Genomic DNA, 71,093 nt, shown 5'->3' with positions numbered 1-71,093 from the left:
AGTCTCTGTAGTATAGTTGCCAGGAAGTGGGTACAATATGGTTATACCAAGAAAAGGGCAGCAGGACAGTGCCAAAAGAGGTAAGAGCTTAGTGAAGTGGCATGATTGCGTTAGGGTTGGCAAGACTTTCTACAGTACCGTGTGTGTGTAGCATTCTAAGATAAATGTTGCAGATATTGTATGACAGGTATAGCAGACCAAATCAATGTGGGGTTAGCCATTAAGTTAAAAATACTGCCGCACAGGTTCCCAAATAAACTGAATGTCATTGCCTGAAGATGCCTCTGGATGGAACACATTTCTGTCCTATTCCCATGCTGAGCTCTTCTAACTTTTCCACAGCTCAGAACATCGAAGCTGTTCTGAGCATCTAGTTTGGGGGGAAATTTAAATAGCGGCAGAATACCAACGTGAACAGCAAAATTACCCTATGTGAATTACAGCCAATAGGGCCAACCCAGACATTACTTTAATAGTGTGGTTAGCCACTACGTCTGGTATATTTTAAAATTAAATACCATTAGTGGGAGGGATTTCATCAGGATCACAGCATGTGAAGAGGGTAGGTGTAACCCTTCCCTCCCCAGCTGTGATCCAGTTGAAAATCCCCTCTGTGTGGCTTAGAATGAAGCTCCCATTGGTGCATACGGTGTAGAGGGAGGGAGGGGGCACGATCCTGGACTTACCTGCTTCCGGGATCGTCTCAGGGCGTCCAAATAGAAGTGTAACGTCCCAGATGGGAGGAGGGACATCACACGAGTTGCAGCCACCATTTCTTTTAAAGGTAAAGGAGCCGGAGCGCACTTGCGCTCCAGCAAAAGGTAAGGTGTTTTTTTTTTTAGAAAAAGGCCTGCCCCTGCCCCCCACTCCACCCCCGATGTCCCTGAACTGCCCCCAGCCCAGCTCCTTTCCTCTGCTGACCCCCGCTACTTGTGAGGATGAGGGAAGAAGCTGGGATGGGTGCCCACACCTCCCATGGTCTCGGGACTGTCCCAAGACCATGGGAAGAATTGGGTTTTCCCAGGGTTTTTTTTTTTTATACCTGGAAAAACCCGTCCCTGTCCCCCCTGCCCCCGGGAGTTCCTGTGCATTATTTAGATGCACAGGGACTCAGCCATGACCAGCCCGGACTATAGGGTTGGTGTAGACACGGCCTAAGTCTCACAGCTGCACTGGGAGGCAAGGAAAGTTAAACCTCCTCTCCCTATATGCTGTGGCCCTAATAACACCACCCCACGCACAGAGTATTTAATATTATTAAAAAACAGACATGGTTGCTAACCACACTAGTAAAAAGTAACATCTAGTTTAGCCCAGAGTGATAAGAGGGAGAGAATGCTTTTATGAGTGCAAGCAGAGGAGTATATGTGATACATATATAGGTGGGAGCAGTGCAGGCCCCAAATGAAGGCTCAGCACAGAATGCCCACGGCCATAAATGCAGCATTGTGGGGTTAATGCTCTCTCAAGCCACACAACTAGACAGAAGAAATAAACCAGATCTTCTGTCCTTGGTCCAGCACTTTCTATCGCTAGCAAGCCAGAGTGACACCTACTGGGCAATGTATTCCAAGCATTCACTGCCTTAACCAAATGGAGCAGTACAAATTGGAGGGAGGGGCTGTTTGCTAGCTGCTCCTGTGCAAGTTCACCTGTGCGTCTGTTTTCCTTGCTGCCTAGGTTGGAACACTGCCTCCATGTATCACCAGCAGCTACAGCATAGTATGGCCTCGATGGCCTTATAGACCCCCTCCAACTCTGCTATTCTATGATTGCTACAAACTGCTGTCTTTCCTCCCAAGTACTACTTTACAGACAACCCACAAATCTCAGCCCACAGAATCTGCCCACATAAGCAGGAGTGGAAGAAGTCATTTCTATGGTGGGGAAGATGCATCATCACCCAGACAGTGAAACAAGAACTATGAATCATTTTAAGACAGTTCACCTTTGGTGGTGCATTTGCAACCGATACAGCTTAGAAGGGTCAGGACAAAAAAAGCAGTGCACGCAATGCCTGCTGCACAGGGATGGCATAAAGCTGTAACACTGTTTCTTTATGGCTTACTTATCGATTCCTGTGCCTTCATTGTTTTGTATCCTATTATATTTTATTCTTTTAAGTATGTGTATTGTGTTTTATAATTTTAACTGTCTGAATGGCAGTTTAGCCTTTTGATTTTTTGTAATGCGCCCAGAGAATATTGTTTATTGGGTGAATTCAAAATATAATAAAATAAAAACAAAATTTCTAGTACATGAACCCTCCGCTCCTAACAGCTGAGTTTCATATGGCAATTTAAGTTATAGCTCCAGGATAAACACAACATGTCACTCTGGAGCCTGTGCACACTTCTTTCCTGCAGCCATTAGTTTATAGCACACTGAACACATGGTTTATAGTCCCTTGATACAAGGGATGTGAGCATCAAGGGACTATAACAAGCATTTTGTTGTGGGGCTATAAAATTGTCCCGGAACTCAAACTTGCTTCTAGGAAAAGGTCATTTTCTTCCACAAATAGCACATCAGTTGTTTTTGTGCAAGTGTTACAGGCATCATCTTTATAAAGGATCTCATATGTCATTAAGGCCAGTCCTCTACAACTTCAGAATCCCTTAGGCCCAAACTAAACTTGGTATACAGTTGTGTGAATCTTTCCCCCACCCTGCTATTTTTCCCCAACCAAAAGCAGTTTCAGAAGGCTGAAAGTTTGAGCAGACCGATAGTGGTGGAGTAAAATGCTTAACCTTTCCTCTTTGCTAATGTTTTCACTCAAAAGTGTTCCAGATGTTCGTCTGTTTTCCCCTTCAGGGGAGAAGATACAGACCTGTATCTTTTCTCTAGCCAGATAACCGGCTGGAGAGAGGATTTAAGGGCACCACCCTTGAAGGCAGTTAAAAATAATTTTAAATAAATAACATATGAACAGAACAATGGCCAGAGGAGAAATGGTTACGATCACACATATTCCCGCTTCCTAAGTCTGGTTTTGTTTAATAAAGGAAAGCAGGGGAAAGAAACATGTGACTGCATATCAAAGTGCTGGATTAAATGATGTGCGAGGTCCTCCTAATAATAATTCTATGAGAGAATGCAAAATCCTGCAACAGTAGCATGCTCTAACCTGACTGCAATCTAAGCCATAGTTAGGGCCAAAGTAGATGTAGAGGGTAATTATACCTTTACTATGATATGACGCTCAGCTGTTGGGAGCAGAGGGGTCATGTGCTAGAAATTTTATTTTTATTTATTATATCTTAAGCATGTATTTGCCCAATTCACATATAAAGTGAGGAGACTGTACTTCTCACACAAAAAGGAGTGTGTATGTGCTCCCGCAACTCCAACGCCCTCCCCTGCCTTACCCATTGCACTTCACTGCTTTAAGTAGTTTTTCTTCAGCCAATACTGGTTGAGTTCAGATGACATGCTAATCAATTGGGGGGGGGGGGGTAATAGGAACAGAATGGAAACAACCATTGATTAGTGTGTCGTTCAAACTCAGCAATTGAAAGAGGACCAGGCAATGAGAAAAATTCTAAAGTAGCGTGTAAGAGAGGTGGTGTAGGATGACCATATGAAAATGAAGACATGGCTCCTGCAGCTTTAACTGTTGTTGTTGTTGTTATTATATCTATATGTATCCCACCTTTTGCCCAATACTGGGCCTCGGCAACCAAAAACAGAGACATTAGAGGAACTGTGATGAAGAGGGAATTTCACCAGGTGCTGCATGCATACAAATGACACCTGATGAAATTCACTTTTCTATACAACTGTAAAAGATACTGGAGCCCTGTCCCCCTTTTCATATGGTCACCCTAAGAGAGGGGATCTGATTTTGCTCCTGTCCCCTCCCCCATTTCTTTTTGTGTCAGTAGCAGACCCTCATCTATGCTGCCACTACCTCCATCTTACATGCAGACAGGCAAACACTTTGGCCTTTATTGGAAGTAACTCCATTGAACAAAATAGTGCTTTGACAAAACATACATTGGATCAGGTTGCATATATTCTAATGGTAGAAACTAAGAAATGCCCTTGTCCCAGGATGAAATAGCCAAAAACACACACAAACAAGTATTTCTTTTCTTTCTTTTTTTAAGGATGAAGAATTTCCCTTTCTCCTCAATATGATTGTTGCTGCAGTAAGTGACATAATAGGTTAAAAGGGTAGCAGATCAGTGGAAATTCATTGGCTGAGTTCGGATGACAGGCTATCAACTATTGTTTCCCATGCCGTTCCTATTATCCCACCCCTACCCCATTTATTAGCATGTGGTCCAAACTCAGCCATTGTTTAACTTTTCAAAGCTGTTTCTCCCCCTCCTCACCTTCAAGAGAGTGTTAAGTTGGTAATAACAAGTCAGGTGCAATTGCCTTTGTTTCTTGGGGACAAGATTAGAAGCCATTTTATTGTTTGACATTTTATTGTTTGCTCCTCCCTAAAGGTGAAGAAAACTAGTCCTTGAAATGGATAGAATTACCATGGTCATTCCAACGATGTTACAACCTTCTGGATACACACTTGCGAATATTCTGCAAAAAGTTCTCCTTACCTTCTATGAATCTGCATGTTCAGAACTAGAAACATTGCATCCTTTCTTCACTGTCATCAGTTTCTGATACTGTTAAAATGTGCTATTTTATTTGTAGTTTACAGAGGTCTTTGCTTGCAGAGATTTTTTTCACTAAGTATATGTCACGTTGTGGATTTGATTATTCGAAATAAATCGTGCTCTTTCAAGTGTCCTGTTTTGAAGCTGGCTGTCCAAACTAGGATTATCAGTTCTTTCTAGAAATGCTACACCAGGAATCCTCCACCCCAAAAATTCTCTTCCTTCCTTGCAGCTGTATCTATAGGGGTGCATCATGGTCTTACCTGCAGATGCTCTGTAATCTGGACATCCTCTGCTAGGAGCAAGAATAGAGTGGTATGGGTATGGTATCCTTAGACCAGAACACTGGACTCTCTCTACTAGGCATGGGCAAATTGGTCAGTTTCACTTTCTCCCACACTTACATGTTTTGAATCCCAAGTTCTTTCTTTTCCAAATATGAATTTAGTGGATTTGATTAATTCTTATAAAAAATGAACTGAAACAAAATTCTCACCCATCTGCCAAGTTAAACATGTATAGCTGTACCCAGCATGAAGAGGCCCATGATGTACCAGCCTGGCTGCCATACAGCTGATAAAGATGAAGAGCCAGTCAGACAAAAGAAATGGCAGACCTAATTCAGCATCAAGAACATGGCTGAATATACAGGGATTCAAAGTGAGACTTTTAAGAGCTAAGCACCCAAAGCCCTGGGCCTGGGTGGACAAATCTGTCAGTTCACTTTCTCCCACATTCCATTTTTTTAAATCTCACATTCTTTTTGTCCCAAATATGGACAACTTTGTAAATTTTGGTAAATTCTTATCAAAACCGAACTGAAATGAAATTTTCACCTATCCCTATTCTCTTCCCATGAAGAAAGCACCACTTCCTTATTCAGCATCTTCCCTCTTTTAAACCCAAGTCTTTAATCATGCTTTTGCCAGCAGCTCATCTGAAAGTATCAGAACTTACATATTTGGCGTGTGATTTTGCACAATAGCCTATACACAGCTCCTCATCTAAAGACCATATCACTATAGCTTAACTACACATTTGACGTAATTTTTGGTATTTGTAACTGGGTAAGTAAAGCCCCCTGAGCAAGTAGAGACAATCATCTAACAACACTGGAATAGAAAGGTTGTGAAACACTGACCAGCTTTTTTGTGGTCAACACACAATTTTCCTTTTGTGCCTTGAGGCTAGAAACACACAGTTGTCAAGAAAATGGAGTTAGGGTCTTAAAAATTTCTCAAATTGCTTTTCAAAATGTTTTGTTACTTCCACTAGTTCTAAAATGGAGTCAATACCACTCAGGTTAAAAAAACGAGCAAACACTCACAGTAGACCACCATAGGTTTAAGAGGTTAGAATTTAGTCCATTTAAGGTGCAATCCTATGCATGTGTAGACCGGGAGTGGGTGGGGATGCCTACAACTCCCAGCATTCTCCAGCCAGCCAAATTGGCTGGGGAATGTTGGGAGTTGTAGGACTTTTTTTTCTGTGTAAACTTGCTTTGGATTTTGCCCTTAAGCATTAATCATGCATCACTCCTAGGTTTCCCATAATATGGTTAACAGTACAATCCTTACTTCCAATCAGAAGCAAGCACTATTGAGTTCATTGGGATTTACTGCCATGTTTAGAATTGCATCCTAAATCACTTACTGCTCAATCCTATCCATTCTTACTTGGAAGTAAGTTCTATTGGTTAGTGAGAAACACTTCCACATGTGTGTGTGTGTATCTAAGATTTCAGCCTTGGCCTCCCTTATATAGTTCTCTGCTTACATTTGTCTTCACTGCATCTCACCGCACAACATTGCAAAAAACATTCTGCACATGGAAATAAACGCCCTCTCTGTGCTCCATGTAGTTAAAATGCCATCAGACAAGGATTCGCAAAGTCAGGGACAAGACTGGGAAATCAGCAAAGAAGAGGTGAGATACACGGTCCTCTTTTCTTTCGCCATTTTTGCTTGATAAGAATAAAGAACACTTATGACTGTCTCCACCCCTTCCAAATAAGGAGAGAATGAAAAGGATGCAAAACCAACCCCATTTTTAAACTCCAAAGCGAAAGCTTTGCGCTCTGACGTGGCTATGAAACAATCGGCGACGTCTATCAACACCCTAGAAATGGGGAGTCCTAGAAATGCCCCGGTGCATGCTGGGGTAGAAAACCGCCCAACGAAGCAAGAACAGGAGGACGGAGGAGGAGGCTTAAAGACAAAATGGCCGCTGAGCCGCTTCTCTTCTCCTCCCCTCCGCGCCATATCCGGAGGTGGAGGCAATACGGCCGGAAGTAGGTCGCGTTTCCAAGATGGCGACTCCCTATGTGACTGATGAAACCGGTGAGTGCGGGAGCCGCGGCCGGGATGGGAGTGGGGGGATCTCGGACGCTGGGTTCCTTCTCCCCCCGCCTCACTCCAACTCAATCAAGCACCCCACCCGCCTCACCTCCGACCGCTGCATCCTCTGGTTTTCCCCGCGGCTACGCTCCTCCCCCTCTCCATCCATCCTTGCGCCTGCCAGGCTCCTCCTTTCGCTTCCATCCTATTTTGTGCCACGCCCCCTTCTCTAGGGCATTTCCCCCCTTCCGTTCTCTGTTGCGTATTTTCCCGCTCTACTTTCCGCTGTGGCCCCGCCCTCTCCGCTGTTCTATTCCCATTGAGCCTCGCTTCCGAACCCGCGGAAGCCCAGCTGGCCCTCCAGCAGCCGGGGGCCTCTGGCTGGATGGCGAAGCCGTAGTCCAGGGCTCATCTAGGGCCATGTGTGTGTGTGTCGCTAAGTGTTATCCTTGGTTCCCACATGTGCACTTTCTCATTCATAAATGAGGATACTATTGAGATAGGAGGTGGGATTGGCAGCATTGCATCATGACATATTTTCTCCTTGCTCGGTGGTGACACTACCTGCCGTGTGGCAGCCTTTTTCATGATGTATTACATTATTAGTGATATTTGTATACTGCTTCAAATTTGAAACAAATCCCAAAGCAGTTTACAAATGAATAAAAACAAACAAAACTGCACACACAATACATGGAAAGACATCTAGGTTGAAAGCCTTCCCCAACCTGGTGTCCTCCAGATGTTTTGGACCACAGCTTGCAGTATCCCCAACCATTTGCCATGCTGGTTGGCACTGATAGGAATTAAAACCCAAAACACCTGGAGGGCACTAGGTTGGGGAAGGTTAGTGTGTGTGTTTTTTCAGGGAACAGGTGCAGTTTTTTCAACACAGCCCCTTTTAAGCCAAATGGCACTGGGTTTTGGCTGCAGATGTTTACTGGTTTCTTCTCTTCCCTCCACACCATCACCCCCTTCCACACCCAACACCAAAGTGGCCAGATGCAAAGGAGGAACTTTAATAGTTGTGCAGAAAATGGAATTTCTGCAGGGATGAGAATAGCTGGACCTGCTGATGTTCCTTCCTCTCTGACTAATCAAGGTACAGATTAGTCTTTCTTTTTCTTCTTGGCCTTTTGGTCAAATGCATGTATAATGAATGGCAGGGCTCAGTTTTATTTATTCATTTAATACACTTATATCCTACCTTTCCTCAAGGAGTTCAAGGCAGCATACATGGTTCTTCCTCTTTTTCTGAGGTTAGGCTGAGAGATGTTAACTGGCCCAAGGTCATCCACTGAGCTTCATGTCTGAGTTGAGATTTGAACCCAGGTCTCCCCAGTCTTAGTACAGCACTGTACATCACACTGGCCTGAGTGGAAGGGGCAGCCTGCACCCTCTGAAGCATAATGTTGCTGTGGTGTGTGTGTGTGTGTCTGCTTTTCCACATCACATTAAGCCATTTTGGTGGACTTTTGCCATGCTTTTTGTGAATTAACTATGAATTGTCTTTTGCCTTGCTTTTTGTGAATTTGTGCATTACCACATGCCAGGTACTTGGGTATTTCATCTTCAATATGGGGATAAAAATACTGAGCTTCTTTACAGGGTTATTTTAAGGACCACTGCAATGCAACCCCAGGCATGTCTACTCAGAAGTAACCTCATTGTTTTCAGTGGGACTTACTGTCAGTTATATATAGGATTGCAACCTAAGTGAAGTATTTTGGAAATGTTAGGTGTTGTTCCGCAAGAAATCCGGTTGTACAGTCATCAAATGTGATGATGAGGGAATTTCACATTCTACTTGCAAGTGCTAGGAGTTTGGTAAGATAAGTGACCAATAAAGCATGGTTAAAATAACTTTGGACACACCCTTTTCCAGTAGCGCTGGCAAAACTTTCACAGAATTATTTTTTATTTTCATTATTATTTATTTATCTGCTACATATCCTGCCTTTTTTCCTCTCCAAGGAGTCCAAGGTGTTTTACATGATCCTCATCTCCACTTTATCCTCACAACAACCCTGTGAGGGAGATTAGCTGAGAGCCACTTACTGGCCCAAAGTCACACAATGAGTTTCACAGCTGAGTGGGGACTAGAACTCAGGTCTTCTCAGTCCTAGTCCAACATTCTAACCACTATATCACATTGGCCACACACCTCATTGTGCTGGCTGGGGAATGCTGGGAGTTGTAGGTCCCGTCCCCCCCGTCTAAATCTGCATAGGATGGTGCCCTTAAAAACATGTTTTTAAGAGATCATTGAAAAGCCCACACGGTCACTTAGATAAATTATATAGAGAGGCAGAATGCAATATTATTTCATAACCTAAAATATAAATGTTTCAGGAAAATACATCGCCTCCACACAGCGTCCAGATGGCACCTGGAGGAAACAAAGGAGGGTGAAAGAAGGCTATGTTCCCCAAGAAGAGGTGCCAGTGTAAGTCAAATCCATTTTTGTCATCCAACATTCTTTTTAGTACAAGAAGCTTGCTCCAAACCATGCATTGCCTTTTTTTGGTGCAAGAAGAATGGAAATGACTTAGCTTCATCCTGGAAATGTCGGCGGTGCCCAACAGTTCTGTATCAGTTCTGATCTGTTAAGAACATAAGAACATAAATGCCATGCTGGATCAGACCAAGGGTCCATCTAGTCCAGCACTCTGTTCACACAGTGGCCAACCAGCTGTTGGCCAGGGACCAACAAAGCAGGACATGGTGCAGTTGTTAGCCTACCATTTTTATGGCTCCCAGTTGCAATAACACTGCTTTCCATTTGAGTCCTTCCCTCTGATCCCAGCTTTCCATTATGATGACCCAGGAAGCTGCTGTGTGAATTATCTGAATGACAGAGAGGGTGGAGCAAGACAATTCCGTTGAAATTACTTCTTGAATAATATCCTTTCTCTGCTGGCCACTAGATGATTGGGAATTTTCAATTATTGGAAATGTGAACATTAGATGATAAACCCAAATATAATTGTGCTTACACAGTTCACATTATTATTATTATTATTTATTTATTTATTTATATAGCACCATCAGTGTACATGGTGCTGTACAGAGTAAAACAGTAAATAGCAAGCCCCTGCCGCATAGGCTTACAATCTAATTAAATCATAGTAGAACAATAAGGAGGGGAAGAGAATGCAAACAGGCACAGGGTAGGGTAAACAGGCACAGGGTAGGGTAATACTAACAGTATAAAGTCCGCACAACAGCAAGTTTTAAAAGCTTTAGGAAAAAGAAAAGTTTTTAGCTGAGCTTTAAAAGTTGCGATTGAACTTGTAGTTCTCAAATGTTCTGTTCAAGCAATATGTTCTGATCAAACACATGATCAAGCAATACCTGCCATGGTATAAACAAAGTATGTGAACTCCTAACTCAGTAATCCTCACTTTAAAAGGTCTTCCATAGATTATATGGCAAGGAGTTTAACAGGACTGGTAAACATCTCTCTGGCTTTAGAGACACCTTTGATGTACAAACAAAAAGTGCCCTGAAGGAAGCCCATCAAGACAAGATTCTGTACCTGCTATCCTACCTTCTTTAACCTGTGCTGCACTTCCCCCAGCCATCACTGTGAACTAGCAGGACGATCTCTTTTCCAGAATGTCCCTGGGCCAGGCTGTGACTGGAGGGAATGTCCCCAGATTGCAGTGGGCTCCATCCATCTTAGAACCACAAAGTGGCATGGATTGTTCTGGCCACATGCACGTGGGTGGAAATCCAGTGTCCACCCTGGCAAATTCAGCTGTACACACACAGCCTTGTCACTGCCCCTGCTGCTTTATGTGGCAGTACTCAAGGGCCACGCCTCCTTTGCTAGCCCCAAACTCAGCATTGCAGAAGGTAGCAGGGTGCCACACTCTTGAGGGTAACTGCTTTATACTCTTTAAAGGTGCAATCCTATGCGTGTTTAGACAGAAAAAAGGCCTAAAACTCCCAGCATGCCCCAGCAAGCATGGATGGCTGGCGCATGCTGGGAATGGTAGGCCTTTTTTCTGTCAATGCGTGCATAAGATTAAGTAATCAAATCCGTAGTTACTTGCCAGTGCATCCTTTGCAAACAGCTTCATACTTATGTATCTGTCTCATTTGTGAAGAGTGGAAGCTGCAGCTGGAATCACAAAGGGACAATTTTAATTATTTTTAGCCTCCATCTCTCCTTTCTTTTAGATACAGTGAAGAAAAAATGCCTCCATTTTTCTCCTTCTCCCCCCCCCCCCCCACGTAAAGTTCAGGTATTGCCAGAAGAGAGTTCTGATCTCTTTTGTCCCATGCAGGTATGAGAATAAATATGTGAAATTCTTCAAAAGCAAACCAGACCTACCTCCAGGCCTGAATCCAGAGGCCAATGCTCCGATGGCCAGACAAGCTGCAAAGGGACCAGAGAGCAGTGAAATAGGACTCTCCAAGACAGCCAAGAGGAATCTAAAGCGCAAGGAGAAGAGGAAACAACAGCAGGAGAAGGGGGAGCATGATACAGATGACCTGATCCAGTCACTAGAGAAAACGACCTTGTCAGTGACACCGGGCGGCAATGGGGATGGCAAGCTGGCTGTGGCCGATGGCAGCTCAGGAGGCCCTGCAGGCAGTGGCAATGCCGCGTCTGCTGCAGCCACTTTGGAGAAGAACAAGAAAATCAAAAACCTGAAAAAGAAACTGCGGCAGGTGGAGGAGCTGCAGGCACGAATTGACTCTGGGGAGATCAAGCAACCGACCAAAGAGCAGTTGGACAAGCTGGCTCGAAGGAAAGCTTTGGAAGAGGAACTCGAGGACCTGGAATTGGATTTGTAAGGGGTTGGCATTTCAGCCGGACATAGCGCGCATAGGAACAAACCGTCCCTAGGGGAACATTCTGAGAACTGTGCAACACACAGACCAGAAGATGATGTCTTCAGGCTCCTCCTTTGTACCTTTTTATTTTGTTTTACGTTGGGTGCTGTCTGAATTTTTAAAAAATATTTCTTGCAGCTATTGATGTGTTAGATACCTGAGGACTCTAAAAATGACTTTGCCACCCTCCTACATACCTTTCTAGTTTCTTCCTCCCACTTCTTGTCAGGGTGGGTGGCTGGGAATGTCGCTTGGCACAGTGGGGCTGACTTTCAGAGGCACCCAAATGGGTGGAGTATTCTAGATCTTCTCCCTGCCCTTGTGTAATACTCAACACTGTTGTGTTCTCTGTAATGGTCGCTCCAACTTCCACCTTCTTCCTCCTCATTTTTAAAAAGAATGCAATAATAAAAATTGCAGTAGTGACCTCTGAGTCTAGGGTATAAATATTTTCTCTCCCTTTTAAGCCAAACAGCTTTTTGGGGTCAAGCTGATTTTTAAAAAATTATTATTTCTTTATGGGATCAATATTTGTATGAATGTTCCTTTCTTTAGCTGGTGGAGAATTCAATGATATTGTTCTCGGTGTGTGGCAGCTGTGAAAAAGGCAAAACCCATGCAAGGGATCTTTAGGAAAGGAATCTAAAATAAAGCTGCAAATATAATCTGTGGCAGGGTGGGCAAAAATAAATCTCTAAATGTTTTGGACTTCAACTCCCAGCTTTTCTGACCATTGGCCATGTTGGCAGGGGCTTCTGGGAGTTGAAGTCCAAAACATCTGGAGATCTACCTTCTGCTTATGGTGCATCGCTGGTGGCATAGCGTGTGCAGTTCTGGTCGCCAACCTCAAAAAGGTACGGTAAAGCTGGGAAAGGTTTTAGGAAAAGGTAACCAAAGCAATCTAAGGGGTGGCGCACCTTCCCTGTGAGGAAAAACAAGTGTTTCAGGGTTTTTTAGTTTAGAAATAAAGATGATTAATTGTGGAGAAAGTGGATAGAGAGTTTTTCTCCATTCTTTAATAACATTGGAACTTAGGGTTGTCTAATGCAGGGCTTTTAGATCTTGATGAACTACTACTCCCATTGTCCCTCACCATTGGCTAGGCTGGTTGGGGTTGATGGGAACTGAGCCAACAACATCTGGAGAGTCACAAGTTCCCCAGTAGAGTTGAGTAGAAGAAAAGACTTCCACACAACACATGATTAATTTCTGGGATTCACTGTCACGGGATGTGGGGATAGCCATAAGCTTTGGGGAGGAGAGGGGGACTCTACTACAGTTCGATGATATGTCTACATGTGCTAAATGTTCTATTAACCACTGAAAATTACAAAATGTGTTGTTAAAAAACACACCAAAAATGATTAATTCAGTAGCTGAACCGCTTCCCTGTGTTGTACCTCCACACCAGCATTCATTTCTCCCTCTTTGATAATACTAGTACAGCTTTCTCCAACCTGGTGTCCTCCAGATGTTTTGGGCGATGGTCAGGAATGCTGGGAACTGTAGTCCAAAGCATCTGGAGGGCACCAGGTTGGAAAAGGCTGGTCAAGGGTCACCAAAAATGTGATTGGCAGTCAATTCAGAATGAATAAAAGACAGTCCTATTTCACCAAATGCAGAATTTAGTTATAGAATTCAGGGCCACAAGATGGGGTTAGGACTGTAGGCTTCAAACCTATAAAGGGGCATTAAATACATTCCTGGAGGCTAGGTCTATCTGTGGATTTCAACAGATGTCTCTCTGTATAGACCCTGCCACTGGATGTCAGCTGCTGGGAGCAAGCAACAGCAGGAAAGGCCCTTTGCCCTGATATCCTGCTTGGAGTCTTCCCAGAGGAGGCATCTGCTTGACCACTGAAGGAAGCAGGATGCTGGACTCGATATATTTTTGGCCTGATCCAGCAGGGCTCTTCTTATGGTCTCTACTTGGGAGAACTAATTTAACTGCACTCTTCAAGCAAGTGTTCAATTTGAGTTATGGAGCTCCTTTCTTTCTGGCTCTAAACAGCTTTGGCATCTTGAATCAGTGGCCTTGTTACAGTCTCTCCTCACCTCTGGCCCTGAGCAAATAGCTGAGGCTCTCCAAAATGAGCCTCAGACCCCGTTTGGGGTAGATGAGAACAGCAGTATTTTAAAAAAAAAAACACATAGCAAAACGAAGCAGAAAAATAACCTACTGGGAGAGCAAGAAACACAAGATTAACTGAGGAATAAAGTGGACCCCAGTCTGGGGTAGGATAATTGGGCGATGGAGCAGTAATTTTCTTGTTCTCCTGTGTAATCTTTGTCCAGCAGGTGGTGCTAGAAGGTCTTATGAATTGGGCGATATAATGTAGATTATCACTCTTCTTTTAAGAATATTGTGGGGCTGCTGTCTGGCAGCTTCCCAAATCCTCGTGTGTCTGTGTCTATATCGGTGTGTGTATGTATGTGTATTGCAAAGTATCTGCTGCTTTTTTAAGAGGAAAATTGCCAAAGTTGGTTGCTAGATTTGCAGCAGCCTTTTTAGGTCAGTGTGGCTAGCAGTGGGTTTGGAGAATACAGCTGACCTAGTTCCCATCCCAGACTCTGATTTTTCCACCCGACAGCATCACCACCCAAAACTTCAGGGCAGCTAATGCTCCATATTCCTTAGGATCATTACAAGTACAGGTCACTGAGATCACGGCTGAGAATAAAACGCTTTTTCCACAGTGCTGCGATTACAATTCATCTCCATGTTTCTTCCTCCCCACCCCTTTTGTCTTACAGGGTTACTGTAGCCAGCTGCCCACAAGTGGCACAGACTTCCCATTTAGTTGCCGAATGGTACACTGGTGGCTGAGATCTTCATTTGGGACACCACTTTCCTATGTTGCTAACTACAATTGATACTATAGGCATTGAAAGATCATGCTTATCACTTTAGGGGCACTGGGGGTGCAGTTTCCCTTCCTCCTGCTCTGCCACTCCCTTTACCCCTGAATGGAGAAGCTGTGGTCTTCCTATTTTTGAGCCCCAGCTAGCAGGGCCGATGGCTGCGGATATTGCAAGTTGTAGTCCATCAATATTTGGAAAGCTGCCAGTTCCCCACTCCTACTTTACCTGCGCTCTCTCTCTATAAGACTCCACTTTTGCTCCACAACAGACAGAAGAAAGGATTGCCGACAGGAAGATCAACAAGAAAAGGAGGACATGGCCACTGTTTCTCCAGCTGTTCTTCCACAAATCCAGTCTCCTGTCCTCCACCATAATCTATCGGCAACAACACAGCACTTTTAATACTCTAGGGTGGGGAAATTATTTGTCTCCAGCCTGAGATGGCAACTTAGGTAACAGGCCCAGGCTATTTGCTTATTTACCTCTTTTCACTTTTCATTTGCTCCAGCCTTTCATTTTCCTGGCAGATGGCAAATAAGACCAAGAAAATAAGCAGCTCAGGACTGATAAAATTTTCACCCGGAGTCAAGCTGACTAGTAACGCTGCTTTTAAAATACATTTTAGGGCTGGCCATACCTGATTTAAAGAGATTAATTGTATGCGGCTTAATTTATTAGATCTGCATAAATCTGGATCTGAAGATTGCAAATAGTGAAGCATGCTTTCATTTTGGATGATGCATGCATGTGCAGGGCAGGCATAATCTTAAAAGAAGCATTCCACATCTTTCCCATAGGAGGGAATGCCTCTTACATTTATGTCATTATTGCTAGTATTTTTTTAAAATCTGCTGACCAATTATCTGGGTGACTTTTGATCTGGCTAAACATTGCAGCCCTATTTTATTTTATTTTGCTGAGATGGCGTGCATATGCAAACTCCTTCCTGGTACAGTGGCCCTTTAGTTCTTTCTAGATGCAGCTTTATTTTCCAAGTTACATGATCTCCCCCTCCTCTATTTTATCCTCACAACCCTGCGAGGTAGTGAGTCAGTGATTGGCCCAGTGAGCTTCCACCACACCACATTGGTTCTGTCAGAAAGAGGCCGCCATTGATATAAAATTGTTTACAGCAAATTTAAGCATAATCAAGCCTGTGTTTGATTATGGCCAGATATTAGGAGTGGTTTATCAAACCTTCGCTCACATAAAATGCTGAACCAGCCTTCCCCAGCCTGATGCCCTCCAGGCGACTTGGACTGCAATTCCTATCATTCCCAGCCAGCATGGTATTTGCTTAGGGCGATGCCCCATTTTCTCCCAATGCAAACTGCAACTTCAGAGGAAATATTTTCTTCAGGTCGATAGCTGGAGAAGAAAAAGTCACATTCTCCACTCCATGCCTGCTGTGATGCCTATAACTAGCAGACAAATTCATCAGTTGGTGCTATTTGTATTTTTAAAACCTGCACATGAAATTGAAAGTCATATTTTACATCCCTAGTTTCAGCCGCAATGTATTGCCAGATATAATGTCAGCATGTTTCTGTGGCTAGTGTGTCATCTAGGTTCAGACCCTGTTCAACCATGAAGCTCGCTGGGTAATTTTTAGCCAATAAGCATTTCTCAACCTGTGAAGATAAAATCAGATCATTTCAATGTATGTTATTCCAAACATCTTGAACGGAGGACAGGGTACAGATGTGACTGGTAAATTGAAATCCTTTCTTCCCTAGTTTAATTTTAAATCACTTAGGAACCTTTTTATTTTAGAGTCAGATTCCATCTATTTTTCTAAATGGTTAGCTCATATATGAGTATTGTTACCCCTTTAATTTCTGAAAAAGGAAATGCTATTTATTTGAAGAACTGAGAGATGGGAGTTTGAGGAAGGAACTAACCTTGTAGCAGTGGTCTGATAGTTGTATAATCTGTTATCAAACTTTTAATGCAGATAATCTTGTTTACTTCCCATGATGAGAAAAACCCTGGCGTCTATCGCTTAAAGCATGTGCTCTCTCTACCACTGAGTTAAGGCCCCTCACCCACCAGCCCTTTGCTTCTTTTTGTAGACTGCTGATCATCTCCCCCTCGCAGAGTAAATACACTCCTCCTTCTTGAAACATCTGTCTTGCACTAGTGATAGCTACAAAACCAGCTGTGTTCTCTAGTGTCTTCTGTTTCCTCACAGCTGGCCATGTGTGTTGCAATCATTTTTATTTTGATGTACATGCTGCTCCATCACTAGGACCCAGGATGAATAATACCATTTTCTTATCTTTTTTAAAAAAAACCTCATCATTGATAATCCTGCCAGCTATGTTACAGCTGAAAGAGGAAAGGGAAGAATGTGAGGATTAGAATCAATCATAGCCAATGAGTCATAGAAACATCAGGAGTCGCCTTATAGTGAGTCAGACCGTTGGTCCATGTAGGTCAGTATCAAATTCAGCCAACCAGGGCCAGGCCTTCCCATCCACCTCACGGAGGCCTCCACTGAGGCCTTTCCCGAAGGCCACTGCCCCTTCCATGAAGAGACAGAGGGGTCAGCACCTCTTGAAGGGGGGGCGTCCCAAGCTTCTGGTCACCCCCCACACACCTGTCCTAGCATCTTGAGGTGGCCGCTCAGTCAGCTTATCTCACTCCTCGCCATAACTGTTGGGAAAAGGCAAGGGCCAAGCAAATCATAGAATAGCAGAGTTGGAAGGGGCCTACAAGGCCATCGAGTCCAACCCCCTGCTCAATGCAGGAATCCACCCTAAAGCATCCCTGACAGATGGTTGTCCAGCTGCCTCTTGAATGCCTCTAGTGTGGGAGAGCCCACAACCTCCCTAGGTAGCTGATTCCACCGTCGCACTGCTCTAACAGGAAGTTTTTCCTGATGTCCAGCTGGAATCTGGCTTCCTTTAACTTGAGCCCGTTATTCCGTGTCCTGCACTCTGGGAGGATCGAGAAGAGATCCTGGCCCTCCTCTGTGTGACAACCTTTTAAGTATTTGAAGAGTGCTATCATGTCTCCCCTCAATCTTCTCTTCTCCAGGCTAAACATGCCCAGTTCTTTCAGTCTCTCTTCATAGGGCTTTGTTTCTAGACCTCTGATCATCCTGGTTGCCCTCTTCTGAACACGCTCCAGCTTGTCTGCGTCCTTCTTGAATTGTGGAGCCCAGAACTGGACACAATACTGTAGATGAGGCCTAACCAGGGCCGAATAGAGAGGAACCAGTACCTCACGTGATTTGGAAGCTATACTTCTATTAATGCAGCCCAAAGCTGGCACGTGCTGCCTCAAGGTGGAGTGCCTTCAAGTGGCGGTTCCACTGAGCTGAGCGGTGCGCTGGAGGGGAGATGGCAGTGAGTAGTGTGTGTAAATGGACTACCAAAACTGTCTGCTTGCTCATTTCTCCTTGACTATCCACTTTATAGCCCATTCAGAAAGCCTCTGCTAAACTCTTGTGGGAATCTACACCAGAGTCCCTCCATTGTATGATTTCTTCACGTGTTACTTTCTTCTTCTTTTTTGCCTCCTTTGGTCCCCAGCATATGCTATACTTTTAGGGTGCAATTCTATGTATATTTTAGACAGAAAAAGGTTCTACAACTCCCTGAGGCATGTTAGGTGTTGTAGGTCTTCCCCCCCACACACACACACACCTTAAACATGCATAGGTTTGCACCCTTAATTTCTGAGGCAGGTTTAGATTATTTTGTGCAGTTCACTTTGCTCTGCTTCAGACACTGCTAAAACAGATGGGCTATGCCACCTTTAAGGCAGGAGGATGTGCCTTTCCTGTGGGAGCGACCGAGGGCGCTTCCAGATGAGGCTTTTGGGGTGGTATATCACCCTGACTCATTCACAGAATTTTATGGGGGATCCAGATGACAACATCTTCCACTCGTAACCCTCCTGTGTTTATTTCCATCACTACTTCTGTCTTTTCTCTTACTGCAGAAAATCCCTTAAGAAAGTAAAGACTGAATAGCTGAATAATGCCTTCTCACAGGTAGTGCTAAGAGCCCTCCATCTGGAAGCACTCTAGTTTCAGGTTATGCAAAATGTGGGTGGTTGGGTCGGAGGGGGTTGAGGGGAAACAGTAGAAATGCAGTGACAGGAATCAGTCTGAATGTGCACAGCTTTAAAAGAAAAAGAGTCAACCAAACACTGCAATATTGATCTCCTGCATTTCCCCCTTCTCTAAATATATAAATTTAGAGAAGAGATCAGAGTAATTTAAAAGAAACTCTTAGAATTTAAAAATTAGCTTTAGAAATTGGTATTGTCTAATTACCTTTAATGAAGAGTTGCATCTTACCTGGAAGTATGTGCAGTTATTATCATTGGTCCAATATAACATAGCATTCATATCTGTAAGATGAATATTATATTCCCAAGGAGAAGAACTTTCTCTGCTATTCATGGGTGAACATGGATCTAGTCACTTGTGTGAATACTAAACTGAAGGTCTTTTAGGTGGAACAAATATATTCTTCTTTCTCTGGTCAGGATGTATCCTTCATATATTGGTTCCAGCAAAAGTAGGTGCATTTATATGAGTGAGTGAGTGAACCAGAGCACTGGTGACTTCTCAAACAGAATAAACACTCTCCCCTCAAAAAAATCAAGTGTGTACCATACATACTAATATCAGGCATGTCTGTGGTGAATTAAAAAATGCCTCTAAGAGACTAGGCAGGGATATTTCTGTAAACTAGAAAAAAGAGGTATTCTTCTACCACCTCTTCAGGCCATTAATGTCCCACAAATGACTAACAAAAGTGTGCATGCGTGCACAAGCTGGTCAAAATGTTTGTGGTGGCCCAGTAACTTTGGTGAACTTATTTGAAAAGCTGTGTTAAAGGGTTTTGAAAGCCTAGAGGTTAAACAGACTCTCTCACTGTCTCGTTGAGCTAATATGTCCTCGGCTTTTTGTCCTCCTCTTAAGTCATAGCCATTCCCCTTCTCTGAGCTTCTTGGAGTGCTTGATGAATTCCAGATGTGGAAAGGCCCAGCTGTAAGTTCACAAAGGTTAATGATCTGCAGCTCTTTTTTTACTTTCTGGAAGGTTTTCTTTTCTTTTCTTGGTGTGGTAGCAACAGCATTTGTGAAGGATAAAGTTTGCAACTAATTAAAAAGTTGATAGTCGCGGGGGTGAGTGGAAAAGCAGTGAATGTCTTGGGGACATTTCTATGGTAACTAGTGCATGACTAAGCCATGCATATGCCAAAAGGCAAAGAGGTTCTGGTCTGGCTTCAAGAACATCACAGGGAATATCTCGGGATATGTTTGATAAGTAAAAGAGGTAACCGACTGGGATAGTGCAACTCATTTCGGCAGACAAGTTAGCCTTTGTTTCCGAAATGAATAGTGTATGAAAAGTATCTTCCTCCACCCCATGCCAAACCCATGCCCACATTTAAAAGTGGAGGCATATGCCACACTCCTACTCTAAAAAGGATTACTTTTGCAATGTGAAAGATTAAGCATTACCTGCCTTTAGAAAGTCCACCTGCTGTGTTTTTTGTTTCTGTTTGTTTTGCTTACACCAAATTTTATTTTTCACCAAATTTTATTTTAATTCTGAGTTCAGGCCCTTCTTTCATTACATCCGTCCAAATAAAATTATCAATTATGTTGCAAACATGAAATGCTTTTGTGTGAGTCTGGACTGAAAGGTGCAATCGGCAGCCTCCTCGAGGGAGGGAATACTGCTGAATCTCAGCATCAAGAATGATTGACGCACGACACAGTAACGTGGCAGGAATACCCAGGAGTGGCATTACCACGTGGCACCCTTGGGCACCCACCATTTGTCCTCGGCCCCCTTTTAAATAATGCTTTTTCGGGGGTTCCAAAGAATGCTGGAAGGCTAGAAGCAGCTGCTACTTTAAAACACCTACGATGTCCCCTGAAGCAATGCTACATTGGGGGAACATGGGAAGCTGCCTTATTCTGAGTCAGAGCATGGGTCCATCTAGCCCAGCAGTGGCTCTCCAGAGTTTCAGGCAGCTCCAGGGAACTCAGTGGTGGAGTACATGCTTTGTATGCAGATTCAGTCCCTGGCATCTCTCAATGGGGCTGGAAGTAACCCTGCCTGCAACTATGGAGCACTATTACCAGTCAGTGTTGAGAATACCGGACTAGATGGACCAGCTGTCCGGGTTTGCACAATCACAGAGGGGGAAATAAACCACGGTGACTTATTTCCCCTGGTCACATGCTAGGGGATTTGCGTAGTTACTCTCACCAGTGTGGCGTGCCATGTTGTGTGGACCTTGCAAGGGTAGTTTGTTGCCAGGGGTAACAAACCACCCAGAACCCGTGGGTTGTTGTAGGGTTCTGGACTTGTAGGGTTTCAGCACATTCGCCAGGGGAATAAGCCACTGTGGCTTGTTTTCCCCTCCGTGATCATGCGAACAGGCCCAGTATAAGGCAGTTTCCAGTGTACTTCTAATGTAGCATTGCTACAGAGCAGTGTGGGAAATTAAAATGGTGGTTACTTCAAGATGAAGGCATCCGATGCTTACTGGAGCACAGATAAACCTATTGAAAAGTTGTTAATGTGGGAGGAGCTCAGCAGAGGGCATATTGCCAAGAGACCCTGTAGCTGGCTCTGGCCCTGGGATTACCTGCCACCCAGGTGTTCAATGGAAGGAGGCAAAGAATCCCTGTACAAGAAATCAACATTGAAATGTCATTTGTCTCAGCATGGTGCAGGTTTGTAAAGTGCCAGCCTCCATTCCCCATCACGATCCCTTCTCTATTTTTGAAAATATGGATTTATTGGTATCCTTAAGCTTCTTTAAGTCCCTCTGTTTAAGCTCCTTATATTTCTGGCTGTTTGATTCCTACAGTATGGCATGTTGTGTATTTTTATTTGTACACAAGTGACAAATGCCCTTTAGGCACTGTTCCCTGTCCCTGCGATCTAGTCTAGTGCCAGCTTTTCGATGTGCTCTGGAGACCCCAGGCCTAAGACATTTACTCACATATATTCTAGTGCAAGATTTCCCAACCTGGCACCCTCCAGATGTGTTGGACTACAACTCCCAGCACCCCCAGCCATGCTGGCTAGGGATGCTGGGAGTTGTAATACAACACATCTGGAGGACACCGAGTCAGGAAGGCAGTTCTGTAAATCCTGCCAACAGCATGGGTTTCTGCTCTCCCTGAAATTTCAGTGTGCCTGATTATTGATTATTATGGTACTTGTCCCTCTCTCCTTGCTGCTAATAAGCTTCCACGTCCTATGAGAAGAAATTCCAGGAGGAACACAGGGACTTTGGAACTTGTCCTTCTTCAGAGAGTGGGTGACATACAATGATTTCCTGCTGGTAGCTATATTAGTCTATTGCAGCCAAAACAGCAAATACACTTGGGGCACCTTAAAGATTAACAAAGTTATTCTGGCATAGGCTTTCATGGACTATAGTTCACATCATCATATGCAAGGGGTATCATGGAGAGTTTCATATTTATATAAAGTACATGTGGTGGTTTTGTGTGTGTGTATGTGAGAATTCTAAACAATGAGGTCAGAAGGAAATTAAATGCAGAAAATGACAATCACATTATTAACCGTGGTCATTCACAATGCAGTAGTTGTTGATTACACAAACATCCTGGCACTAGGTAAGCCAACTGACACATGTAGCGTGATAGAATTAAACCTGCCTTTTAAGCAAATGCAGTTTCTCTCACCCCCTGCATGACAAGCTGCAGCTGCTGAACCTCCCTCTTCTGCACAACTGTTCAGTGCTCAGGAGTCCTATTCTCCTTTGCAGCTGGACACCCTCCTGTAAATACAATTGTGAAAATGCCAGTTCTTGACACATGTCTAGCCACGGTTCTATAACTATCTGCTGCTCTAGTAAATACGTTTGCTTGTTTGCCCACATCCTTCCTCTTAAGTGGGGAAAGAATGATTAAAGGAGAAAAAATAAAGTGCTAGCTCAGGACATGGTGTTTCACTCGGTTGTTTTGTGCCAGAGACCTCCCTATCTGGCTTTGAGTGAATCACTTGAGGGTATGTTTCTCTGCTCCTTGCTGATGAGAGTGTGATGCATCCAACAAGGGCCGTGTGAGTGTGCCCTTTCTCACTGTCTCCCCCAAGAGGTCCACATGCATACATCTCATGGGCATATGCTCACGCCAAGCTATGAATATACATGTATAACATTTATTTATTTATTTATTGCGTTTATATCCCGCCTTTTTTCCTCCAAGGAACCCAAGGCGGCATACATAATAATCCTCCTCTCCATGCTATCCTCACAACAACAACCCTGTGAGGTAGGTTGGGCTGAGAGTCTGTGACTGGCCCAAAGTCACCCAGTGGGTTTTCATGGCTGAGTGGGGACTAGAACCCGGATCTCTCGACTCCCAGTCCAACACCTTAGCCACTACACCACACTTAGCGCTACACCAGATTTCTCATGCAAATATTTTTAATAAGTCATCTCTCTCTCATGGCCCCTCTATCGTTATGGTAAGATAAAGAGCAGAGCAAAAGGTTGTGTACTTCTTCTCTAAGCAAACATATGGGTTGTCTTGGTGGTGATGGGAACACACACTTTGCTGTGCGAGTTCAAGCCTGCCTAGAAAGTCAGATATCTTATACAGGAAGACAATATAATGTAGCAGGCAGGGTCAGCATCAAAGATAGGCATGGCTGGGCATCTGTCATGGGCCAACATCCCAGTAGGGGACCACCTACAAGTGCTCCCTGGTGTTACTCCTCTCCTTCACCATTGCAACCTGTTTGTTCTCCTGCCTCTTACTTTCGTCCAGGCAATGGTGAATGTGAGGAGGACAAGCAGTAGATGCCACTGTTTGCTTGCTCACTTGGCTCTGCCTTTCAAGCAAGCAAGTAGTAGCAATGGTGAGAAAGGGGATGAGGAACAAGAGCGGCTGGCGACAATGGCGGTGAGAGGGGGTAGGCTCAGGAAGGAGGCCATGAGGGTATCTTGCTCAAGGGCCTTCAGAAACATGGAGTTGGCACTGCCAGGGTTGCATCTGCATGTTGGGAAACCACCTCCTCTTACCCCTCTCGGAATATGGGGGAGCTGCTTTATCCCAGGTCAGACTGTCCATTTAGCCCAGTTACAAAGCGGTTTTGTAAATGCCAGAGCAAAGAACCAAACAGATGTCCTGCAATTGCCCCTAAGGCTTAGCTACACAGTTCCACAGCTAACCTCCATGCTGTACTTTTCTCTGCAGCAGTCCTCTTGCTCTTCGGGGAGGCACATGTTCCAACTCTTGGGCAACATGAACAGGAGGGTGCTGTTGCGTTCATGCCCTGCTTGTGGGTTTCTCGTGGGCATCTGATTGGGCCACTGTGGAAGCGCTGGACTAGATATGCCTTACTTGTCTTATGTTCTTCCTTTCTGAGAAGCCTGAATTAAATATATTATTATTAATTTATTTTAAAAATATTTAAAGACTGCCATTTATTATCAAATCAAAATAGACATTGATTCTTGTTGCATTTCATTCTAATGGGCTAAAAGTCCAGGCACTTACACACTCATTTTAAAGGGGTTACCTTTGTTTTCAGGAAATATAGCAACCTTTCTCTAAACCTCTGACACACCTAGACCCTCTCCTTATTTCTCCTGCCCTCCCCTCCAGCCAACCAAACAACCCCTACCCTCTGTTAAAGGCACAGGAACTTTGTCAAAACAAGAACAAACCCCAATATAAAAACAACAGTGACCTGGTTCGCATGATCACTGCAGCCCAATGTGGCTTATTAGCCATGGTGGGTTGCAGCACCTGCAGTCACTAAATTGGCAAGCCAAGTGTCTGCCACACCAGCTTCTCATTATGTCCAAACTGGAAAGGGTGGGTTGTTGGAGTGGTTAACAAGCCACCCACAACTCTAAAACAGCCCATGGTTTTCACAATGGCTTGCCAAACACATGTAAAGAGAAGCTACAGTGCCTCTCCCTCCCCCCACAAATATTCAAAATGGCCGCCACCACAACGAGAAGCCCCACAAGGAAATTAGCACACAGTTAATTAACACACATCATTACATGTGAACGGGGTAGTGAAAAGAGCACTACCTTTTTGCAAGAAGGAATTTTAGATTAGATTTAAAAATAGTATAGAAAACACTCTGATTAAGCAACAGAAGTTCTCAGGGGGGGAGAGAGAGGTTTATCAGACGAGTGTTTTATTGCATGCTCGCTAATGTTCACTTACAGATGTGTGAAGGTCCTTTAGATGTCGTTGTCTGCCTCCCACATGCCTCCTGCTCCTTCCTCTAATTTTTCCATCATAAAATAGACCCCTTGCTGAACATCATCAGATGGGTGGACTTTCACATTTCCCTACCATTGCTATGACCTCCTGCCTTCCCACAATAGCAACAGTCTCTTTACACGGGGAGACAAAGAGGAAGCAGCAACGACCACGTGGCCCATTCAGAGGCTGTTTATATCGTGCAACTTTTCCTGCACATAACATTAAAAAAAAAAAAACAGATTAAAAGAAGTCTATTTTGCAACGGAAAAAGGAGCAGGAGGCGGACGACTTTGTCTAAAGTATGCACGAACATCCATAAGTGGGCAGTAGCGAGTGTGCAATAAAATGCTCATCTGATGAAATGCTTGTCTAATGATGGTCTTAATCCAACTTTTTTTAAAAAACACACACAATGGAATGTGTTGCGATCTCCTGCTGTGTGTGCAGGAAAAGTGGTGCAATACAAAGAGCCCCTGAATGGGTCACATGGTCATTGTTTACTTCCTCTTCCCCCTCTGGGAAGAAGAGGAAGTAATCAGGGACAAAAGCAGGGGACGGAGTAGCGACAACAAGGAAACGTGATTTCCCCGTCTGATGATGCTCAGAGACAGCATAGATATATCCAGGGTGGCTCCCAGGATGTCCTCCTTAGATGTAGATATATCAAACCTCTGTTTGTAAAGCACATTTTCAGAGGCCATTTGAAAAGTTGGTAATCCTAGGAGGCTCAAACCATTTATACACCACCTTGAGCTTAGCAGAGGTCAGGAGTAATAAAGTAATATAGACTTTATTTGGAGTTGGGGGGGACACTCACAATGACATCGTTTAGGAATATTTCTAGTGACCACTTCCACTCCCATCAAATCTATAATTAGAAGCTAGGAACCATGGTTCCCTTCTGGAATCACTGGATGTCATGAATTTTCTAACCCGACAATAGAAGAAAGAACGCCTTTTGGCCGAAACAGAACTCTGCTGGGAGCCAAATGACCATGAATGAGTTTGAAAGTCATATTGTGGTGGGTGATTTGTCTAACTGACAAATCCAGCTGTTTATGGCATATAAATAGTACTTTCTTCCTTTTTCCTTTTGATAAAGTTGGCACTTTCTGTACTTTCTTTGCCATGTCAGATCTGTGATTCACTTTTGTTTTGTTTTGTATTTTTGGCCTGTCATCATTGTCTGCGAGTATTTCCGGACAGTTGTGCCACACACAGTTCCTGGTAACATCACCTTGTCACTGTGCCACCTTCCCCGGATTCACCCCACAAGATGCATGTGGGATTCCTGCCACTGTCATCCACTGAATCATTCTGGAAAGCAGCTGGAAGCCACAAAGGAAGCAGCTCCAAGTCATCGATTTATCTTTTGTGTTAGAAGGTTAAGCTTCTTCTTCCTTGCAAAACTGGAGTCATCTTCCTTCTTCCAACCAAGTCAGCCATTAGGCATGCTGCTCTGTCTCAGCCTTAGCTCCCACTCTGCAATATAGGGATAACGTGACTAGCTCACCATACAGGGTTGTTGCAAACTGTACTGAAATAATTAACGTGAAATGCTTTGTACGTGAAGAGCTGCTATATAAATGCTAAGTATTGTTATTATTGATTATTCTCATTATGGAAAACGTTACAGAATGGGCCCTAACACACACAAATTCCTTTGGCACTCCAATTCAAGGTGGTCTCCTCTTTCCCTTCTAAGCCCTCTCAGCTGAGGGTCAGAGCACTCCAAGATCAGCTCTATAGCCAGCTTCTCAAGGCCCTTGCTGTCTTGGAGAACTACAGTGGAAGCCCCTTACCCAAACCCAGCGCACTTCTGGGTTCATGAGAATTAGAATAGCAAGCCTTCCTCTGTAGTGTGTGAGACGGCCCAAAACTGACCTGCCTAGCTCAGTTCCTCAGCCCTTAACCGCACATCACTGTAAGTAAATCAAAGGCGTTAGGCTAGATGAGCTATCGATTCACGCATGGATTGCTGGCAGAGGAGAATGCATAATAGCTTAGGGACATGCTGGGTCTCAGAATGTAATGATTGAACAGGGGACCTCCTCAAACTTTAAACTGCTGCAGCCCCCTTCTACAACTTTGGCTGGTGATGTCAGAATGGTAATGTCTGAGGCGTGTTGTGCTGAACCCCACCCTGTCGCCATTGGAGCTAGCGAGGCCTTGTTGCAATAGCCTGAAGCCTTGCCTCAGAGTTTGCAAATGGGGAAAATACTCAAATGCCACACGAAAGGGAGAGGCAGGAGAGTGACTGTTTTGGCACTCTGACTTGGTTACCAGCAATACTATCGATCCCTTGGCAACTCTGAGTGCTGAGCTTTTCATACTCTGTCTTTAACTGTTTGTGAACTGAAATGGACTGGAATGGGCCACTTCACATCAGATTACCACCAGATCTACTACTGTGGACAAGAGGATCACAGAAGAAATGGAGTAGCCTTCATAATTAATAATAAAGTGGCTAAAGCAGTGCTTGGATACAATCCAAAAAACGATAGAATGATCTCAATTCGAATTCAGGGTAAGCCATTTAACATCACAGTGATCCAAATATATGCCCCAACCACAGATGCTGAAGAAGCAGAAGTAGATCAGTTCTATGAGGATCTGCAGCACCTACTGGATAATACACCAAAAAGAGATGTTATTTTCGTCACAGGAGACTGGAACACTAAGGTGGGCAGTCAAATGACATCTGGAATTACAGGTAAACATGGTCTAGGAGAACAAAATGAAGCGGGACATAGGCTGATAGAATTCTGCCAGGACAACTCACTGTGCATAACAAACACTCTCTTCCAACAACCAAAAAGACGGCTTTATACATGGACTTCACCAGACGGCCAACACCGAAATCAGATTGACTACATCCTTTGCAGCCAAAGGTGGCGGACATCTATACAGACAGTAAAAACAAGACCTGGAGCTGACTGTAGTTCAGATCACGAACTTCTTATTGCACAATTTAGAATCAAACTAAAGAGAATAGGGAAGACCCACAGATCAGTTAGATATGAGCTCACTAATATTCCTAATGAATATGCAGTGGAAGTGAAGAATAGATTTAAGGGACTAGATTTAGTAGATAGGGTCCCGGAAGAACTATGGACAGAAGTTCGCAACATTGTCCAAGAGGTGGCAACAAAAAATGTCCCAAAGAAAAAGAAAACCAAGAAGGCAAGATGGCTGTCTGCTGAGACACTGGAAGTAGCCCAAGAAAGAAGGAAAGCAAAAGGCAATAGTGATAGGGGGAGATATGCCCAATTAAATGCAAAATTCCAGAGGTTAGCAAGAAGAGATAAGGAATTATTTTTAAACAAGCAATGTGCGGAAGTGGAAGAAGACAATAGAATAGGAAGGACAAGAGACCTCTTCCAGAAAATTAGAAACATCGGAGGCAAATTCCAGGCAAAAATGGGTATGATCAAAAACAAAGATGGCAAGGACCTAACAGAAACAGAAGAGATCAAGAAAAGATGGCAAGAATATACGGAAGATCTGTATAGGAAGGATAATAATATCGGGGATAGCTCAGACGGTGTGGTCAATGAGTTAGAGCCAGACATCCTGAAGAGTGAGGTTGAATGGGCCTTAAGAAGCATTGCTAATAACAAGGCAGCAGGAGACGACAGTATCCCAGCTGAACTGTTTAAAATATTGCAAGATGATGCTGTCAAGGTGATGCATGCCATATGCCAGCAAATTTGGAAAACACAAGAATGGCCATCTGACTGGAAAAAATCAACTTATATCCCCATACCAAAAAAGGGAAACACTAAAGAATGTTCCAACTATCGTACAGTGGCACTTATTTCACATGCCAGCAAGGTAATGCTCAAGATCCTGCAAGGTAGACTCCAGCAATTCATGGAGCGAGAATTGCCAGATGTACAAGCTGGGTTTAGAAAAGGCAGAGGAACTAGAGACCAAATTGCCAATATCCACTGGATAATGGAGAAAGCCAGGGAGTTCCAGAAAAACATCTATTTCTGTTTTATTGACTATTCTAAAGCCTTTGACTGTGTGGATCATAACAAACTGTGGCAAGTTCTTGGTGGTATGGGGATACCAAGTCATCTTGTCTGCCTCCTGAGGAATCTGTATAATGAACAAGTAGCAACGGTAAGAACAGACCACGGAACAACGGACTGGTTTAAGATTGGGAAAGGAGTACGGCAGGGCTGTATACTCTCACCTTATCTATTCAACTTGTATGCAGAACACATCATGCGACGTGCTGGGCTTGACGAATCCAAGGCTGGAGTTAAAATTGCAGGAAGAAACATTAACAATCTCAGATACGCAGATGACACCACTTTGATGGCTGAAAGCGAGGAGGAGCTGAGGAGGTTTATGACAAAAGTGAAAGAAGAAAGTGCAAAAGCTGGGTTTCAGTTAAACCTCAAAAAAACCAAGATTATGGCAACCAGCTTGATTAATAACTGGCAAATAGAGGGAGAAAACGTGGAGGCAGTGACAGACTTTGTATTTCTGGGCGCAAAGATTACTGCAGACGCTGACTGCAGCCAGGAAATCAGAAGACGTTTACTTCTTGGGAGGAGAGCAATGACAAATCTTGATAAAATAGTTAAGAGCAGAGACACCACACTGACAACAAAGGTCCGCATAGTTAAAGCAATGGTATTCCCCGTAGTAACCTATGGCTGCGAGAGCTGGACCATAAGGAAAGCTGAGCGAAGGAAGATAGATGCTTTTGAACTGTGGTGTTGGAGGAAAATTCTGAGAATGCCTTGGACTGCAAGAAGATCAAACCAGTCCATACTCCAGGACATAAAGCCAGACTGCTCACTTGAGGGAATGGTATTAAAGGCAAAACTGAAGTACTTTGGCCACATAATGAGAAGACAGGATACCCTGGAGAAGAGGCTGATGCTAGGGAAAGGGGAAGGCAAAAGGAAGAGGGGCCGACCAAGGGCAAGATGGATGGATGATATTCTGGAGGTGACAGACTTGACCTTGGGGAAGCTAGGGGTGGCGACAGCCGACAGAAAGCTCTGGCGTGGGCTGGTCCATGAAGTCATGAAGAGTCGGAAACGACTGAACGAATAAACAACAACAAACTGTTACAGCATAGCTGCGTTCTGGATAAATACATTCATGGTGCCCCAGAAGCGACTGCATATCAGCACTGGATGAATAATCCTAATAAAGCATCCTTATGTGGCTGTTACCCAAATCTACACCAGCCTAGAAGTGATTGCATTTTGGTGTTGATTCCAATGTTGCTTTTTGCCAACATGGGGCTTTAGGCAAAATACGGTCAGATCATAGATATCAAGATACATGTTAATAAAAGAAATTAGGCTGCTCCTGTTGAATGTGTGTCCTAACACTGGGACAAATACATATATGATTCTCAAGACATTTCAAGTGAAGCTGCATGGTGTTAAATACAGAGCCTAACACAGGCCTCTGATATGAACTCTTGTGGGCTATAGGCTGCTTCATCACATACATGGAGTTTTATAGAGTTTCAGATTTATATACAGTACATCAAACCTGAATGCGGCAACTACCTATTGGCTCTATGGCAGGGGTCCCCAACCTTTTGGGACCTGTGGGCATATTTGGGCACCACCACAAAACGGCTCCCATGGAAGATGTGACTAGTTCCAGAATGGCTGCTGTGGGAGCCTGGTTTATTAAAAGACGTGTGAGGAGGAGAGACGTAGTGAGGCTAGAAGTAGAAACAGTGAGGTAAAGGGTGAATGGGAGAGAAAGGAGGCTAAGGATGGGGAAGGGAAAGAAATGGAAAAGAAAGAGGTTGAGGGGATAATCCCAACGCAGGAGGCAGCGCAAGCTTTCCACTTGGCTCACCAGGCCTGCCCCTCGCCTGGCATCTGGCCACCAAGAATGCCCATAGCCTGATGCTGGAGTGAGGACAGAAGGCGGAAGAGCTGTAGTGACCTTGCTCCAGTAGGAAAAGTTAGGATAAATCCCCAACTTTTCCAGTGTACAGCTTCACAGGAAAGCCCCGCGGTGGCTGCAGGGTGATTGCTGCATCATATACTGTAACTGATGCAGTGCAACCAGGCAACCACCGCAGGGCTTTTAAGCCCTATAGACAGCACACACACACACACACACCAGTTGGCTTCTGTATGAGGAAGGGAAGGGAGCACCATCTTGTCCTTTGCTTAAGGCAACAATATGTTTTTTTATCCAGCCCTGTTGTGTGTCCCCAAACTGCAGCAGCAGATTGGAAAACAATGGCTGCAAACAAGTGCCCCCCCCCCCACACACACACCAAAAAAATGTGCAGAGGAGCAGATAGCACTTAATGCTGCCCCATCCCTATGGCACCTTTCACAGTGATAATCAAACCTCATGAAGATTCAGCGCAGCGCTAGTTGAACTATTGTTCTTGTGCAAAATACTCTGGATAAGTCACGGTGTCTGACTGGGCAACGAACTATGTACTCTTGACGCAGGCTTGATTCACAGGCCTGGGGTTTCTGTGTGTTTGGGAAACGCACATCAAGGCCAAAACAAAAATTTTGTTCAGATAACGCAGATACTTGGCGTAAAGCATGGGAATGAGGGGGTGAGGGCCTCTGTAGCTAAAGCGGTACTTCCCTCCCCTGCCCCCGCCTTCATTCAAAGATTGTGGCGGGAGGTGGAATGGAGTCTGGGAGAATTGCCTAGTTTTTAACTCTTGCCATGAGAATGAAATGGGAACAGGCCTTCCTGAGGCCTGGGCCAGGTACTCTGCTTGGAAATGGAACATACTCCAACTCGGTAATGTTGGAGTATGGCTACAACTAGCACTTTCCAGGGCTAGATCAAATGGATTAAGTTCAATGAGCCAGATTCTCACTTTAGCTGCCTTCATGCTTTTGGAATGTTTTAGCTCAGCCTTCCCCAAAGTGATGCTATCCAGATGGGGGTTGGGGTTGAACTACAACCCCACATCAGCCTCAGCCAGCACAGTTAACAGTCACGGATGATGGGAGTTGTAGTCACAAATGTTTGGCAGGCATATGGTTGGGGGAAGGCTCTCCTACCTGATGCTGGTCACTGACGTTCACTGGCATTTCATCAGCTGGTAGAGCTTAATGCCCAACATTATTTTAACCCGTTTAATCAATGAAACCCATTCAGTTTAGAGGCACTGGTTGACTTCTGTTTAGGCTGTGGATGTTTTGCATTCAGCAGCCCCCTCAATCGTTCAGTGCACATCTAGCCCCCGCTATAAGTTGCCCCCCCGCAAAGAAACATCAAGCTTCATCCCATGTACCTGTTTCCCTTGAATTATCCCCTACAGCATTTAGCTGTCGTTGTTGTTATTGTTGTTGTTGCTAGTTAAATCACACCCCGGGCGGCAGCGCTCCTAAGATCCTTTGCATACCAGGAAATGGGTTTAAGGGGGGGAAACATAAAAAATCATTTAAAAATCAACGGATGACCCAATCCGATTCAAATTTGGTATGCTTAAAGCTCTCTTTAATATCTATTACTGTGCCAATTTTGATGTCTCTATCTTTAAAAGTTATGCAGATGTAAGCATTTGTTTAATTTTTCTTTAAACATATCAAATCCTGCTCCTGTGCCCCCAGTGGCTGCTCAGAAAACAACAAATGATTCTCTCCAAAAGTAGTACCAAAAAAGGGCGGTTCTTTTGCCTTTGAAGCACAATTAAAGCAGGATACATGGGAGTACTTCACAGTCAAAGCAGATTATAAACTGGAAAACTTCAGAGTACTTCACAATAAAAGCAGATTATAAGCTGGAAAACTTCGGAATCCTTTGCACACAATTCTCAGTGATTGCACAGTATAACACTGGTGTGATAAAACTCGTCCATTTGGAGCTCCTTGTGGTTGGATGGGAAATAGTGTGGGATGAAGTTGGCTTGGGCAACTTTCATCTGTAGACAGACTGAGCTTCTGTTGCCCTTTCTCAAGCAGAGATGACTTTCTAAGAAGAGTCTGAGGGACTTAGCCAAGGCTGGGGAATGTTTGAAAATGCCGTCCTCTGACCTGGAATCCTTCCCTGGCCCTGAGCCAGATTGGTCAGAGCTTCTCTGAGCAGTTTGTTGTCCTCCCTGACCTCCCTGCATGTGTCATCTCAAGTCATTTGCTTTGTAAGCATCTTTCTGCAATACACCAGATCTCTGCTTATGGACCTCTAGCTCTTGATTGCACTGATGGCTCATGGGAAGGGGCTAATGAACGGAAGTCTCTTCCTTACAATGGGGGCTGTATCAGTGCTAAATGGTGTTGAGGTCTCTTCTAGCTCTCAGATTTTGCTTGAAAGGCTGTTATTATGCAGCGGTAAATACACTCTGCATATGCTCCATGCTTGTCTCAATTCGTTACTTCCCCTTCCCAGGTCAGAATAGGGCTCAGGCCTGGTTAGACCTACTCGCAGATTATATGCAATGTACAAACCCATAACTGGAGGGTGGGTTGGTGAATGGGTAGTAAGGAGAACTTGAGAACCTCAAATACTTGTGACTGGGTAGACCTAGGCAGGTTCTGATGCAGAGCTCGTTCTTAGTATAAAATGAAGGGAATTCCCTGACTTCAGTGGCAGAGACGGGGGATAGAACCGTGCAGCTACAGAGACTCTCTTTTACCATCTGGCCTGATTAGGGTTGTCAACATTTTAACTGAGTCTTCTCCAATGCCTTTCACTGAACTCTGGAGTGCAGACATTTCCCTTAACATTGGGACCCCAGCCAGAGCCCTCACGTAACCTCTGTTAGAAGTAGCCGTAGCAATGGGACCGTCACTTTAAGAAAATGTTTATTCTGCGAAGAGTTAATATTCTCAGGGGGGGCTTCAGGCCTTGCGGTTGCAACATGTTTGAGTTGGAAATGACTCACTCTTGCTGTTGGGAGATTTATAAACTTGGGAAAGGGGGAGGGAAGGCACGGATGGATTGAGGGAACAGCTAGGGCAGAGCAAAGCTTGAGCCACAGAGTGAGGAGGTGGAGGAAGAGAAAGAGATCCAGAATTGAATTCCAGAAAAGCAGTGTCTGAAGTGCTCAGTGGAGTTTCCAGGGCTTCCTAGCAGAAGCTGTCACTGCTCACTTTTGCAACGGAGGACTGCAAAGAAAATGGGGATGAGGATGCCTTGGCTAGCGCTGCTGTTTCAGATCTGCGCTGTTTCCTTCTCTGGCAAAAGTGCTGCTCTCACCCAAGCGGAGGAGAAAGAAGCCCTGGTAGGTTGGCCCTGTCTTTCTCTGAGAACCCAGGCTGGGAAGCTGGAGTTGAGGTGTTTGTAGTGATGGTCTCACGCAAGGGACTGTGGACAAATGGGGTAGGATGTCCCTCTGCCCTGGCCTGTGGCCCTAATCCCAAACTTCCCTGACTTTCTTCAAGGCTTCGGTCCTGACTCTTCCTTCCTGGCAGCCCAACCCTTCCCAAGACTTTTTCTTTATCAAGGTCCTGGCTGGATTTCCAAAACTCTGATGAAGGGAAAGTGGCCTAGAATTTTCCTTGTCCTCTGAGGATAGAAAACCTGGGGGAAGATTTCCATAGCCAAGAGAAACTCCAGTTGCCTGGGTCTTCCCACACCTCTAGGAAGGAGCAGAGTTGAATGTGTACGGGCAGGCAAGGCTTCACAAAGAGAGGGAAAGGCGGCGATCCAGCTGGGAAGAAGAGCAGGCTGTATAGAGTTGGCAAGGCATTCTGAATTCTTTCTGATGTGTGTATGGAGTAGGGAAGCAGGGTCTCTCAGATGTCCCAGGGTTGAGTTCTTTTCTACTTCATAGTTTGAAACTCAACCTGCTTTCTCCACAGTTATCGCAGCTGTGGACTTGCTTCACTCTACTCTTCTTGCATGAACCTCAGTTTGGATCCGTGTCACATTCTCCTGTGACATATGCTGGAATTCTGGGCCCTTTGAAACGACCTTCCCCTTTTGCTAGATTAGCAAGCCACTTTGGGCTGCAGGGAGGTCTCTCTCAGACAAAGGCAAGCTTAAGAATTATATGCATGTGGGAAATGTGAGAAAGGAGACCTGGCACTTTCTCTCTGGCCTCTTCCCATGTGGGCCAGCACATGTGAATGCTTTGTTCATGGAGGCCTCCTTTTTTCTTTTTCTTTTGCCATTCATAACTCCATGCTTGTGGCAAATTAGTTGTCTGACTCATCTGCCATTTGCAACTTTGCATGCCATTGAGAAGGTTTGCGGTGGCATGGATGACTGTAATTTCGGCTTATAGCAACCGAATCCGGCAATGGTAGCAATCAGGCAGGAATGGGGAGGAATCACCGGCAGAAGTAAACCAACCCCTGTGGCTAGTTAGTTATGCTCACCAGCTCTCAACGCCCTGAAGGTTAAAACGGGACGCGGTCTTTCTTCAAATGAGAACGTGGGGTATCTAAATGGAACACCAAGTGTTCTATGCAAACCAGAAAATGAAGCAATGATTTTGGGATCAGCTGTGAATCTACTTTCGTGTGAGATAGAGAACATCTTTGCAAGTATTCAGGGGCAAACTACAAGCTACACTGGAGTTCTGCACTTCAAACTTCCAATGTAATTTTCTTCTTCAACAAGAAGCTGTTGCCCTCCACCGCCACAATTTGGATCAGGGCTGAGGGTATGTGGGTTAACCCTTTGCCGATTCCCAGACTCAAGTAATGTTCCTCTTCCCAAAGAGGCTATCAGTCACAGAAGGAAAGCATATGGGTACAATTCAGAATCCATAAGAATTAAATTGTCTCTGTTTCTTAACATTTTATGGAGTTCAGACGGAACAGCAAAGTTCTGGACGAAAATGTTCTTCTTAACTATTATGCACTTTTTGGAATGATGGAAAAGTCCAAGGTATCTGAAAGTCTGCGGAGTCTGGTGAAAGAGTAAGGCAGCTTCCCCCAACCTGGTGCCCTTCAGATGTGTTGGACTGCAACTCCCATCATCCCCAGCCAGCATGTCCAATACATCCAGAGGGCACTAGTTTGGGGGAGGCTGAAGTAAGGTATCCTTTTGAAGAGTGAGAGGAAGAAGTGATTGGTTTCACCATTAGGATGGAAATGAGGACTCTGGATTGAGCTTGCTCAGCTTTCAGGGAATATCTGGACTGTAGCTGTATGTTGTGGCAGCTCCTGCTTCCCCGCATGTGCTTGCTGTCTTGGGACGGCATGAGGAACTCTGTTTGGCAGGCAATCCTGCCAGTTGTTGCAGGCAGACATAAGATCCAGTTGTAGACCAGTCTTGAAAAACATGCAGTGAATGATGCTGTACAGAATTTAAGTTCCAGTGGGGAACATTTGACTGTCCTGTCCATTGTTGGCAGAGATGGCTGTGACATTGGCAAGTCTCTTTTTTGACGAGTAAGCAAGATAATGGTGGGAATTTCCCAACGCTGTGGCTAGAGAAATTGAAATCTGGAAGTTGACAACAGTTGGCTTTCATGCATAGGTGTTGAAGTGGAATGAGGCCTAACGGGAGAGATGGGTAAACTTGGGAATTAAAGGGGTTCTTTGTTTCCGTATTTCACTATTAAGTAGCAAAAGGGGACAACGTTTTGGTCTGCTTGGCTCCAGAACAGGCTAATCACCTTCTGCTTAGTAGGTGTCCTTATAGAAAGGAAATATAAGCTTTTCACGGGAGAAAAAGCATTACCGGAAAAAGCCTGGTCAAACTGTGGCCTGCTGGCTCAGCACTCATTGTTATAGAGGCGGATCTGCGCAAGAATGCCCATGAGTGTCTCTTGTCCAGTTTTCAAGGACTGTGTTCATATCCCTGGGAGTGTTGAGCTGGCTAGAGTGTTTTAATATATCTTACCATTTCAGGAGTTTCTACTGCAGTTTGGATACTTACAGAAACCACTGGAACACCTCTCCAACGACTTCACGGAACAAGAGATTGAGGATGCTGTGAGGTAAACTAAACGAGAAACACACCACCCCAACTCAAAATCCTATTACAAAGACTTTAGTTTGCACTGTCAATGACCTCATATTATGTGTCATCTCAGAACTGATCTCCTCCTCCTCCTCCTCCTCCTCCTCCTCAATATACCACTTCTCATTAGAAAAAAAACCTCTGAAGTGATTTACAAAAAAATACACAGTGGTATCATATCAGAGATTGGTTCAAAGATAGCTCATGGCTGAGGAGAAGCCAAAGCAAACAGAAACGTTTCAACAAATGCCTAAAACATGCCAGTGTTGAAGCCTGACATTCCTCAGAGGGGAGATCATTCCACAGGGTGGCCCCACCACAGAGTCAACCACTAACCTCTTTCTCACCCCACTTCCATCCCCCTAGCTCCTTCCAGCTTGCGTCAGGACTGCCTGACACAGGTCACGTGGGCGCAGAAACCCTCTCCCAGATGCGGCAGCCCCGTTGCGGCGTTGAAGACCCCTTCAACGAGAAGACCTTGAAATACCTACTCTTGGGTGAGCTTCTGTCACACTGTTCACTGGGGGCAAAGCAGGGAACTGGACAAATGATCTCCTGGCATAAGTGGAGATGCCCGTGGCTGGAGAGAGTTGGTACAAAGGTATTTATTTTCCTGAGGCTGTACTCTAAACTCCAATTCTATGCATGTTCAGACTGAAAAAGTCTTACAACTTCCAGCATGCTGGGAATTGTTAGACCTCGTTTTGGTCTAGACATGCATAGGATTGCACCCTTAGTTGTCTTTAGCTATGTAGATCATAGCTGGGAGTTTTGCAGCAGTTTGAAACACAAGGAAGTGAATTTTGGTCAATCAGGCTGGAACTGGAATTATTATTCTTATAATATATATTAATAGTGATCTCAGTTCTCCTCCCTAGAGCTGCTCCTTATGCAGCCAAAGTGGAACCATCCAGGGATGGATCAGCTGGGTTCAGGGAGCCTCAGGATTGCAGAAGGAGATTTATTTATTTATTTATTTATTAGAAAAAAAAAACCTCTGGGGGAGATTCCACCCCACCAAATCCCACCCCGATGAGGCCTGAGTATGCTTAGTGGGTATAGAATGCTGACCAACTATTAGGGAAAAGTGGGGAAATGGAGGAGAGAGGGGAATAAAATTGAGTGCCTGGTATCCTGAACAGAACACACTGAACAGAACACACTGCAACATTTCTTTGTAGGTCCCCTTTATCATCAAGAATTTCACTCGTGCTTTTAGCTGACAAACTGCTTTACAAGCACTATCCTTCTCATCCTCACATGAACCTTGTGAAGTCATCATGACCTCCATAGCATAGGTTTCCAAAATGCTGTTTGATCAGCTATGCAGGATAAGACAGGAGTCCATAAATAATCCTGTATCCATTTACCGGGGAATAAGCCTCACTGAAATCAATGGGACTTACTTCTGAGTAGATACGTATAGGATTATGCCATTAGTTTACTAGACAGTTCCCATTTGTGCTCACCACCAACCACCTTCCCCCCTCGAGTCCTCTGGCAGAGACAGGGGTGCAGACTGGGAGTCTCCTATTGTTTCTTATCCAAACTTCAGTACACATGAGATAAGACCCCTCCTCTATTCCAAGCCTTTGTCTTGCCAAGGGCTCAGGTAGTGATCTCATTAAGAATCACGTTCTTCAAACATCATAAGCTTCTGGTGGGCTTTGTGGATCCCTGGAGAAAGGCCTTTTGTGTGCTGGTGCCATTGGTTTGGAATACCTTCCCTTCTGCTGTTTTGGGCAGCAGCAGAAAACTCGTTTGTTTTAATTAGTTTGGGCTGATTTTTTAAAAATGTTTTTTAACCACCTGCTGTATTTGAATTATATATTGTTGATGTTTCTGTTTTACATTTTGAGGTGCTCTTCTGATGCTGAATTCCTTTCAGGAAAAAAAGGCAGCTAATGTTTTTTTAAATAAATCAAACTATTATTTCCATTTTACAGATGGCGAACTAAGGTTAGAGCAATGACTTGGCCAAAGTGTTTCTGGCTAAACAGGAATTGAAGCTCAGTTCTCTTACACAGATGGCTGAACTTTCATCCATTGACCCAAACTGAGATTTCTTAGGGTCAAACTGAATCCCATTTGAGCCGTATGCCGCTGTTGCCACGTGCCAACCAGCATCAGGTTTTGAGCAGGCTTGAGCAGGTTCCTGATATTTCAGGAGGTCTTCTGTAGCTCCCTGCTCATGGTAAGCAGACTGTTTAACTCATCCACCCCACCCTCCCTGAAGGACTTGGAATGTTCCATGCTATTGCTCCATCTGCATTGTCTGTGTATGCCATGGCATGCAAATTTACAGACTCAGCACATGGCAAACAACTATTGCGGTTTTCAGACTTTTCCACCATCATGGAATTCATTCTACGTCAGCTTGTCTGCTAAAAGACCCTAGAGGCATGTTCTGGGTCACACTTAGTTCATGTGGGGAACGAGTCAGGCCTCACTCTTGCCTCTGTTTGAACTGGAAACTAGAATGTACCCAACAGTCTCTTGCAGATGCAGCATGTCTCAAGGAATGATGGGTAGTGCTGGGGGAGCTGTCTACCAGGATGGATCTTTTTACTGGTACACCTTGGTTAACTTGTACAGAACCCCAAAGTTCCCTGGGAAGCTGTACTGAAATCCACTAAAGAGGGGCATGAATTTTCCACAAACAGAGAACAGCCATGGGCAGCAACTTTTTTTTTTTTTTTTTTTTTTTTTTTAAGGGAACCACTCTGAGCAGAACAGACCTATGAACCAGCCCTGAGTCAGGATTCTGGGTCAGGAGGCCATGGCCATAGTTGCAATGGGGTGGGTAAGACTCAGTCTTGCCCAGGGATTTCCATGGGATGTATTCCCATGTATGTTTGCGTAGGATTGCAGCCTTCGTCAAAGAATAGCAGGTAGGACCTGCAACAAAATGTTGCAGTGTTGTGCTTCTGTTCAGCATTCTAATCATCCAGGTAGGCCACCAGCCATGCCCTTTTCTAGGATACTCCCTTCCATTCTCCTCTCCCTTCCAGTTATTCATCTACTTGAGTGTTTCTCTCCCCTTAGCCTCCGCACTCACAAAGGATTGTTCGTAAATCTGTAAACCTTGAGCCTGCTGATACTTCCTTCTTATTCATGGATGTTTGGCAATCTATTCAAGATCCACACTTGGAGGACTGAGTTTGCTATTAGTCGATAACATGCTACACCTCCTCCCTGCAAAACAGACTGAGCCGGGACTCTCCTGGCCCCAACCAGACCCTGCGGCGCTAATGCTCGGGATTAGCACTGCCCGTTTCCTGACTCCTCTGGCTCTGCGTCTCCCCCTGCAGGTAACTGGCACAAAAAGCATCTCACGTACCGGATCTACAACCACGCTGAGGATATGGGGGTCACGGCCACACGCAGGGCCATCCAGGCAGCTTTCAAGTACTGGAGTGATGTGACGCAGCTCACTTTCCGGGAAGTGCGGATAGGCCGTGCTGACATCCGCCTCACCTTCCATGGTTCCTCTTCTTGGGACTGCAAACGGCCCTTCGATGGGCCTGGTACGGAGCCAAGCGGGGCTGGGGCTTGGGGCTTAGAATGGGGCTGGGCTGGGAACCGGCGGAGAGAGGGCGGAGGAGGAGTTTGACAGCCTGGTGCTGCAAGGAGGTGGGAGGCTGCAGCCCGGGGTAGGTGGAGCAGCTGGCGAGGGGTGGCAGAATCTCACGGCCGGCCCTAGCATTAGGCAGAGGGAAGTGGGTGCTTCAGGCAGCAGATGCTGGGAGGCAAGGAGTGGTGGGAAGCTGTTGGAAGATAGATCTGTCTGTACTGTGCGACCTGACCTGATGTTGAAGTAGGATTCAGCTGCCAGTCTGGTCAGCTTTCGTACATGTTGGGAGGGGGATACCATCTTGGCTTTTGCCTCAGACAGCAAAATGCCTTGGGATGGCCCCGCAGAAGCTGGAAGACCGAATAAAAAGTGCTCTGTGGCAAGGAGCTGAATGGCAGCTCAGTACCAGGCCTGGTTGAAAACCAGGGCTTTAAATCACCATGCAGAAAGATTTGGTCACCTAAATAACTGATCCAACAGGCCTAAAGGGGTTGAACATGGTCCTCCCTCTTCCCCATTTTATCTTAACTTTGTGAGGTAGGTTAGACTGATTTTGAACCCAGTCCTAGACTGATGCTCTAAATACTATACCCCAACGGATCTCTTGATGAATCTAGAGCAGCCTTCTCCAACCTGGTACCTTCTAGATGTTTTGAACTACAATTCCCAGCATTCCTGTCCATTAGCCATGCTGGCTGGGGCTGGTGGGGGTTAAACTCCAAGAAATCTAGAGGTCACTGGTTTGGGGAAGGATGGTGCAGTCGCACATTTTCCTAATGGGATCATTTTAGACAATAAGGAAGAATCTGTAACCTAAGAGACCATCTATGTGTAGTTTACACTGTAGACTCTGCTTGCAGGGACTTTGCCCAGCTCTCTTTTGTACCCAGTACAAAACCTCCTTTAAATACTGCACCTCATTTGTATGGAAAATATATACAAATTCATCTCTTATCATGAGCAATGTAATAGAAGGGCATGCCGTCAAAAGTTTTAAACACGAGAGTGTGTTAATGTATGTGTCAAATCTGAAATACATGGAACTAGTTAATATTTGGTTTAAATCAAACCACTTTAATTAACTGCAGACATTCAGAAAAGTTGTTAAAAGACGGATCTATTTCCCACCACCTTGTGCTGTGTTGCATGAAGCAGGGGCACAATCAGGAGGCAGGTGTTTGGTAGGTGTCCTACTACAGGAGAGGGGGAGTACAGGAAAGGGCTGTGTGCTGGGCAAAGGAATTGATAAGGTGCTGAACTGCAGGGGTGGGAGAAAGTAAATCTCCAGCTGTTCTGGACTTCCAACTCCCAGCATTCCTAACCATTGCCCATGCTGGCAGGGTCTTCTGGGAGTGGATGGCCAACACATCTAGAGATCTGTCTTCTAGCCCATCTCTGCTGTTCTGCATAGAACCTGGCTGGTATTGAGAACAGGGCTTCCTATGGCCAGGTGACCTTGCAAATCTCTAACCCACATCCCTTTCTCTTTCCCAGGGCATGTGCTAGCCCACGCTGATGTCCCTGAATTAGGCACGGTTCACTTTGATTCAGATGAGTACTGGACTGAGGGAACTTCACGTGGTGTCAACCTGCGCATCATTGCCGCCCATGAGATCGGCCACGCGTTGGGATTGGGTCATTCCCGGTACCCAACAGCGCTTATGGCTCCCTCCTATGGTGGCTACCGGCCACGCTTCCATCTGCACCATGATGACATCAACGGCATCCAGGCCCTGTATGGTACGGACTTGGGAGAGATTTAACAAATCCAAATCCATCCACCCATGCTTGGAGCAGACCTGCATTTATTCAACTTGGTCTTCTGCCACTGTAACTACATTGGCCCTCAAGCTTCTTTCTTTATGGTCCGTCCGTCCTCCCTCCTGTGTGTCTTGACTTGCTTAGGAGAAGCCGCTGAGGTGCATAAGAAAGGCATTGGGGACTATGCTGAGGGCAGATGCAAAGCTCCTGGGTCTATGGGATGCCTAGCCCTAACTTGGGTCACAATGAGCCTTCCAGAGTTCAGATAAAAGCCATTTTTGTCTTCCTAAGCATAAGTAAGACAAAGATATGAAAAGAATGCTTTTTTATTTTTGGAGATTCAAAATTTTATATTCTATTATTTTATCGTCAGTCTACAAAATTAAGACAACTCTTGCCAAGGTTTTATGAATAGCTGGTACAGAAATATCTGGTTTGGGTTTTTTTTAAAAAAAAACACCACACATTTAAAATCAGTGTTTAAATGAAGCCAGAAAGGATATGAGATGTAGACTCAGTTTGCAGAATCACCATGGTTTAAACAAGCCGCAGTGGGGTGTGCCATGTACCATTTGCCTAATTACCCACCTGGATGCAGCTTGTTGTGTCATCTGAAGCCAGCTGGCGTGGCTTGTGGGAGGGAGAAACAACCTGCAAATAACCTATGAGCTGTTCTTCGGTTATTTGGGGGTTGTTTCCCCTTGAACAAGCCATGCTGTCTAGTTTGGACAGCTTGTTTATTTTTATTTATTTGTGGCATTTATATACCGCTGAGTATGGTCAAACCTCCCAGTGATTTGCGATACTGTTTAACCCACAAAGCTTGTTTAGCCCACGATGATTGTGTGAACAGAGCCATAGACTTGTTCTTCCCCCACCCTCTTTAATGCACTATGAATGCAAGTCAATCTTTCATATATAGACACAGACATACACAGTGTGATGGTCATATAGGAAAGATTTGGGATCACCATGATAAATATAAGTGCTAATCCTAAACTTTCTTAAAGAGTGTCATTGTTTTTTTCCTGATGTATTTCTTTTCCCCAATGCTCAGTTGGTCACTTTATGTGTTCTTTTCTTACCCCACCCCACCCCTCCATCGGGCCTTGCCTACCGTCATGCTCTCCTTTGGCTTGTGAACCCCTAGCAACAGGGAGGTCTGTTTCCCATTACGAGAGGCATGATTCTGGCCCAGTGATTTTCAAATCATGGGGTGAGCTGCAGCTCCCTTGTTTGGGAAGCACAGACCATTGCCAGGCAAGGCCGGAGCTTCTTCCTGATGCCTGCCTGAATGAGGTTCTGGCTGGGTTAAGAGGCAGAGTGCCAACACATCAATACAATGCCAAGGAATCCATAGCTGGCCAACTACATTGGCCAAGTATTTCCCTCCCTTCCCCATCCCAATTATTTTCCCTGCCCTTACCCCTTTTCCATCAGCTCAGCCTATTAATGAGGGTCTTTGTTCTCCCTTGCAGGCAAGAAGACTCCATCAACAACGGCAACTGTGACCTCCCCTGCCCGCACAACGGTCCCTGTTGTCTCACGGAAGCCTAGTAAAGTCCCCAACCCATGCAAAGATGGGCTGGATGCGATCATGCTGGGTAAGTCCAACTCTCAGATCCAAATGTAGCCCTCCCTACCCAGAACTTGCAGAAAGGAGTGAGGGCCCGTCTTCCATCTGCCCCAGGTTTGCACAAATGAATGTCCCACCCGTGTCCCTCTCTAGCCACGTATGTGCCATTTTATCTTCAAAAGCAGGCAGTTATTGGGGAGGTGAGACTGATGAGAGAAAGGCAGTGACAAGTAGAAGCAAGCTGGGACTCAGGTGTAACCGAGTTGAGAGCACAAAACGATGTGAGGAGAGGCTGGTGCCCCTCTGTTAAGGTGCCAGAGAGAGTGCAGAGGGCATGAGTGGGGCAGTTGAGAATGGAGCCTTATGTACTGGTAGAACAGCCTTCCCCAACCTGATGCCCTACAGGTGTGTGGGACTGCAACTCCCATAATTCCCAGACAACATACTGGGAATTGTGGGAGTTGCACTCCATTGGTCATGCTTACTGGGAATTATAGGTGGTGGAGTCCATTGGTCATGCTGGCTGGGAATTATGGGAGTTGAAGTCCATTGGTCATGCTGGCTGGGAATTATGGGACGTGGAGTCCATTGACTATGCTGGCAGGGAACTATGGGGGTTTCATTTCTTACATTTCTGTAACGCCCCATAGCTGAAGTTCTCAGGGCAGTTCACAAAAATTAAAAACCATTAAAATATGGTATGTAAAGTACAAAAAAGAAAGGCATTTGCATAAAACCATATAAACAGATAACACACACATAGACAACATGTATCTAAAAACAGTTTATTAAACCATCAGCCAAAGATGATCCAAAACCTAATGTAAAACTCATTGTATGTTGCAAAGTGCCTGAGGGAAGGGGGCAGTTTTAACCTGGCACCGAAAAGATAACGTTGGCGCTAGGCGAGTCCAGCACACTCATCCAAGTTGCAGCCTGTTGGCTATGCTGGTTGGCAGTTATGGGAGTTGCATTCCAACACACCTGCAGGGCACCAGGGAAGGCCGTGTTAAAATAATAATTTCTATGGACCTTTTAGCATGCAGAGTTCCTTATAACACTTTTTCTTGTTTACTTTTTGCGAGAACACCGTGAGGCAGATCTCTGATATTTCCATTTACAAACGTGGCATGTCAGAGCTCTCAATTTGCTTTCAGTCATCTAGCAAATCCTTGTGGTTGAATTAGGATTAGAACCCTGCCCACCTTTCAAAACAAAGGAAAAGGAGAGCATGCTGTATTTCCCGTTTGACCTTTAACCCCTCTCCCTCACCTTATTCTAGGGCCGTATGACAAGACATATGCTTTCCGGGGGGATTATGTGTGGACGGTGACAGACTTTGGTACCACCCCGCCACTGAAGATCTCTGCACTCTGGAAGGGGCTGCCCGGGTGGCTGGATGCTGCTGTGTATTCTCCCCGTACTGGGCGCACTTACTTCTTCAAAGGTCTGTGGGTTCAAGAGAAATACACCCCCTTCCTCCAAATTATCTAAGGGCACAATCCTATCCTCTGCATGTTTTGACCAAAGCTGGCTGGGAAAAGCTGGACAATGTAGGATTTTTTTTCTGTCTCCACGTGCTTAGGAATGCAGCCTACGTCTGGTTTTTTTGGGGAGGAGTGGGGGGATGTTTCTCTGCTCAAGTTCATGTATTTCTGCAAAGGTTTATTCACCCCACCCCTTTCGTGATCCTTTGTTGCCAGTTTTCTTCCCATGAAGCCCCAAAAGCTAACATAGGGACAAATTACAAGTGACATTGCATCTTTCATGTGACCAATTTGTGGGCTGGAACTTTACTTTGCATTACTTCCTTTTTAATCTATATTCCTGTCCCTCTGGCTACAGGTACTAAGCTTTGGCGTTATCGGGGTTTCAAACTGGATCCTGGTTACCCAAAACTCCTCACACGTATCCCAGCCAAGATAGATGCTGCCTTCTATTGGCCAGGGAACAAGAAGGTCTTCATTTTTAAGGTATATATACTACTGCTATTGCAACTACATTCCTCTAATTGGGTATTGTTGAGGCAGGAATAATTTTGAACAAAGGGATTCCCCAAAAGGCGAGCAGAGCATGAACAGTTTATCTTGAACAGTTTATCTTGCAATTTTTAATGGGGAGTGGTATATATTGTAAATAAATAAATAAATAAAATATAATGGAGGCCAAATTCTTCAGGGGGTAGGGATACTGAACTGTGCCGCATCCCTTTTTGTCAGAACAGTGCTTGCTCTGTGTTGCTTAAACATTTTTTTTTGTAGCTAATCCATGCAGCTTCTGTATTCTGATTCTTTGGAATGTGGAAGGAAGCAGGAGCCCTGTAAGCCCAGAGCATTATGGGAAATTTTTGAAGGGACATAATGGGCACAGCAGATGTTTTCTTAATAAGGGACTTGACAGATTGGTGATAGCTTTGAGGTGATGAGAGATGCAGGAGACAAATGGGGAGCTGGATTAAACACTGCAGTGGGGGTGGGGGGAAGGCAATACAAGGGATGTAGGTTTCCCGGTTGAACGGAATCTCACTGTGCCTAGCGATGGCAAGAGAGATGATATTGCCACTTTTTTCCTGTGTGCCTTTCAGATAGCTTTTCTTTAAATAATAATAATAAATGTAAGCTCTGATCAGTTTTACATTTATCTAAACTTTCATAGCCAATGGCAACCTTCACTTTAATAATGACCATTCAGGGAGTATGTTTGTCCTAATATTTCCTTATATCTATGGAGCAACACCAGATGAAATGGACTGTGGAACAATGGCCAGTGAAGGCTTGGATGTGCATTAATTCCTCCACCCTCTCTTTCCTTAGGGCACAGGCTTCTGGCAATGGGATGAACTGGGGAGCTATTTCTCCACGCTGCCCAGGAAGATCTCCACTCTTTTCACGGGTGCTCCGTCCCACCTCGATGCTGCATTCACCTGGGAGAATGGCAAGGTCTACTTTTTCAAGGGAAAGAGCTACTGGAGGCTCAATAACCAACTACGAGTAGAGAAAGGCTACCCACTGAGCACAGCTGAGCGCTGGATGCACTGCTAACCTGGACAATGATGCCCTGCTAGGGCTAGCATCCGTTCCAGTTCTCATGGACTCCGGAATGGGATTCCATTTCTTTTTTTTAAACATACCCAACAGCGACACCTACAGGTGGCAGGCAGGAGCAACGACTCATCTGGAAAGGACTAAGTTGGAGTTGGGAGCGAGAACTAGTGACACCTTGTAATTCTTTGTTCGTGTTGGTCTCTTAGCTCCCACGCAGCCTACACATTTCCCTTTTTAGTGCTGGACTCCAGAAACATCCCATTTACCTTGGCAGAAAGGGCTAGCCCAGTTTCAAGGTGCAGGAGGCCTTGGAGAAGTTATCCCGGGGGGGGGGGGGTGTCTGTCTTGCAGTGACAAGCCAGTAGAGCAATCTAAAGCTGCAGATATTTTTTTTGAGAGAGAGCCAAAAGGGGCATGATAGGAATAACATTGCCCCATGGTATGCACACCCGCTCACTGTTGTACCTGGTCAAATAGATGTGCAAGGGGCTTGGTAGCAAAATGCTGGCTGCTCATTTTTCCTTGCATCTCCATCAATAGAAGGTAGACCTTTTTTTTAAAAAAAAAAAATAAGGCTGAGATTTTACGGAAAGCATCTGGAAGAGGACTCTGTGTGTGTGTAGCCCTTGTTCCCCACCCACCCATATGTTTATGATTGCTAGGACAGATTCATAGATTCTTATTAAGAAAACATACATGATTGTATTCCATGTTGATCATGTGACATTGTGGCTCTAGCCATATTGGCGTCAGAGGGCTCAAATGTACATAACTGGCTGTCGGCAGCAGTTATGCCAGTTTTACTCCGTCCACAATAAAAAGGGTATGATTTTTTGTGTGTGATCAATCTCGCTTTCCTCCAAGGAAAAACTCAGCATTCTGAGATACTTTCCAGGCCAGCCGAAGACATTTTACTGCCGGAAACAGAGCAGAAAAGGGAGTCTTACCCCATAAAGCAGGATGGTACTCAAGGCCCAGCCAAGTTATTTTAGCACCTGATGCAGAAAATGCCACAAGCACCTCTCCTCATCCCTGGCAGCAAAAATACAATAATAATGCATTAAATAACTAATGGTTGGCTTCTCTTTCATAAATCTGCTTCATCTTGTTAATGAGGGATGGAGGGCAGCTCCTCTCTCTCAGAAAAAGTCTCTGTGCTGCAAACATGCCTTAAAATGGCTGATTGTCACTACAGCCTTTCAAGAATTCATAAGAAACACCATAACACTTGGATCCTGGAATGGCCCAATCTCAGGACACTACCATGCTAGCATATAAAACCCTTTTTGTAGACCCGACCTTTAATTTTCCAACAGCCCTCGCGGTTGTACGTGTCCATGAGATACCTTCTCCACTCTAAAGTATGTCATGTAGAGGAGACTAAACGTGGGGCTTGTGTTATCAGAAGGGCTTGCTGCTGTGTCAAGCCTTTTCTCTGCCAGGGGATGGAGGCTGGTAAAAATCCTAGGCCCCAATCCAACTATGCATATGTGCACAGCAGCCACAGCTGCACACTCAGAACTCTAGTTTCCAAAACACAGTAACTGAGCTTTCTGGCAAGGAGAAGGAAGCAGGACAAAGAAGTCTGCCCACCCCACCTCACAAAGCAGGTGATAGGCAGAATTTCTGTTTTAAAAAACAGGCACAAGGTCCACACACAGGCATGCCTGGATCCTCATCCATTCCCAAACTATAGACCAGGTCATGCTAGCATGCCAGGAGAAATAAATGCAGGGGTCTGGCAAGCCTAATGTGCTCCTCCACAAAGGAGTAGGCCCAATTCATAACTGAATACTTCCCTCCCCCATCTTTGCCTTCTTCCAATCAACTTCCAGTGGTCTTTCACCCCCTCAAATCAGATAGAATTGGATCATTTAGAGCCTTTCTACACAAGGCTTTTACTATATGCTTGTGATTGCTCATGGGAGTTTACGGGTCCTTTACATGATGCCATCATCCTCCAGGGCCTCTCCCATGCTTTGCAGCCATTATCGCAGGGCCTTTTTTCCTAATGAGGAAAGTCTCTTATTATTTAGAAAGGGTACAATAAGAGTCACGTAATTGAGCAATTTTGCTATATCACAGTGCCATCTAGTTGCTGTATAATGAAACAGAAAAACAGAGAAAGGAAAAACTCAGAGAAAAAGTATGTGTAAAGGAGCCAATCTTAATCCCACAAAGAAGTAGAAGTCTCGGTAAAGGTGCAGGATAAAAGCCTCATGTAGAATCACCCTTAATCATTCTCCACTGCAAAGACACACAGCAGAATTACAGGTCCTCCTTTCCATGAGGAGAAATGTCCTATTCAGAACTTAATTAAAAGAGGTGGCATTACTTACCCTTACACACTGTGACTGTATACTTCAGCTAGTGGAAGCTTAGGGGACAAGGAATTTGAGAGGCATGCTTCCAGAAGCCTTGATATGCCCATATATAGCCTCTAGCTCAGGCTTTCCCAACCTGATGCCCTCAAAATGTTTTGGACTTCAACTCCCACCAGCCCCAGCCAGCATGGTCAATGGTCAGGAATGCTGGGAGTTGTGGTCCAAAACATCTGGAGGGCACCAGGCTGGGAAAGGCTCTGCTAAATGGAACAGACTGACGTCTGTAATAAGATAGGAGTATGTGACAGGGAAGCAATAAACCTCCTGCTTTAAATTTAATATATATCAGGCAAACAGTTTTGCAAGGGAAAAGAGCTGGCTGTTGACTAAATTGTGCGGCATTTTAAGAGAAAACTTGGCAACTGAGAGGATTTCTAACCTAACCAAACTCTTGGGCTGGCAGCTGCCGGCCTGCTTTTTAGCTTTTGCAAACCGGACACCAGAACCTCTTTCACGTTATTTCCACTGCAGCTTCAGACAGAATTCTTGGCACTTGCCCACATGCAGGATTTGTTACATGCACACACATTCCCTCATCGGCAGCTGTGTCAGGATCTAGAAAAAGATGAAGGGCCAAGACAAGGAGATACGGGCCTGTTGCGGGTGTAAAGGAATATGAATATACCAACTTCTATCTGTATAAATAAAAGGAAGTGTTTGTTTGCATGTCCTCCATGGACTGAAAAAACATACATGTGATTGTTATGAAACTTTTAGGAGTTGTTCTACCTTTAGCTGGGATGGTTTTAGGCATAATGAAAATTTTGACCGCCATCTTGAACCAAAACAGCAGCAAATCAAAATTTTAAAAGATACACTGCATCAATACCAGTTGATTAATTTCAACCAAACTTCGCATCATGATTCAGCACTGCAGTGAGCAGATTTTAACCATATAACATTCAAGTTTTTTCAGACAATAAAAAAACAAGCCCCAAATCCCACGTTAAAGTATGGAAAAAAAGAACAAGCCCATTTTGAAGCCAGGGGAGATTAGTAGGCCAAGTTAGAGGCCTGCGCCCTCTCCTCTGCTGTGGGACAACTCCATCTAAGGGGGATAGAGTGGTCAGACCCCTCCCTCAGGGAGCTATAGAGGTAGACCACGGCAAGAGTGATGCCTAGGTGTGCCAGCAGCTGTGGTTGAAGGCTTCTAAGCTTTGATAGATAGATAGATAGATAGATAGATAGATAGATAGATAGATAGATAGATAGATAGATAGATATCAGAGATGGGAAAGGCTGAAAGCAGTCAAATTTTCTGAGCATTGAAAGTAGTATGAGAGGATAAAGTAAGTACCCTCACCCTCATCTCTGCTCATAAGTCTTTCCTCAAACAAATGCAAAATCTACTTGAGCAGAAGTGATAGTGGCACAAAGGGAGTATGAATATTTACAGGCCCAGAAGTAGCACCCAGTACTTTAGGGCAGGCTACTGGGCCCTGCCCACACCCACATCAATTAGGGTGCACACAATCCCTACCCACCCCCAACGTCTGCCTCTAAATATCCCATGTTCTCAAAGTAAGATCAAACCCTTCTCCCCTCCACAGGAGCTAGACTTGTTCAATCTGCAGTTAAAAAGCAGATCAGCTTGCTGAGACAAGGAAAAGGCCTCTGGGTCAGTTTTCCATAGCTACCACCAGTCAGAAGAGATAGGAAGCAGATTAATCTATTCTGCCCACCCACCCACCCCGGCCAATTACCACATAGACCAGGGATGGGGAACCATAGGCATGTGGGCCAAATCCAGCCCTTCAGGCTTACCTAGATGGCCACACCCCTTTTCCTAGACCTGCCCCCTTTCACCTGACCACCAACCATTTGGTGGTTTTCCAGTTTGGCAGTTCTCCCCCCACCCCCACAGTCTAAGCGGCTGAAATATCTCTAAGGGTCAGCTATAGGCAGTAAGAGCTCTAAGCTAAAAGATGCTGGTAGTTTGGGTATTTGGCCCTGCCCCCTTCAGCCTCGCCCACCATTGGAATGCATCCCCCCCTGAGAGCTTCTCTGAAATTAAAACCGGCCCTTTGATTGCAAAAGGTTCCCCACCCTGACGTAGACAGACAGCAGCTGTCTTTGCGAGGTTGCCCGAAAGGTGATCCCCATCCAACCTCTTTAGTGTGACCCCTGCGATTCTGGAGACAGACGGCACAGCACAACACAAATGCTTCTGTGTTAAGTATTACAAACAGGAGTTATAAATCAGTAACAAAAACAATCCACAGGAAACAATCTGCTATAATAAAGAGAGGTCTCTTGAACAGGAGTCCAACCCAGCATGTACATACTGAATTCAGATTAATTCAGTTCAGGAACTGGAATTTCGGGTGGTTAGGCCTACAGTTAAAGAGGTCAAGGTTTTGTTTTTTAAAATTATCTACATCCTTGTCTACATGTTTTTAAAAGCACCATTGTCAAGTTAAACAGAAAACCACTTTGGTGCAGGTAAGGCACTGCATATTCTAAAAAAAAAAAAAGAGAGAGAGAGATACTCGGAATGGCAGTTACAGTCCTATTTGGCATTCACCCCTCACACTATCACAGTGTCTGAATCAGATGGGGGAACCCTTCTCAGCTAAAGCAAGCAGGGCCTGCACTACCATTAGGCCAACTAGGCAGCCGCCTAGGGCACAGACCTCAGAGGGGTGCAGTACTGCTCTTTAAGGGTCACAGTTTTATACAAATTAGCTGTTTTAAGAAAAAATAAAAGGAAAATATAATAGTTCAGAAACTCTTCTTGAACAGCTGATTCGAAGTTGGCAATTTGGGGTGGGTGAGTTTGCAAGTAGCTCGCCTTGCCTAGGGCGCAAAATAGTCTGGCACTGGCCCTGAAAGCAAGCCTCCCCTCTTCAAACCTTCTCCCAGTGCAGGGGGGCGGGGAGAACCCATAGGCCTCTAGATATTAATAAGCTGCAACTTCCATCATCCCCAGTCATTAGCCATGCCAGCAGGGGCTAATGGGTTTGAGTCCAACAATATCTGAAAGGCCAATTTCTCCCTCCCTCCCTAATTCATGGATGGTGTTGAACCCAGACAAGCAAGGGCATGACAGAGAGAGCAGCATCGGTCTGGGCAGTTCTACACTCCTTTTGGGCAGTTGTAACTGCATGAGGGGTAAATGACTGAATAGGACTTGAAGCTTAATCTAGATCAAGGGCGCAGAATCTCAGGCCTGAGAGGCAAAATTGACCACCTGGCTCTCCCGGATTCCACAAATGGCCCACGCCCCCTTCCCCTAAGCCCACCACCAACCGTTTGTTGGTTTCATGGCTTTTGTGCAGTTCTTTCCTCAGTTTTGTGCAGTTTTTTGGCTCTCCTGAAGCATAGTTAATGGCATTAAGAGCTTTAACTTAAAATGTACTGGTATCTGTGCTCTTTTGGGATACATCGCTCTGCCTTCAGCCCTGCCCCCTTATGCCTTTGGCCCCTCCCACTGCTGGAATACACCCACACCCACCCACACACCCACTCACACCTCCAAGTGCTTCTCCAATATGGAATTCGACTGAAAGTGATTCTGCACCCCTAATTGAAAGTGTTTGTGTGTGGGGGGGGTAGGGGAATACTAACTTTCTCATCTATATCGGCTAGCCAAATTGCTCTAAGCCAAGAGAAAGGGAAACTGAATTGCAAACATTCTCACAGGATTCTATTATACGGTGCACATCCCCCCAAAATGGCAATGTCAAAAGCACCACAAACTAGAGCAATTTACCCATGTAGTGCAACAAACCACTTGAAAGTAACCTCCTCGCCCCCAAGGTAAAGTTTTGACAAAGGGCAGTTTATGTAAGCCAAAAGATACTAGGTGTTAAGGGTTTTCCCCCACTGGATCTGCTGCAAACTAGGGCAAATCATCCCTTCATTAAAAGCAAAAAGGGTAGGATTATGGCTTAGTTGAATCCACTGAAAGGCAGATACTAAACTCGCTTCAACGATAAGGGCAGCCACCCTAGAGTAGCCAGTTCATTCCACCACACTCCGGAAGGCAGCTGCAGATTCCTGCAGCAGAAAGTGGTTTTCTTCCTTACTTGACTTAAATTGGAAATAAGTTAATGTGCTTTTCATTTTTTTTAAAAAAATCCCTTCTCTCCTGCTACTTTGATCCAGTCACGTGTGGTCTTAAGCCCTGTCCCCCCCAAAAGGGCAGGGAAATGCAGCCAGTTGATCTGAAGTCTTAAAAAGGGAATTAGAAAATATATGGCAGGCTGGCCGAGGGGGCTTGCATACAAGACAAAAACATTTGGGACTCAGTTGTGCTACGTTCCGGCTTAAGGCACGAGTGGAAGAAGAAATCAGCCCCTTCAGAGGCAGCCGCGGGGCGTGGTGAGGGGCACAGTGGAGCCACAGTCGTAATCCAGGTCCACGGTGGTGTGAGCGGTGGTACTCAGGTTGCTCAGGGAGGTGCCAGTTCTCAGCTGCTGGCGGTCACGCAGGCTCTGGATATAACTCTTGGAGGTGCGGGATGGAGAAAAAGAGAGACACGTCAGCTCATGAACTGAGAAAGGTGAACTATGTATTTTCTTGACAGAAGCTGGTGCGTTGGGGGGATAGGGGGTGGCGCCTCACTTTAGGAGCCAAATCATATTTACAACGGCACCGGACCTTTGCCACCTGCGGACCTCTGCCACCTTTGCCACCAGCTGCAGAAGGGGAACAGAGTGTCCAGAAGTGCAGGGAACAAAAACGAGGAAGTTATGGCCATTCCTAGCCCACAGACATGCACAATAGCTCCAGCATGCGTTCCTGCATGCTTGCAGATGAATAGGAATCTGGCTGGCCAATGTGAGCATCTCCCCTATGAGGGAAGCTTGCAACAGGTGGGATTGTTCAGCTTGGAAATAAGGCTAAGGGGAGACCTGATAGAGGTGTACAAAATCATGCACGGCGTGGAGAAAGTGGATAGGGAGACATTTTCCTTCCTCTCTCAAAATCATCACCAGAGTCATCCCACAAAGCTGATTGGTGGGAGATTCAGGACAAGTAAAAGAAAGTACTTTTTCCACACAGTGCATAGTTAAACTATGGAATTCACTACCACAAGATGTGGTGATGGCCACCAATTTGGATGGCTTCAAAAGGGAGTTGGATCAATTCCCAGAGGAGAAGGTTATCAATGGCTACTAGTCCTGATGGCTAAGTGCAACCTCCAGTATTAGAGGCAGTAAGCCTATATACACTAGTTGCTTGTGAACCTGGGTGGGAGGGTGCTGTTGCACCATGCCCTGCTTGTGGGTCCTTGGTCAGCTGTTGGATCGCCACTATGTGAACAGAATGCTGGACTAGATGGACCCTTGGTCTGATCCAGCATGGCTCTTATGTTATTCCAATCAGAGGTGAGATTTCCAGACAGACTGAAACCTCAGCATTGGGGAGCACAACTCTGGTAGTGAATGGACTGTCCAACTGTGACATGCGTCTAGATTACAGTGATCTCAGTAGGGGCGGTCTTGCTGCTTTGGGGCAGGGCTCAAACAAGATGGTCTCTTTTTAGCTTTTAGATCCCATTGCTTCAAAGTGGATTCCAAGGGTCATTGTTTGTTAGTAAGGGAACAATGTTCCCCTACATCTAGCAAGCAGAAGATTTAATCCTCTACACAGGACAGGTGCAGCTGTCTAGGGTGGTCTTGGGATACAACCATCCCACAATGAAATGAGCAAACTGGCTACATGTATAATAGGTGATTGTAGGAGGAGAAAGTAAGGGAGGGGATATCTTCCCCCCACACTTTGTGGATCTCTTGCCCATGTTCCCATCCCATAGTCAATATTCCCTGTGGCTGGCTAGAGAAAATTGAAATTGCAGCCCAACAGCATCTGGTAGCCCACCCCTGAATTAGAGGAAACCCTGGGGAAGGCCAAGGTGGCCTTGAGCCAAGGAGATTTGGCATGGCAAAGTGGTCGAGAGGGCGGGGCTGGCACTGTAGTTACAAAAGGGATGAGGATTAGAATCAGGAACATTGGGACCATGAATATTTGTGACACAAACAATTTGTGCCTCAACCACTCACTGGAGCAAGGACATCTCCCGCACAGCGCTTGACAGCACTGGGCTTATGCCGGTACGAGCCTTCCTGGGGAACCTGGCTCTGCCTCTTCTTGGCTTCCCGCTGCCGGATCCGTAACAGCTGCAGCTGCTTCTGGCGCCGATTCAGGACCACTGGGCAAGAGAAGGGGAGTGTGAAACCAGTTGGTGCCCACCCCAATACCACTCAAGGGGGCAGCCCAGTTCCCACCAGAACCCAGGCAAACCCTCCAGGTGTGAGGGAAACCTGACCCCAGATTCAGATCTGGGGAGGGGGGAGAGCCAACACTTTCCCCCAACCCAATCTCTGAGTCATTCCCTTCTGTTGACAACCCTACCCTCCTGCAGCTTCTTGATGGCCCCCTTCAGATATTTTGGCCTTCAACACCCATCATCGCCCCAGTCAGCATGACCCAAGGACAGGAATGCTGGGAGTTGTAGTCCAAAACATCTGGAGAACACCAGGTTGGGGAAACCTTACATACAGAGAGTTCTACACAATTGTAATGATGCCACATGCTACTCAGAAGATTTATTTTCATGGATCAAATTTCTCTTGTCCCAGCTGGGAGTTGGGGGAGAGAGTTGACAATGGTATCTAACTACATTTTAATCCCATTCTTCCCTCTACATAGCTCAGGGTGGTGTACTTGTACTCTCCCCTGACAAATTTAAACTCACAACGATCCCACAAGGTAGGCTAAGCTCAGAGGAGCGAGAGACAGCGACTGGCCAAGATCACCAGGAAGCTTCATGTCTGAGTGGGGATTTGAACCTGGGCCTCACCAGTCCTAGTCCAACCATCTAGCTCTGCCTATTTGATGCCCTCCAGATGTGTGGGACTTCAACTCCCATCAACCCAGCCAGTATAGCCTTGGCAATGTTCATTCCAACACATCGGTAGGGCACCATGAGCAAGGCTGGATCTAGACCTAGCACTAGATCATGCTAGCTCTCTCCTAATGACAGAGAAATCAGAAGTGATTTGCATGGGGGAAGGGGCAGTTTTGCTGCTGCATATCTCATCCCTGTTCCCTCCATGCTGGCTCCCACCCTATTGTCCATCAAAGTTCAGAGTCCCTTCTGAAAGAAGTCCATATTCATGGCTTCATTACCTATTCATGTAGGTAAGTATGTTAAAGTATGCTGTACTGCACCAGACGCTCATTTAGTTGCAGACGTTGGGGTGGTGGTGCAGGAAGGTTACAGTCAGAAGTACACGTACCTAACAAATTTGCATGGGTTCACTTTATCTACATCTGCCTTCCCAACCTGGTCCCTTCACAGATGAGTGGATTGCAGCTCCCATGTTTCCCAGCCAGTAAAGAAGGCACATATAGATAAAGGCACTAGGTTGAGGAATATATAACCTATCCCAATTGAAGACTTTGCTTATTCTCTTTTTTGTTTATTTAAGCACAGGGTTCTACGCTAAGAAAAACTAAATGAAAATGGTGGACCACATAAAAATTAAACGAATTTGCTAATTTTGTGTAATTTGTTTCTTGACTGCTAATTATGGGGAGAAAGAAAAGTCCTATGAAGAGCACTAAACTTCCACCCCCCTGATCACTGAAATCCTGTTCTCTGTCTGTCTGTCTGTCTCATGCACACACAGACACTCCCAAGGTATCCAGCACTGCTTTCAAGCCTGTCTTCACAGCTTTGAAGGCTAGAAATTTGGCTTTTTCTTTTTAAAAAAGAAAGGTGCTGAACTCTGTACACCACTTTTTACATTTGCATGGAGCGACTGTACAATTGTGATCAGATTTGCAATTTTTTTAGTGCAAAATTCTGCACCTAGGATCAAATTCATAGACAAACCCAACAATGACTAGCCATGATAGTTCAATTTAATATTGCGTATTTAGAATCTGTATACTTCTGAATACCCAAACGCAATTCGTGGAGCAGGTTTTAACTTTTAAAGTCCCATGGCATTGTGGTAGAGGACCCCCAACTTCTGAAGGGAGGTGGGCAGCCATGAGGAATGGGGCCTTCTTGGCTGTGGCACCTTGCCTCTGGCAGGATGCTCCTCCTGCCTTCATCAGGCTCCCTCCTCGTTGACTTCTAGAAAGTCTCTCACAGCACACAAGTATCTAATGGCACATTTTTTAAAAATAAAATTGAAATTTGTAATACAGTTGGATACCACTACTTTTGCTGACTGTTTTATTTGTTCATGGTTTTATGGAGACTTTATTTTGGTCAGCCACCTTGGAAACCCCTGTGATTAAATATTTTAAATAAATAGCAATGTTTAAGCAACAAATGCTGAAGACAAACAACAAGGAAGGGCTGTTATCTTTATGCCCTGCTTGTGACCTTACCAGAGGCGTCTCACTATCCCCAGAATAAGGAACTAGATGGACCTTCTGCTGGTATGGCAACCCTCTGCTTGAATTTCCCTTGAAGCCCCTTACCTCCCTCCACCAGGAAGATGGAACTCACTTATCAACCACATGAGTCTATAACCTCTCCTGAACCATGGCTCTCTCTCTCCCCAACTTCCACTCACACAAGCTTTTGGTGGCCAGGTGACCTCTTCTACAGAGGATGGTCCTCTTGAAGGGTTGCCCTGTTGCCCATCAACAGTGAGCATCTGAAAAACAACCAGAACAGACAGGCACACAGGCTCTCCTGGTCACCGTTTTCCAGACTGCAGTGAGACATCCTGCATTTCTATTTAAATTATAATAATTATTTCTAAATTTGCATTTCTGGTATCCGCGCCCTCTTTTGTGGCGATTTGTAAGTGGCCACCCTACAAGCAGTATAAATAGAGCAGGGCAGGGTTTGGGGAGAGAGAATGCCTGTCAGGTCTGTACAGAGCTCAATCTAATCCCCTCTCTCAATTTGGGCCCGAAGTCTTCCACTCACCATCAGTGTGGGAGAAGCCTTCAGCAGTCACCTTCCACTGCAGTAGCACCCCCATCAAGGCAAGGCCAGGCCAGGCGGCCAGCACGGCCCAGCCGCACCAGCACAGCGGGGAAGGAGGAGCCAGGCGGAGGCGCTCGTACACGTGGTGGCCCAAAGCCAGGTTCTCCACCGCATAGTCCAAGCAAAGGGTAAGCACAGCACCCCCAAACACCGCCGTGGAGATCACCGTGAGGGCTTTCTGCCAGCGCAAGGCCACGACCGCGCCCAAGAGTGCCGAGCCCAGCAGAGAGCCGGCAGGGATCCAGGCACTGGGCAGCGCGTACAGAGGCTCAGTGGCCACCAGCCCAGCGGTGGCTGTCAGCAAGCCAAGCAGAAGCCCCGTCAGGAACAATCCAACCGAGTGCACCAGCATCGTGACAAGGCCACACAGGACTCCGATGCCCAGGGCGATGCCGGCGCTCACCTCCAGGCTCAGCTGCGTGTCCAAGATACGCTCCTTGTAGCAAAGCAGGAAGATCACAGCCGAGCCGAAGAGCAGACCTGAGAGAAACATGATGGCTTTGAAACAGCGGTAACCTGGTGACAGAAAAAGAAGAAAGGTCAGCAGAGGAAACGTTAACATGGAACCCAGCTTGCCAACTGGGCCAAGGCAGGGGCGATGGACAAAGGGTGACTTCCACATTCTTGGTATGCTTATGTTTAGCCTTACAGTGACCCTGTTCAGACAACACGCTAAGCCACAGTGGTTAAGCATTTTAAGCTAGACATTATGGCTTAGTGTGTCGTGAATACCATTCCTACTCATGGTGGCTACATAACCACGGTTTAGACACAATCACTAACCATTTGCGGCAAGAGGGTTAGTGCTCTAACGATGGCTTAGGGTGTCATCTGAACAGGCCCATTAAGACGCAGAAAAGATGGCAAGAAAAAGCGGCTTGTGAACAATTGTTCCCCCTTTTTGTAAACATTCAGAACAAAGGGTCACTGCAATTTTTATGACGCAGACTTGCCGTTATCATCGCTACAGTGAAACAACGTGTTACTTGAAGTTATTTGAAATAGATCAAGTATGAAGGACACACTGTTCTTGTGATAGCTTGGGGATTTAGTGCAATTGAAATGTGCATTGAGCATTGGGGGAGGGGCAATGTGGGACTTCAAACAAACCACCCTCTGTTTTATTGAAGTTTGTTTTTTTCTTCCTCAATTATGAGTCAAGACAATGAAAAGTTACAACTGTCCCCCTAACCTCCTTGCTCACTCTTTGAAGGTTAAAATCTCCAGGTTAGTTAATACATGTAACAGGTTCATTTAAGACTCTTAAAATAGTTTTGGTTTCGTTCAGCACGTTTCCACTGGCACCATGGCGCCAGTGTGGTGTAGTGGTTAGAGCAGCTTCCCCCAAGCTGGTGCCCTCCAAAAGTTTTGCATAACTCCCAGCATTCCTGGTCACTGGTCATGCTGGCTGGGGCTGATGGAAGTTCAAGTCCAGAACATCTGGAAGGTACCAGGTTGGGAAGAATATTACAATCTCTCAGCCTAGCCCACCCTACAGGAATGTTGTAAGGTTAAAGGGGTGTGTGTGTGTGTGTGAGAGAGAGAACTATGTATGCCACCCTGACTTATTTAAAGGGAGGATGGGATAAAAATATACTAAATAAATAAAGAGGAGCTGTACTCTGCTCCTTCTAGTGGAGCCAAAGGGGTAGGGGGAGAAAAGGAGCCGCAATTGGGGGAGGGGGCAGGCATAACCTGTGACCTAAAGCCCAGAAAAACCTGTAGCTAGTTCTACCACTTGCTGATCTATCCCTCGCTATGGAGCACACTGCCTAATTGCGCCTATTTGGTCAACAGAACATCGCCTTTCTTGCTTGAATACCAATACGGCAACGTTACTAACATAGGCGTGCACCTATTCATCACCTGGGCAGGGAAGTAGCACTGCTACATGACTAGAAGGATAACTTTTGAACACTGGAAAAGCATTGCATTTTATTTCCCTCCTCCCTTTCAAGTTGTGATTGACCAACAAATGACTAATACAGGTGGGCAAGTAAAAATGATTTTGTCCACCAATAACTTTTGTGGATGCATTGCAAAGATGTGCTAATAAGGCCCAGACATTTTTAAATTCTAAAAATGACATAGTGCTTTGAAACTAGAGATGTATGGCACATTGAGTGTGAGTGAGAGAGTGTGTAGAGAGAGAGAGAATATATCCACATGCAGTTTGGGGGCACATGAGGAGCTTGAGTTGACAGGAAAAATATATGCTTTGGAACGGTGCTTCCAAGCCTGTACCAACCACTAGGCGCTAAGGAAGTGTCTTTCACCAGCTCTCCACATCACCTGCTCGAGTAACACAATGCAAATCTGCTTATCAACATCTGAGGCAGAAGGTTAGGAAGGTGAAGCTGTGGCCCAGCTCTCATGGACTGATGGAGGACTGAGGAGGGGAGCTCAGACCGGCTTTCTCCTTTCCCCTCTACTTACCAAAACAGCAATACACCACGCCGAAGATGCAGCAAAGCGCGCAGATCACACAGGGCACCACCTCGTAGCGTCTTCCGGCAAGGAGGCTGCAGGGATCCAAGGGAGGCTCGCTGGGCTCTGCTGCCCCTTGATTAAAGCCCCGGGGGTCAGGGGTAAGAACGAGTGGAAGCAGCGAGGTCGGATCCATGCTCACCAGGCAGGACGCTGCTCAGCTTTCAAGAGCCATCCAAATGGGAGACACAGCCTGGAGGGAGAGTTTGGCCTGGGCTTTAGGCATGCCACCAATCCCTGGGGGATTTTAGAAAGTCACAAACCATCAAAGACCTCTTCCCCCAGTAGGACAAACAGAGATCCATTCTTTCTCCCAACTCCTTCAGGTTAGGGTTCAAGTCAAGCAGGAAAGCAAGGGCCTGGCCAGTGGCTCGGCCAAGTTGAGGGGGCTCCTTTGAAAAGTACTGTCGGGGGACCACCCTGCTCGCTTTCTCCTGGGGCCATGGCCCTGCCACCTTCTTGCCTCGTGCTCCACAGCCTTCTCCCCCTTCCCCAGGGCCCTGGTCATGGTCTTCTCCCCACCACCCCACTTTGCTAAGCAGTGGTGGTGGACAGTGGCCCCTTAAAAGGTAGGCATTTTTTGTCAGGGACTTGCCCTGACAGAGTATTTCAATCGGCCCCTGGTTTTTATTACATTTCTATCACCAGAAAAAAATGGTGGAGGGGAGAGATTTCTTTTAACCCTCCCACTATTCCTCAGCCCAAATCTGAAGGAATTGACTAAATAAACAGATTAACAAATTGCTGACATTCAACCAGGAACAAAGCAGACAAGCTAGACTGGCCTCTAAATGCTCCCCTCCCCGCCATCCACACACTGCACCTCAAAAATGATATTGTAGAGAAATGGTGTAGAAATCAAGGGGCTGGAAACTTTACCATATCTGGGACTTTTTAGTTTAGAAAAAAAATTGAGTTAAGCAGGGAGACATGACAGGAGTGTTTTTAATTGGATAGAAAATATTGAATACAACTAAACAGAAATAAAATTGAAGAGAATGTGGACAGAGAGGTTTCTCTCTCATAAACTAGAATACAGGGTCACCCGCTGAAGCCGAATGGTGGGAGGTTCTGGACAGACAGGAGAAAGTAGTTCTTCAGACATGGAACTATGGAATTTGCTACCACAAGATGTGGTGATGGCCACCTACATGGATGACTTTAAAAGGGAATTAGGCAAAAGCATGGAGGAAAAGGCTATCAGTGGCTACTCGTCACAATGGCTATATGCCACCTCCATTATCAGTGGAGTTGCTGAGGAACATGAGCAGGAGGGCGCTACTGCCCTCTTATCCTGCTGTGGGCTTCCCTTTGGGGCATCTGGTTAACCACTGTAGGAAACAGGAAGTTGGCCTACATCAGCCTTTGGTCTTCTCCAGCAGGGCTCTTCTTATGTTCGCTAGAGTCTACCCACCTTGTTCCCCAATCTCAGACTCCAATCTCATTTCCTGTCCGCTTCCCAAGGGTTAAGGTGTTCACATGACCCAAGGGGTGGAAAGCATGACTAATCTCCCCCCACCCCAAAACACCCCCAGCTGGAATTGGCAACGTAAGTAATTCCTCCCCTCTCAAAATCTGGCAGCCAAAACATCAAATCGAAGCCAAAGTTTATGAAGACAACCTACAATCCCTCCCTTTCCAGCAGGGACAGGTAAAGAGGGGCAACTTTGGGGCTGACAAGGGACACAAAGAGGTGTAAATCCATAATTACATCTAAATTCAACAACTATTTGAATTTGGTCACAAGCCAGGACTTCTGGGTCCTGTTCCCAGCTCTGTAGGGGAAGCCTAGTGAATTGGAAGAGGAGGTAGAAAGAGGAGCCAGAATGTCTGGGCTGACTTCCCAGCTTTGGGGGGCGGGTGGGGGGAGGTAGCCATCATTTTTCACATGGGCCCTATTTCAAGCTGGGTGAAAGACAAGGAAATACACAAAGCCCCCACGGCTCCCTTATAATTAGTGCCCTTCAAGTGCCCACTTGCTTGAAGAATTGCCCCATCATTCAGAACATCACAGACTAAGAGAACATAAACATATTCCCTTATTTATTGCTTACTTTTAAGGTTTCAGTTTGGCAATATTGCCTATATCCAACTTCTAGTCCATTTGTAGATATCAGAAATCAATGCAGGGATATCCAAAACAGACAAGTGGGACATTTGTTCCAACAGAGACCTTTGGGAACAGAGGAAGCTGTTTTATAGTGGATCAGAGCCTTGGTCCATCTAGCTCAGGATTGTTGACACTGACTGGCAGCAATGACTCACCTGGGTTTCAGGAGGGAGGTTTTTCCAGCTCTACCTGGAGATACCGTAGATGGAATCTGGGACCTTCTGCATGCAAAGCAGGTGCTCTACCACTGAGCTATGGCCCCTGAGACTATGGTCCTAATTCAGTCATAATGGCACTAGAAGAAAAACTGCCTACAATATGGCAGTGAAAAGTTACAGGGGGACAGACAGAGGAGGGGATCTGAATTGCGAGGGAAGATGATCATTCACAGAGGGGGTCTCTCACCTGTGGAAGAACCCAAAGCCGCCCCCGAGTGTTTGGGAGTTGCAATTCTCTTACACCATCATCTTGTGATCATGCTGGTTTTAATTAAACCACAATCACTGTATCTCCTTTCAATTCTTTACTGTCAACCACTAATGTGGCTTCACAACCATGTGTTGAAAGGGTTTTTAAAAACCCACACTTTAATGCAACCCCAAGTATAGCAGGATGGCTAAAGCCAGTGAACAGATAACTCAACTATGTTAAGAACTTCATGGGGCTGCACCGTAAGTCACATCTGTCTCCTTCAAAGGAAATAGCATAAAACCCGCATGGAAGTAGTCAGGTGTTATGGTCACACATGCACATGTATCAGTTCATGGATGTGTACTGAGAAACAGCAACGGGCAGTGGGATGATTTATACAACATTAGACACGGCATGTGTTATCGTGCAAAGCAATTAGCGTGCAAGTTTCATGCTATTTCCTATGTGACAACTCTTCCCACGCAGGAGAATACAGAATGTGTGAAGCAGTTTATAGTCACATTCTCATAACATATACCCTGGGATCACAGAGAGGGGGTTAACCCTCCCTAACATATCCAGGCTTTTCTTGGAAGCCTCTTCAGTCTTTGATTCCAGTTGTCATTGGTTTTTTTCCGGAGGGAGCGATGTTAAGAGTGTATAGCAAGTGCTAGATGTACAGAAGTAAAGCTACGAACCCTATATACATCAATTAATTAAGGTCAAATTCAATTCTGAACTTCTAACAGAGGTGTCTGAGCAAAAATCAGATGGAAGCCATGCCCATTTACATGCCCGCTCCTTAATCCAAAGTTTATCAGGGATGGTGGCAGTTACTTTGGGGAGGGAGGGAAAAATGGGGTGGGGAGCACACTGCATGTGCTCAGAAGCATTTCTATTATTACCATGTATATGATGAACCAGCACCGATTTCAGGCTGAAACTGAGTCCAGAGCAGAGGTTTGACACAGCCTCAAATTAAAACTTAGTCAAACTCCCTGACTCAATGGATATATGCGCCCACACCAATATACAGTATTCCACTCGAGAACATGCACATGGGCTACATTTAGGACTGCAGCTGAAGCAACTGGCCATCAAATCCTGTCTATTACAGTGTTGGTGTGGGTTCATATACAATAACAGCTACAGAGGTGCCGCTGGCTCCTCTTCCCCCAATCATGGCTTGAATCCCAGACAGGAAAACAGTGCTGAGTTTGACGGAAATATTCCCTTTGGGATCAGACAGCTAGAAACAGTTTATAATACCACTATTAGCTAGCCTGTGTTCAGGGAAGAGAGGAAAGGACACAGCTGGGAATCTGGGAGGTGGGTGGAAGAATCAGCAAGTAATCCCTAACATTTGGGGCTCCCAACAAAGTTCTGTAGATTGTTAAAGATGTTTTAAAGAGATACACATACACAAAATAAACCTAAACAAGTCATGCTACAGACATGGGATTCTTTGGTAGGAGGAGATTTAGTTGCTTGTTCCCAGTTCTTTTTTCTTCCTTTTTTTAAAAACAACAACAACTCTGTTTCATCTGTGCATTTAACTACTTCAATATTAAACGGAGGAATGCATTCTACGGAAGTGCATAGGGACAGATAGTATACCCTGGAAAGTGGCAGGATAAAAAAATCTTGTTGGTCCAACCCCTAATTCTTCTTCCACCGTTAATCTCTTCCCGAGATCGCTCCCCTTCCTCCAGACATGTTGATCTAAATAGCGTTCAAATCCAGCTTGGCAAAGACCACCGCCCCGAACACCGATCTTTAGCTACGAGGGTATACACACTTAAAAAAAAAAACTGTTACTTGGGGAGACTAAACGAGGCGGGGTGGATAAGGAGATTTTCTTAGCGTTATTTCTATAACACTAGGAATAAAGGCAATCAGAATGTCTATCCACATCACCGGAAGCCCAACAACAAAAAATAAACCCCATGGTCAAACTTACCCGTCGAGGAAAAGGTCCCCAGCACTGCATATAGCAGAGAGGACTGGTCTGCAAAAGCAACATCCCACCAACTCCACAGAGCGACTGTTGGGAACTGAACGAGCATGCAAAAGGACTGCCTAAATAAAAGATCAGTCCTCTCCCTGCCAGAAGCGGCTAGGATTCCCACCCCCAACGACCCCCCCCCCCTTTCACCCCGTCGAAACTCTGCAAAATAATCTTTTCCTACAACAGCTGAAGAGTGACCTCATCAAGCGCTGGGAGGGGCTAGTTCAGAAATGGGGCGACCCGAGGGGGAAGCGAGTGGGTTCAGAGAAAGGAAGGGGCGATCGCCCTCCTTTTTTCGGGCGGGGGGAGTTTTTTGAGTCCTGCAGCAAGGTGGCTGTTTGCAGAGGCCGCTCTCGGGGGGACGAAAGCAGCGACTGGGAAAGACTTGCCCATCGCAAACACCCCTCTCGGGCTTGGGGGTTGGTTTCTTCCACTTTCAGATAATTGTTTGATTGTTTCACAGAGAAAGGAGCAACTTAGAGCAGCGATTCTGCGTGCAAGTATAGAGTCCTTGGGAGAGCCGAATGCTGCAGGGTAGGGGGTGGGGAGGGATTATGGCTACCAGCTTCTCTCCCCATAACCCCACGGCGTAGTTTCCTTCCCAGAATTTTGGGATCTTGCCTTCCTGCTACTGTCCCCTTTCAAAAGGCTGCAAGATCCGAGAGAGGAGGCAGGAGATCTCAGAAGCTCTCGCTTATCTTAAGAGGGGTGGGAGGAAGGCTTGAACTGGCCGCTAGGCTCCATCTAGGAGGCCTGGGCAGAGATGCTGTCCTGACCCGTAGCTTCTGGAATGCTGGCAGCAGGCTTTCCTTGCAGGCTTATTAGCAGGCCAGCTGGGCGAGCAGGTGCCTAAAGCATCATCTCAGCAACTGGACAAGCACAGGCTGCCTGGGTGTGGAGCAGACAGGATGCGAGTGGGCAGAAGACCCCAATAGTGTAACTGCCTGATTCCTAACTGGGAGATCAGCCAGCTCTGTCAGCTGCATGTCTGCATTTGCTCATGAGCCCCTGGCTTGAGGCGTTTCAAAGGTGATGCTATGTAAGTCTGGTTTTCTTGCATCTGCTCTGCAAACATAAAAGTAATCGTTGGCCACAACGACCATTTGATAGGAAATCAGCCTCTGATCCTGGACAATTTGCACAAGGAAAGCTGAAAAGATGCTTTTCGTGTAACATGCAAAAACCTCTTCAAGAGTCAGCCCTGCTGAATCTAACCTGCTGGGCCCCACTTCAAGCCAGAAAGTGTGTGTGTGATTCCTGGCTCTGCCATTCGCTTGTCTTTTGAGTCCCAGTAAGTCTCATCCTTGCTCCATGTCCTAGTTTCTCCTATAAGGAATAAGAATATAAGCAGTCCTTCCATCAGTGGCAAAGAGGGAGGAAGCAGATGGCCCCAGCAACGGCCACAGCCAAGTTAGCTTGGGCCCTGTGTCTTTGTCACTGCAGGAGGGCCTTAATGAGCGACAGCCGCTTGGCTTCTTCCTGTTCAGGCCATCAGTGATCAGAGGGTGCCCCCACTTCCCCAGGAGAGATCACCCAACTGTCTGTCCATCTGTCTTTCGTATTTCCTCTTTCCGAGCCTAGCATAGAAATGGCTGGCAACGGTGCTGCGACCTCTGAGACTCTGCCAAGGGCCTGATGCCTCCTGCCAGCAAGGTTTTCTCACCCTCTGCTGAGCCAGGCTCCTTGCCACTTCTCACCAGCTGATTCTTGCCAAGGCAAAGCCCTTCCAGCACTGGAATGCTGGTCTTAGGAGTTTGAACTGTCTCGGTGACAGTTTTGGGGAAATCAATGAGTGGCAACAGACTTTGGGGTGGGGGATGGGCAGGGAAACAGTAATGTGCCTTAAGAGTTGGAAACTTCTCTCCAACCGTTAGGATGTAATAACCCAAACTATTGGGGAAGATGGCACTATCCAGCTAATGAAAGAGGAAAAGGAAACAGGTGTAATCTAATACCTGCAACATCTGTCACTGACTAATACATTTAGACTGCAGAACTCCATTTTGAGACTGGGTCTATCTAAACTGTAGACCTCATGGGTACAAGAGCTGGGCAGTTTCTGGTCTTTTCTGTTTCTTCCCCCATCCTCCCTTTTTTATACCACATAGTGTGAGGAAGAGTTCTGGAGAACTCAAAAGCTTGCACATTTTTTGGTGGCGTTTTGGTTGATCCTAACAAAGGTATTGCCCAACTGCGAATTTTAGCTTAAAGGCAGTTTCATGGTTTGAATGCAGGGAGAGAAACAGGCACAGAACAAAGAGTTTAATTGGGGGTTAGCTTAAACTGGGCTGCAGTCTTGCGGAGCTGGACCAGGGTATTCTGGGAATCTAGTGCCAAATCAGCCTTTTTGCTTCTTGCCTTTACAAGTCTCTTTGCTTCCAGTAAGCTTTGCTTGTATATTTGCATATACAACAAATAATGCAAAGACACCATAAGTCTCCAGTGCTTTCTCATCCAATGGAAACTAAACCTGTAGTACTGTCCCTGGGACCTTTCACTGCTTTGGGAATGCGGGAGAGCATTGGATCAGGTTCTGGTTGGATGCCTGGGGAACCGTGACTTTGTAGCAGCCTTCCCCAACCCAGTGCCCTTCAGATGCTTTGGACCATAACTCCCATCATCCCCGGCCATTGGCCATGCTGACTGGAACTGGTGGGAATTGTAGTCCAAAACATCTGGAGGGCCCCAGGTTGGGGTAGGCTGTTGTACAGAATCTAGTATGCTAGAAGAAGCTCAACATTAGGAGCCTGCTGTGAAGTATTCTAGACACCAAAGTAATAAACAAACATTTAATTAAAATTCTTTATTATTCACTTTCTTCCAGGCCACACAAACCTCACCAGTGGGCAACTCCCACAGTAAAACATCTTGGGGGTTGGAGCTCTTGTCAATGTTTTTGTTTCTAGGCTTCACTCCTGCATCAGTTCCTACTTTTCTCTGCTCTCCTTCTAAAACCAGATTCCAGGAGACCTTTCATCACCCTTGTTGGTCTGGGTGGAGCCAAGAACCAAAAATGTTTTTGACCATGCTTTTTATCAGTGGAATGGTGGTGGTGAGAGTAACATGCCTCTGAGATGCACAGATTTCTTCTCTCTTACTACCCAATAAAAGGTAACATCTGAACCATTTTTATCCCAGAATATTGTCTTCTAGATTCTCTTCTGGCCAGCTCTCAGCCATATTAATCCACTAATCGACAGTCCCCTGAAAGAGCAAAAAGCTCCTGCCCTTACCAGCAACAATTTCTGGAACATAGGGGTGTTAGTCAATTGCAGTAAATACAATGAGAGCCTTATTGTTACTGTTATTATTATTAGCATTTATACACCGCCCCCATAGCTGAAGCTCTCTGGGCGGTTTACAAAGATTAAAAATGGAACATTAAAAACAAATATACAAAATTTAAAACCATAAAAAGCATAAAAACAGATTTCATACAATATCTATTCTGGGTCAATTAAAACTCAACATATGCTGTTAAATGCCTGGGAGAAGAGAAAAGATAATAATGTTGGCACCAGGCAGGCTTCATCAGGGAGATTGTTCCGTAATTGGGGGGCCACCACTGAAAAGGCCCTCTCCCTTGTTGTTATCCTCTGAGCTCCCCTCAGAGTAGGCAACTGGAGGAGGACCTTAGATGTTGAGCGTAGTGTACAGGAGGTTCATGTTAGGAGAGGCGTTCCATCAGGTATTGTGGTCCCAAACCGTGTAAGGCTTTATAGGTTAAAACCAGCACCTTGAATCGGGCTCAGAAATGTACATGCAGCCAATGCAAGCAGGCCAGAGTCAGTCTTATATGCTCAAAACTTCTGGTTCCAGTTATCAATCTGGCCACTGCATTTTGCACAAGCTGCAGCTTCTGAACCATTTTCAAAGGCAACCACCACCCCCTTAAACACCAGCCAATTTACCTTGGCAGAAGCATTTGCAAACTGGAGCCCGCTTCATCAGATCCGGCTATTGGGCAGTATAAAAATGCAATTAATAATAATAATAATAATAATAATAATAATAATAATAATAATAATGATGATGTGGACTCTAGTCCATAAAAGCTCAGACCATAATAAATTGGTTGGTTCTCTAACATGTGACAAAACTCTAGGTTGTTTTTATCAGGGGTTCTTCATGGCCAGCTCCAATTCTCCACTTGCAGGGCCTCCCTTCCCCCACAGCCTCCCTTGAGAGATGGGTAATCACGTCCAAATGTTACAATCTTCTACAAGTCTCCAAACAATGTGCCCTCTGCCCCTGCCTTCCTCAGAAGCACACTAGATTCTCTCCAGCGGAGGCTCTGGCAAACAGAGGGGGCTTTGTGTCAGGCAATTCTCAGCACCCGAGGCCCAGACATGTCACATTAGGCACATGATCCTCAGAAATGGGGTTGCCTCACAGTAGCTGAGTCACCCATGATCAGCTAACTCCTTGTTGCCATTCTATTCCCTTTTGGTGGGCTAGCATGGATGGGGGGCTCTGAGTTCCCCCCAGAATTGTGACGGAGAAGAAAAGAGATCCTATTGAGTCATAGGAGAACAGGAGGCAGAATAGCCCGGGGGGGGGGGGTTAATCTGCAGATATGAGAGGGTAATGGGGATTAAAAATGAAAAGAGAGGAAAAGTCTTATCAGGAATCTCCGACTCAGCTTCCTACAATATACTATGTATGGTGAGTTATGCTGGGAGTTGTAGTTCAAAACATCTAGAGGGCACCAGGCCAGGTTAGGGAGGCCTATGATGCCCTAACTGCACCCCATCTTCCTAATTCACAGCATTGCCATTCCCAAATAATTGACCTACATTTACCTAATGGTTGGAATAAGCAAATCTTTAACTTCTGAATAATTTCTCAACGAGCCCAGTTAACAGTTAGACAAACTTTTTCAATATGATTTCAGGCATAGTTATCAAACTGGCTGACTGATATCATTTGAGGTTGCAATCCTATATCCACTAACCTGGAAGGAAGCCCCGCTGAAGTTGATGGGATTTACTCCAGAGTAGACATGTATAGGATTGCACTGTAAAATAAATTAGAAAAATGCTCAACACTTTAGGCTACAATCCTATACCCACTTATCTGGGAGTAAGCCCCATGGAATGCAATGATCCCTACTCCTGAGTAGACATGTATAGGTTGTGCTGTTAAATAGTTTTTAGTAGAACTGGGGAAAGTCTGCCATTTTCAAAGTATTAATCTGATTGTGTGAACAAAGAGTGCCCAAAAGAATTATGTGGGCAAGAAATTCCAGATGATCTTCCAAACGTTTTCTTCAAATTTATTTATTTACAGTATTTGTACCCTGCTCTTCAGCTCCACCCAGAGCAGTTTACAGAGATTAATAATAAGGCAGTCCCTCCATTTTACAGTCTGCCTCACAAAACATCAACAGCATGACAAAGACAATGGGGAGATAAGAGTCCTGCCTCAGTGAAGCTCAGGAATAAATAATCTGATAGGAAGTTAAGAGAGAAATTTGTCTCAAGGTCTGGGTAATTTTTTAGTTCTTGAGTAACTAAGACAAAGGGCGGGCAGGCTTTAACTTCACCCCCATTGCAGCAATCCTACACAAGATGGGAGTGGAGGGAGGCTTCAACCTGTCCTCCGATCCCAACAATTCTGCTAACGCCTCTTCCCCTCCCAGTAACCCCAGTGGGGATTGTTGCTCCAGCGCTGTCAGTAGCAGTGATGCCAGCTGCCTTGAGGTTGCTGTGGGGGAAGGAGAGCTAGCCTCTTCCCCCACAGCAGCCCATCCAGATGGATATAAGGGCTGAGCAACAGGTGCTCATGGGCTGTATGCGGCCCAAGGGCTGTGCAGACTGATGCCCAGGGTCCCCAACCAGCCAACACAACAAATAAAATTGTGTTCTTCCAGGCCTTGGGAAACACCCAGGTCCCCTTCAATCAGGAGCTGGCAATTTTGGAGGGGCTGGGGGCCACTTTTCACCCCATGGATCCCCACAGGCTGCATTTCTGCACCTGTGCT

The 71,093-nt window shown here is 45.4% G+C and overlaps 3 protein-coding genes across 6 annotated transcripts; 2 read left to right on the top strand and 1 right to left on the bottom strand.

The window, feature by feature from the left end:
- The first annotated feature begins 6,841 nt into the window (after positions 1–6,841).
- Positions 6,842–12,281, top strand: PYM1 (PYM homolog 1, exon junction complex associated factor). Its single transcript, XM_063123175.1, is given in 4 exon segments — positions 6,842–6,857; positions 6,860–6,961; positions 9,311–9,404; positions 11,251–12,281. Coding segments are annotated over 4 exon segments (726 nt in total). The 3' UTR covers positions 11,765–12,281.
- Positions 12,282–33,803: 21,522 nt separating this feature from the next.
- Positions 33,804–47,825, top strand: MMP19 (matrix metallopeptidase 19). The gene is made up of 9 exons (XM_063119966.1): positions 33,804–34,100; positions 36,682–36,770; positions 37,160–37,290; positions 40,105–40,320; positions 41,862–42,107; positions 43,607–43,732; positions 44,987–45,151; positions 45,550–45,677; positions 46,518–47,825. Exons 1-9 carry the CDS (start codon positions 33,996–33,998, stop codon positions 46,743–46,745), a joined length of 1,434 nt encoding a protein of 477 aa, XP_062976036.1. The 5' UTR covers positions 33,804–33,995; the 3' UTR covers positions 46,746–47,825.
- A 3,526-nt stretch (positions 47,826–51,351) lies between these two features.
- Positions 51,352–65,242, bottom strand: LOC134394472 (transmembrane protein 198-like). 4 transcript variants are annotated; one of them, XM_063119964.1, is made up of 5 exons: positions 65,063–65,242; positions 60,531–60,818; positions 58,035–58,610; positions 55,141–55,289; positions 51,352–53,580 (listed from the first exon to the last, which is right to left on the bottom strand). In XM_063119964.1, exons 2-5 carry the CDS (start codon positions 60,715–60,717, stop codon positions 53,434–53,436), a joined length of 1,059 nt encoding a protein of 352 aa, XP_062976034.1. In that variant the 5' UTR covers positions 60,718–60,818; positions 65,063–65,242; the 3' UTR covers positions 51,352–53,433. The 4 variants fall into 4 exon arrangements, with proteins under 4 accessions (XP_062976034.1, XP_062976032.1, XP_062976033.1 ...); XM_063119962.1 differs by having other exon boundaries at positions 60,531–60,774; XM_063119963.1 differs by lacking the exon at positions 65,063–65,242 and adding an exon at positions 62,636–62,688 and having other exon boundaries at positions 60,531–60,774.
- Between the last annotated feature and the right edge of the window lie 5,851 nt (positions 65,243–71,093).

The sequence above is a fragment of the Elgaria multicarinata genome, chromosome 3 (genome assembly GCF_023053635.1).
Source record: "Elgaria multicarinata webbii isolate HBS135686 ecotype San Diego chromosome 3, rElgMul1.1.pri, whole genome shotgun sequence".
In the NCBI taxonomy this organism is placed as follows: Eukaryota; Metazoa; Chordata; class Lepidosauria; order Squamata; family Anguidae; genus Elgaria; species Elgaria multicarinata.
The sequence above is the reverse complement of the archived record's forward strand: the minus strand, read 5'-3'. Positions and strand labels throughout refer to the sequence as shown.

Bases quoted from the DNA above. Each gene is read 5' to 3' on its own strand.
- LOC134394472 (XM_063119964.1), bottom strand. From the start codon at position 60,717: ATGGATCCGACCTCGCTGCTTCCACTCGTTCTTACCCCTGACCCCCGG. The intron at 58,611-60,530 runs GTAAGTAGAGGG...TTCTGTCACCAG, and splicing joins CGTGGTGTATTGCTGTTTTG to GTTACCGCTGTTTCAAAGCC. The intron at 53,581-55,140 runs GTGAGTGGTTGA...CGCACCTCCAAG, and splicing joins CGGGAGATGTCCTTGCTCCA to AGTTATATCCAGAGCCTGCG.
- MMP19 (XM_063119966.1), top strand. From the start codon at position 33,996: ATGGGGATGAGGATGCCTTGGCTAGCGCTGCTGTTTCAGATCTGCGCT. The intron at 37,291-40,104 runs GTGAGCTTCTGT...CTCCCCCTGCAG, and splicing joins CTTGAAATACCTACTCTTGG to GTAACTGGCACAAAAAGCAT. The intron at 45,678-46,517 runs GTATATATACTA...CTCTTTCCTTAG, and splicing joins AGAAGGTCTTCATTTTTAAG to GGCACAGGCTTCTGGCAATG.